General features: G+C 45.6%; 2 long non-coding RNA genes across 4 annotated transcripts; one reads left to right on the top strand and one right to left on the bottom strand.

Moving 5' to 3' along the window:
- The first annotated feature begins 38,337 nt into the window (after window positions 1-38,337).
- Window positions 38,338-41,361, top strand: LOC309651332. Of its 3 annotated transcripts, none has more exons than XR_014258008.1 (3): window positions 38,338-38,534; window positions 39,271-39,305; window positions 39,400-41,361. It is a non-coding gene; the product is annotated as an uncharacterized lncRNA (long non-coding RNA). The 3 variants fall into 3 exon arrangements; XR_014258009.1 differs by having other exon boundaries at window positions 39,268-39,305; XR_014258007.1 differs by lacking the exon at window positions 39,271-39,305.
- Window positions 39,974-60,796, bottom strand: LOC309651333. Its single transcript, XR_014258010.1, has 2 exons — window positions 60,057-60,796; window positions 39,974-42,124 (listed from the first exon to the last, which is right to left on the bottom strand). It is a non-coding gene; the product is annotated as an uncharacterized lncRNA (long non-coding RNA).
- Window positions 60,797-72,089: the final 11,293 nt, after the last annotated feature.

Raw genomic sequence — 72,089 nt, 5'->3', positions numbered from 1 at the left:
CTTAGATATTATTAGAGGACCCTACAGAGCCCATTGGTGAAAGTTTGGAAAACACTGGGCTTCATTAAAATTAATTCTTGTAGTGTGTTACAAAAGATGACTGAACCAAAAGGATAACGGTGTTTCTGGCTCTGTTGTTAGCGTTCTCCATGGAAACATCGTGGAAGCTTCTGGACTCAATTTCCTTCCCCATGTGTGAATGTCACTGAAAATATCCAACTCCATTCTATCCCCATAGAACTTCAGAAACTAAGCAAAATGAAGACTCAAAATTCATTTCAGAGAAGATGGCGGAAGAGTAAGACACGGAGATCACCTTCCTTCCCACAGACACATTAGAAATACATCTACACGTGGAACTGCTCCTACAGAACACCCACTGAACGCTGGCAGAAGACCTCAGACCTCCCAAAAGGCAAGAAACTCCCCACGTACTTGGGTAGGGCAAAAGAAAAAAGAAATAAGAGACAAAAGAATAGGGACGGGACCTGCACCAGTGGGAGGGAGCCGTGAAGGAGGAAAGGTTTCCACGCTCTAGGAAGCCCCTTCGCGGGCGGAGACTGCGGGTGGCAGAGGGGGGAAGCTTCAGAGCAACGGAGAAGAGCGCAGTCACAGGGGTGCGGAGGGCAAAGCGGATAGACTCCCGCACAGAGGCTCGGCGCCGAGCAGCACTCACCAGCCCGAGAGGCTTGTCTGCTCACCTGCCGGGGCGGGCGGGGACTGGGAGCTGAGGCTCGGGCTTCGGTCGGATCGCAGGGAGAGGACTGGGGTTGGCGGCGTGAACACAGCCTGAAGGGGTTAGTGCACCACAGCTAGCCGGGCGGGAGTCCGGGAAAAAGCCTGCAGCTGCCGAAGAGGCAAGAGACTTTTTCTTCCCTCTTTGTTTCCTGGTGCGCGAGGAGAGGGGATTCAGAGCGCCGCCTAAACGAGCTCCAGAGACGGGCGCGAGCCACGGCTAAGTGCGGACCCCACAGCAACAGGGGCGCAGAGGGAAAAGCGGAGAGATTCCAGCACAGAGGATCGGTGCCGACCAGCAGTCACCAGCCCAAGAGGCTTGTCCGCTCACCCGCCGGGGTGGGCGGGGGTTGGGAGCTGAGGCTCCGGCTTCGGTAGGATCCAGGGAGAGGACGGGGGTTGGCAGCATGAACACAGCCTGAAGGGGTTAGCGCACCACAGCTGGCTGGGAGGGAGTCTAGGAAAAGGCCTGCAGCAGCCGAAGAAGCAAGAGAGTCTTTCTTGCCTCTTTATTTCGCGGCACGCAAGGAGAGGGGATTCAGAGCGCCACCTAAACGAACTCCAGAGACGGGCGCGAGCCGCGGCGATCAGCGCGGGCCCCAGAGACATGCATGAGACGCTAAGGCTGCTGCTGCCGCCACCAAAAAGCCTGCTAAGGCTGCTGCTGCCGCCAACAAAAAGCCTGTGTGCGAGCACAGGTCACTCTCCACACCGCCCCTCCCGGGAGCCGGTGCAGCCCGCCACGGCCAGGCTCCCGTGATCCGGGGACAACTTCCCCGGGAGAACGCACGGCGCGCCTCAGGCTGCTGCAACGTCACGCCGGCCTCTGCCACTGCAGGCTCGCCCCGCATCCGTACCCCTCCCTCCCCCTGGCCTGAGTGAGCCAGAGCCCCCAAAGCAGCTGCTCCTTTAACCCTGTTCTGTCTGGGCGGAGAACAGACGCCCTCAGGCGACCTACACGCAGAGGCGGGTCCAAATCCAAAGCTGAACCCCGGGAGCTGTGCGAACAAAGAAGAGAAAGGGAAATCTCTCCCAGCAACCTCAGAAACAGCAGATTAAAACTCCACAAACAACTTGATGTGCCTGCATCTGTTGAATACCTGAATAGACAACAAATCATCCCAAATTCAGGAGGTGGACTTTGGGAGCAGGATATATTAATTTTCCCCCTTTTCCTTTTTTTGTGAGTGTATACGTATATGCTTCTGGGTGAGATTTTGTCTGTATAGCTTTGCTTTATAATAGCTTTATTTTACTTCACTATATTTTATCCTCTTTCTTTCTTTCTTTCTTTCTTTCTATTTTTTCTCTCTTTTACTCTGAGCCGTGTGGATGAAAGGCTCTTGGTACTCCAGCCAGGCACCAGGGCTGTGCCTTTGAGGTAGGAGAGCCAACTTCAGGACACTGGTCCACAAGAGACCTCCCAGCTCCACGTAATACCAAATGGCGAAAATCTCTCAGAGATCTCCATCTCAACATCAAGACCCAGCTTCACTCCACGACCAGCAAGCTACAGTGCTGGACACCCTATGCCAAACAACTAACAAGACAGGAACACAGCCCCATCCATTAGCAGAGAGGCTGCCTAAAATCATAATAAGGCCACAGACACCCCAAAATACACCACCAGACATGGACGTGCCCACCAGAAAGACAAGATCCAGCCTCATCCACCAGAACACAGGCACTAGTTCCCTCCACCAGGAAGCCTACACAACCCACTGAACCAACCTTAGCCACTGGGGACGGATACCAAAAACAACGGAAACTACAAACCTGCAGCCTGTGAAAAGGAGAACCCAAACACAGTAAGATAAGCAATATGAGACGACAGAAAAACACACAGCAGTTGAAGGAGCAGGGTCAAAACACACCAGATCTAACAAATGAAGAGGAAATAGGTAGTCTACCTGAAAAAGAATATAGAGTAATGATAGTAAGGATGATCCAAAATCTTGGAAATAGAATAGACAAAATGCAAGAAACATTTAACAAGGACATAGAAGAACTAAAGGGGAACCAAGCAACGATGAAAAACACAATAAATGAAATTAAAAATACTCTAGATGGGATCAATAGCAGAATAACTGAGGCAGAAGAACAGATAAGTGACCTGGAAGATAAAATGGTGGAAATAACTACTGCAGAGCAGGATAAAGAAAAAAGAATGAAAAGAACTGAGGACAGTCTCAGAGACCTCTGAGACAACGTTAAACACACCAACATTCGAATTATAGGGGTCCCAGAAGAAGAAGAGAAAAATAAAGGGACTGAGAAAATATTTCAAGAGATTATAGTTGAAAACTTCCCTAATAAGGGAAAGGAAGTTGTTAATCAAGTCCTGGAGGCACAGAGAGTCCCAAATAGGATAAATCCAAGGAGAAACACGCCAAGACACATATTAATCAAACTGTCAAAAATTAAATATAAGGAAAACATATTAAAAGCAGCAAGGGAAAAACAACAAATAACACACAAGGGAATCCCCATAAAGTTAAGAGCTGATCTTTCAGCAGAAACTCTGCAAGCCAGAAGGGAGTGGCAGGATATACTTAAAGTGATGAAGGAGAAAAACCTACAACCAAGATTAATCTACCCAGCAAGGATCTCATTCAGATTTGATGGAGAAATTAAAACCTTTACAGACAAGCAAAAGCTGAGAGAGTTCAGCACCACCAAACCAGCTTCACAACAAATGCTAAAGGAACTTCTCTAGGCAAGAAACACAAGAGAAGGAAAACACCTACAATAACAAACCCAAAACATTTAAGAAAATGGGAATAGGAACATACATATCGATAATTACCTTAAATGTAAATGGATTAAATGCTCCCACCAAAAGACACAGAGTGGCTGAATGGATACAAAAACAAGACCCATATATATGCTGTCTACAAGAGACCCACTTCAGACCTAGAGACACATACAGACTGAAAGTGAGGGGATGGAAAAAGATATTCCATGCAAATGGAAATCAAAAGAAAGCTGGAGTAGCAATTCTCATATCAGACAAAATAGACTTTAAAATAAAGACTATTACAAGAGACAAAGAAGGACACTATATAATGATCAAGGGGTCGATCCAACAGGTAGGTATAACAATTGTAAATATTTATGCACCCAACATAGGAGCACCTCAATACATAAGGCAAACACTAACAGCCATAAAAGGGGAAATCGACAGCAACACAATCATAGTAGGGGACTTTAACACCCCACTTTCACCAATGGACAGATCATCCAAAATGAAAATAAATGAGGAAACACAAGCTTTAAATGATACATTAAACAAGATGGACTTAATGGATAATTATAGGACATTCCACCCAAAAACAACAGAATACACATTTTTCTCAAGTGCTCATGGAACATTCTCCAGGATAGATCATATCTTGGGTCACAAATCAAGCCTTGGTAAATTTAAGAAAATTGAAATCGTATCAAGTATCTTTTCCGACCACAACGCTATGAGACTAGATATCAATTACAGGAAAAGATCTGTAAAAAATACAAACACATGGAGGCTACACAATACACTACTTAATAACGAAGTGATCACTGAAGAAATCAAAGGGGAAATCAAAAAATACCTAGAAACAAATGACAATGGAGACACGACGACCCAAAACCTATGGGACGCAGCAAAAGCAGTGCTAAGAGGGAAGTTTATAGCAATACAAGTCTACCTCAAGAAACAGGAAACATCTCGAATAAACAACCTAACCTTGCACCTAAAGCAATTAGAGAAAGAAGAACAAAAAAACCCCAAAGCTAGCAGAAGGAAAGAAATCATAAAGATCAGACCAGAAATAAATGAAAAAGAAATGAAGGAAACAATAGCAAAAATCAATGAAACTAAACGCTGGTTCTTTGAGAAGATAAACAAAATTGATAAACCATTAGCCAGACTCATCAAGAGAAAAAGGGAGAAGACTCAAATCAATAGAATTAGAAATGAAAAAGGAGAAGTAACCACTGACACTGCAGAAATACAAACGATCATGAGAGATTACTACAAGCAACTCTATGCCAATAAAATGGACAACCTGGAAGAAATGGACAGATTCTTAGAAATGCACAACCTGCCGAGACTGAACCAGGAAGAAATAGAAAATATGAACAGACCAATCACAAGCACTGAAATTGAAACTGTGATTAAAAACCTTCCAACAAACAAAAGCCCAGGACCAGATGGTTTCACAGGTGAATTCTATCAAACATTTAGAGAAGAGCTAACACCTATCCTTCTCAAACTCTTCCAAAATATTGCAGAGGGAGGAACACTCCCAAACTCATTCTACACGGCCACCATCACCGTGATACCAAAACCAGACAAAGATGTCACAAAGAAAGAAAACTACAGGCCAATATCACTGATGAACATAGATGCAAAAATCCTCAACAAAATACTAGCAAACAGTATCCAACAGCACATTAAAAGGATCATACACCATGATCAAGTGGGGTTTATCCCTGGAATGCAAGGATTCTTCAATATATGCAAATCAATCAACGTGATACACCATATTAACAAATTGAAGGAGAAAAACCATATGATCATCTCAATAGATGCAGAGAAAGCTTTTGACAAAATTCAACACCCATTTATGATAAAAGCCCTGCAGAAAGTAGGCATAGAGGGAACTTTCCTCAACATAATAAAGGCCATATATGACAAACCCACAGCCAACATCGTCCTCAATGGTGAAAAACTGATACCATTTCCAGTAAGATCAGGAACAAGACAAGGTTGCCCACTCTCACCACTATTATTCAACATAGTTTTGGAAGTGTTAGCCACAGCAATCAGAGAAGTAAAAGAAATAACAGGAATTCAAATCGGAAAAGAAGAAGTAAAGCTGTCACTGTTTGCAGATGACATGATACTATACATAGAGAACCCTAAAGATGCTACCAGAAAACTACTAGAGCTAATCAATGAATTTGGTAAAGTAGCAGGATACAAAATTAATGCACAGAAATCTCTTGCATTTCTATACACTAATGACAAAAAATCTGAAAGTGAAATTAAGAAAACACTCCCGTTTACCATTGCAACAAAAAGAATAAAATATCTAGGAATAAACCTACCTAAGGAGACAAAAGACCTGTATGCAGAAAATTATAAGACACTGATGAAAGAAATTAAAGATGATACAAATAGATGGAGAGAGATACCATGTTCTTGGATTGGAAGAATCAACATTGTGAAAATGACTCTACTACCCAAAGCAATCTACAGATTCAATGCAATCCCTATCAAACTACCACTGGCATTTTTCACTGAACTAGAACAAAAAATTTCACAATTTGTATGGAAACACAAAAGACCCCGAATAGCCAAAGCAATCTTGAGAACGAAAAATGGAGCTGGAGGAATCAGGCTCCCTGACTTCAGACTATACTACAAAGCTACAGTAATCAAGACAGTTTGGTACTGGCACAAAAACAGAAATATAGATCAATGGAACAGGATAGAAAGCCCAGAGATAAACCCACGCACATATGGTCACCTTCTCTTTGATAAAGGAGGCAAGCATATACAGTGGAGAAAAGACAGCCTCTTCAATAAGTGGTGCTGGGAAAATTGGACAGATACATGTAAAAGTATGAAATTAGAACACTCCCTGACACCATGCACAAAAATAAACTCAAAATGGATTAAAGACCTAAGTGTAAGGCCAGACACTATCAAACTCTTAGAGGAAAACATAGGCAGAACACTCTATGACATACATCACAGCAAGATTCTTTTTGACCCAGCTCCTAAAGAAATGGAAATAAAAACACAAATAAACAAATGGGACCTAATGAAACTTAAAAGCTTTTGCACAGCAAAGGAAACCATAAACAAGACCAAAAGACAACCCTCAGAATGGGAGAAAATATTTGCAAATGAAGCAACTGACAAATTATTAATCTCCAAGATTTACAAGCAGCTCATGCAGCTCAATAACAAAAAAACGAACAACCCAATCCAAAAATGGGCAGAAGACCTAAATAGACATTTCTCCAAAGAAGATATACAGATTGCCAACAGACACATGAAAGAATGCTCTACATCATTAATCATTAGAGAAATGCAAATCAAAACTACAATGAGATATCATCTCATACTGGTCAGAATGGCCATCATCAAAAAATCTAGAAACAATAAATGCTGGAGAGGGTGTGGAGGAAAGGGAACACTCTTGCACTGTTGGTGGGAATGTAAATTGATACAGCCACTATGGAGAACAGGATGGAGGTTCCTTAAAAAACTACAAAGAGAACTACCATACGACCCAGCAATCCCACTACTGGGCATATACCCTGAGAAAACCATAGTTCAAAAAGAGTCATGTACCAAAATATTCATTGCAGCTCTATTTACAATAGCCAGGACATGGAAGTAACCTAAGTGTCCATCATCGGATGAATGGATAAAGAAGATGTGGCACATATATACAATGGAATATTACTCAGCCATAAAAAGAAATGAAATGGAGGTATTTGTAATGAGGTGGATGGAGTTAGAGTCTGTCATACAGAGTGAAGTAAGTCAGAAAGAGAAAAACAAATACAGTATGCTAACACATATATATGGAATCTAAGGGGAAAAAAAAAAAAAGGCCATGAAGAACCTAGTGGCAAGACGGGAATAAAGACACAGACCTACTAGAGAATGGACTTGAGGATATGGGGAGGGCGAGGGGTGAGATGTGACAGGGTGAGAGAGTGTCATGGACATATATACACTACCAAATGTAAAATAGATAGCTAGTGGGAAGCAGCCGCATAGCACAGGGAGATCAGCTCGGTGCTTTGTGACCACCTAGAGGGGTGGGATGGGGAGGGTGGGAGGGAGGGAGATGCAAGAGGGAAGAGATATGGGAACATATGTATATGTATAACTGATTCACTGTGTTATAAAGCAGAAACTAACACACCATTGTAAAGCAATTATACTTCAATAAAGATGTTTAAAAAAAAATTCATTTCAAATAATGAAATGAAAATATAACGTAGAATGGAGCTGGGAAAATACCTGGTTTAAATTCTGGAAAGTACTAACTATACAACTCTGGATAAGTTGCTTAATCTTGTTTAGTCTGATTTCATGCGGATCTCACAGGATGTTATGATGATTAATTTAATACCTTTGTATAACGTACAGTGTTATGTAATTTCTTCTTGTTCTTCTTGAGTCAATTCATATCTTTAAGCAACTCACTTTAAAAAATAGTTACTTACTTGCTTAAATTACTCTTACCTTCTATTATCGGCTGAATTGTGTCCTGCTCAAGTTAATATGTGGAAGTCTTAACCCCCAATACCTCATAATGTGACTGTATTTGGAGATAAGGCCCTTAAATAGGTAACTGAGGTCAAATGAGCGGGCTGTAGTCCAATATGACTGGGGTCCTTATAAAAAGAAAATATTAGGACCCAGACATGCACAGAGAGAACAAAGTGATTATTAGTAACCACGATCATGTCCTGAATGCATGGAACACGTCACCATTTGCCAACCGCCCTGTCAAGTCAGCAGAAACTACAGAAATCGAGAGCTCTCCGCAGAAATTCACACACCCGTGCACCAGGTAACAGACCACAGGCAGACGTTCACTCAGCCTTTCACGTGTCCCTCACGGAGGGCACGCTCTCTCCTGGGCGGGGCGAGCACAGACACATATCGGGAGATTTACTACTTTTAAAATGCGTTGAGTCTGGAGCCTGTGCTCCGCAACAAGAGAGGCCGGGACGGTGAGAGGCCCGCGTACCGCGATGAAGAGTGGCCCCCCACTTGCCACAACAAGAGAAAGCCCTCGCACAGAGACGAAGACCCAACACAGCCAAAAATTAGTTAATTAATTAATTAAAAATTAAATTATATAAAATTAATTAAATATAAATATATTATATATTTATATATATAATATATATAAATCTATAAATATATCACATTAAATTAAAATTTAAAAAATTAATTAATAAAAAAATCAACCACTGCAATTAAATATTATTATTATTTTTTTTTTTTTCTGGGTGAAGTAGAAAAGAATAGCTTTATTGCTCTGCCAGGCAAAGGGGCACACAGCGGGCTCGTGCCCCTCAAAACTGTGTGTCCCTAAACCGGGAGGATTTGGTGAGGAGTTTTATAGCAATGGTTCAAGGGCGGGTTGCTGATAAAGATTACGGTGTGGGCAGGGCCTGCACTCCTTTAATCTGGCCTCAGGGGGTCTTCTCCTAATGAGCTTCTCTTGGTTCCTTTAATCTGGTCCCAGGTGGTCTCCTGATGAGCTTCTCGAGATGATCAAACTCTGGTCTTCTCTGGAATGAAGAATGCTAACATCTTCCATTTGTTGGGGGTTTTAGTTCGGTGATCAGAGAAAAATCACAACGCTGAAGTGCCACTTTAAAACCATCAGGATGGCAAAAGGCTCTAGGAAGCGCTGATGCGACTTCAACTTGGCTCCGGCTACGCACAACATCCACCTGGCGCCGCGAGCGCGGAGCTGGCAGGTCCCGGGGCGGACCCCGAGGGCGCGCCGCTCCCCTGGGTGGGGGTTGGCAGGCAGGAACGCGCCCCCTGGGCACGGTTGCGGCTCGGGCGCCGGATGTGGAGCCCCAGCACGATGCCCCCTCGGCGCCCGGGGCTCGGCGCGTGGACCACGGCCCGGCACACCACAGTCCAGCGAGGCCCCTGAGGCTTTGCTTTCGAGAACCCGATCAGAGTAGGCATTTCGAAGCGGACCCGACGTGCGGTCCATTGCCCCCCGCGGACCCTGCTGGGAGGACAGGGCCTCGGAGAAGAGGATCAGAGAGAAGCGGGGGGGGGGGTGTTTACTGGGGTCCGCGGGAGCCCCTGGGCGCGGGGAGAGGGCCGCCCGGACAGGCGCCGGGGAGCAAGCGCCCCCGGCCCTGCGTTCGGGGAAAGTTGCAGTCCTCCTCCGGCGCCCGTACCCGCGCTCCCGGGACACCCGACACCCGGGCTCCGCGTGCGCGGCGCCCGCCGCCCCCAGCAAGTTTCCCCAAGCGCCCCTACGGGGGTCCCCGGCCGTGGAGGGGCCGGTTCCGCGCCGCTCCTGCAGGCACACAAAAGAGCGGGGCGGCTGCGGGGTCTGTGGGTGGCCCCCGGGCACCCGCCCGGACGTAAACAAACCCCGGGGTCCGCGCTGGGCGCCCCACGCCTGGCGGGGGAGCGGCGGCGCGGTCCCCGCCCGCTGACAGCCGGGGGCCGCGGCCGGGGCCCGGGCCGGCCGGGGAGCGCGGACGCCCGCCCGGCCACCCGCCCGCCTGGCCGGAGCCGGGCCGCGCCGCCGACGCCGCCGCCGGTGGCCGCTCTGACCCTCCTCTGAGCCGGCGGCACCACAGCGCCACCAGCCCCGGCTCCGCCGCGCCGGCGGCAGTGGCGGCGGCGGCTCCTCCTGGAGAGGCAGGCGCTTCACCCCCACAGCAACTCCCCACAAACTTTCCCCGAGAATACGGCGGGCCGGGGGCGCGGGGCGCGCGGCCGGGCGCCCCCGCCGGGCCGCAGCCCCCTCCCGGCGCAGCGCCCGCCGCCGCCGCCGCCCGCCGCCCGCCGCCCGCCGCCCGCTCCCCCGCAACTAAATATTAAAAAAAAAAAAATGCGTTGATGCAACCATGTCTCACTTTTGCTTAAATCAGTCAGCAAACGCTTTTTGGAAACCCCATATTATCCACACCTCCTACCTTTCCGGCTGCCCTGCTCCTCAGGCCGGGTCCCCATGGGAGGCGGGGCTGTGTGCGGACGCACGGCGAGTGCACTGACGTCCTCGAGCCCCGCCCCCATGGGGCCGCCTCCCGGTTGGAACGGCAGCCCCCCCGGCGCGGAGGGCGATGAGGCCGGCGCCGAAGTGAGCGCTGCACGGAGGGGCCTGCCTAACTGGGGCCCGCCTAACTGGGGCCCGGGGCCCTGCGTCTTCTGGCTGCGACGCGGGTCCTGAGCACGCTGCGGGGCCGCAGCCGCCGGGCGGTTGGCGCCCGAGGGGCCGGGAGGCGAGCCGGGGCCCCCTGGCGGATGTGGGCATCGTGTGCACAGCCAGCGTCCCCGAGGCCGCGCTCGGGCCATGATGCCTCGGTGAAGCTGCACTGAGACAGCGCGGCCGACTTCTTACCGCGCTGTGAGGAACTGTGCGCGCTGCAAGACTCGGTGCCTCTGCCCGCCTAAATAAACTAATTTAGTTTATTTCTCTTATTTTTTCTTAAGGGGGGAGAAGTGGGATAGTGTGAAGGCACAGAGCTGAAGCCTGCATTTTTTTTTTCATTTTACCTTCATTTATTTCTTCCTTTATACAGCTCTGAGTTTCTGATTTATATCCTTTTTTTTCTTGCTAAAGAACTTCTTTTAATATTTCTTGCAAGGCAGGTCTACTGGCAACAAATTTCCTTAGTTGTTTTTTGTCTGAGAAAGTTTTTATTTCTCCTTCATGTTTAACAGATAATTGCACTGAATACAGAATTCTAGTTTGCTGGGGTTATTTCTTGCAACACTTTAAACACTTCACTCTCTTCTTGCTTGCATGGTTTCTGACAGGAGATTTGCTTCAGTTCATATCATTGTTACTCTATAGGCAAGCCGCTTCCTAATATCTTCTGGTTCCTTTTAAGATATTCTTTGTCTTGGTTTTCTGCTGTTTGAGTATGATGTGCCCAGGTGTCTAATTTTTGGTATTTATCCTGCTTCCTGTTCCCTGAGATTCCTGTATCTGTGGATTCCACCCATTATTCAAATAGACTTCTGCTTCTTTCTTTCTTGTTATTCTGGGTTTCCCATTATGCAAGTGTTAACATCTTTTGTAATTGTCCCAGATAGGGGGGCGTTTTGTTCTTTTTTTCATTCTTTTATTCTTTGCCCTTCAGCTTCAGGAGTTTCTGTTGACAGGTTTTCAAGGTCACTGATTCTTTCCTCAGTCTTGTCCAGTGTATTAATGAGCCCATCAAAGGCATTCTTTTTTTTTTTTTTAACATCTTTATTGGAGTATAATTGCTTTACAATGGTGTGTTAGTTTCTGCTGTATAACAAATTGAATCAGCTATACATATACATATATCCCCATATCCCCTCCCTCTTGCTCTCGCTCTCTGCTTTCTTGTGGAAGTGGAAATCTTACGGCTTAAATCATAAAAGTATTATTTATGGCTTTTACTCCATGAGTGAACATGCCAGATTTTCTGGGACAGGGTCAATTTCAAAGGAACAGCTAAGGTTAATTTCATCCTTGGGCCTTTGTAAGAATTTCACCTAGACAAAGGAAGGAAATAGAAAACAAATACTTTGCTACACCCCTTGTCCTATTTTTTGACTCCTAAGAGAGGGTCACTCTCCTTTTAGCCATGCTGATATTTGGAAAGCCACTATGGAAATGACTTAATTTTTTGAGGTATATGTCTCATAAATAAAATGTGTGTCCCTCATCTTCTCATTTCCTTCCAGCGCTCGAGGGAGTAAGAAGACATGGAGTGAAGAGCTGCCTCATTTTCCAGAGAGAATAGGGGCACTGAGAGCTTGGAGGGACGTCGGTAGCTGTCACAGTGTTTTGTCCTGAATTTTTACCTCCTGGAATCCAGGATGGGCCCCTTCCCCACCCCACCAGCTGGATGAGTGATCACAGTGGAACAATGATGCCAGGAGGCTCAGAGGTACACTCTAAGTTTTGTATTGTGTTTTCTTAGTCAGCCCACTTATTGAGTGCTACGTGCTGTCACTGGAGTTATAAAGATATACATGATACCGGCTCTGCCCCTACAGAGCTTGCAGTGTGTTTAGGGAAGCCAGGCATATCCCCATGAAGCAGAAGCTCACTGAACAAGGCAGGAGGAACTTTTGCCTCCAAGGATGCAGATGGTGATAAAGATTGCAATTGTCTGAGGCTACGGGGGACGAACTGGAACCATAGCCTGCACTCAGAGACATGCGGATCCCAGAAGGAAAAGGGTGAAAGGCAAGTTCTAACTAATCTGAAATTTGATATTCCAAGAGCTTCCTTTAAAAGGCCCTTTTAAAATTCTTTTTCTTCCTCTTAAAAAATTCAGCTATCAAATGATGTCCGCTATCAAATGATGTCCTTTCTATACAGTGAAAAATATACACTAAGGAAAGAAAAAGGGCAAGACTCATGCTCTATGATTCCTTGTTGAACAAGGAAAAGCATTTGGACTGTTCTCACCCCGTGATGAGTTCCTTTTCCTCTCCTTCCTTGCTTTGGTTGATGATGTGAGTCTAAGCAATTCACTGAAGCCACGTGGGAACAAGCAAAAGTCAGGGTCCAAGCAGAATTACTAGCTTGGGGAATGCCTGTCTCTCTGGACCTCCCTGTGAGGCCAGTGAGGATTTCCAGACTTTCGCAGACTTTAAAATCAGCTCTCCTGAGACTGAATGAGGTGCAAAAGGAAACTGTCTTCTCAGGTTGGGGGCTGAGGTGGACCATGAGGGAAAGAACGGATGGATAAATCCAGGGAAGGTGCATAATCTGTCCTCCCAAATAATCTAAAATGACCTTCACATGCCCTCCAGGGTGGCCCCGGGAAATACATCACTAGATTCCTCCAGGTTTTACCTTGCTCTGCTTCCCAGAGCCTGTATTACACAGGCAGGAACACCACCGTCATATTTCTCCCTGCCCTCAGGAACGTTCACCAGTTGGGGGAAAAATAAGGCCAGAAAATTGTTGCTATGGGCTCTGTTTTGTGGAAGTTAAAATGCTGGTGCAGGAATCTGATTGCTTGATAGCTCCCTCTCTCTCTCCATCTCTCTCTCTCTCTCTCTCTCCCCCTCCCTCCCTCCCTCTCTCCCTCCCTCTCTCTCACCCTCCACCCTTTCTCGGCTCTCCCTCTCTCCCACCCCCACTTTTTCTACTCTCCCCTCTTCCCTCCACTGGACTCCCAGGGCCGCTCCCACGCCGGGTTGGAGGAGAGCCTTACAGGTTGTCAATGAAACCTGGAATTATTTCCTTTGATGGCTCAGGTAATAGTAGGAGCCAAGGCAATGAGTGAGGTCGTCTGAAACCAATGCAGTCCTGCCCGGGACCCGGGAGCCAATCGCAGGAGCAGAGGGCGGGGCGTCAGCGCCAGCAGATAATTGCTAAGTGCCTCGCTCGCACAGTTGGTCCGAGCCGCCGAAAGGTCTGGTCGCAGAGATGGGGACGCGTAATCCTCAGCGTGCTCCATCCCGACAGCAGCCCTCCACGGCTCGGCAGGGCAGCGAGCCTCTGGGCACCGGCCCCTCTGCTCCACGGAAAAGGTACTCCTGCTGCATCCCGGCGGGGCTGCTCTTGTGTTTCCGTCCTCAGCGGCTTGCAGTTTAGCCTCTGTAGAGGGGTTGCAGAAAGAAAAGTTTAGGGGAGGAAATGTGACAACGGAGGGAAATCACCGTGTTTTGTTGGGAAGAAAACAAGCTGACGGTTTGGGAAACTTCTGTGCTGTCTAGAACTGGATTGGTTTACTACTCTCTCAATTAGCCGCGCTCCGGTCTGTGGAAATAGGTCTGGTCTTGGGCTAGGGTGCCTGCCTGTTGGGGTGTAGATTTGGATTTGTTGGGTGAAGGGGGTTGAACCCTGGATGTGCTGCTTCCTGGCGGACCCATTGCTGGGAGGCTGATTCTGGGAAGCGTGATGGGTTGGTTGGGTTTTCCACCATAGGGTCTGCCCCCTTGACTTTCTCCTGACCTGCTGTCCCCCAACTCTTGTGACCTTCAGTTTGAGTCCTTCCTCAAACTTCTGTCTCCTTCCTCGCCCCTCCCGCTTGCCGACTCTGTCTGCGCTCATTTAATGTGGTGGAAGGAGACATTTCCTGGGGTGTGGGCGACTGTCCTGTTTGACCTGATGGGCGTCTGCCTGTCACATAACTTGGTGAGAAAGCAACAAAACGGTTCCCAGAGGAAAAGCCATCACTCCACTGATTAGCTCCCGAAAACTCTGGAAGACTGTCTGGGCTTGGTGTGTACTGAAATAAAGGGGATGGAGTGAAATTGCAGCCCGTGTGAAGGTTACACCCTCACCAGGGACAGGCCGTAGGGTGCTAAGGAAGCCCGAGGCTCTGGGTGCATGGGGGGCTGAGGGGCTGCTGGCACCACCATCCCTGCTGCCTGTGATGACTGTTCTTCAAGTGAAGGGCTGGCCACGGCAGGAGGCTGGGCCAGGCTTGTAGCATCCTTGTTCATTTCTGAACAGTTAGGACCACAAGGGCCCTGCTTGCTCTGAGTCCCACCTGTGGTCCTGAGGAGAAGTCCTTCTCCCCACGTTCTGCCACCCGGGAGGTATTAGGTCAGTGGGCCTCCTAGGAAGCAGGGTCCCCATGGGAGAAGGTGATGTGCTTGGTCTTAAACTTCCTTCCTGCTTTGGTGCAGGCAGCTCCTATTTGAATATTCCACAGCACTTGGCCAGGTGTGTCCTCTCACCTGCTGGGTCCTCAGAAGCAGCTGGTCCAGGACTGATCTTCCACATCCCTGAGTCCCTCTGAATTCTAGCCTAGACCCGAAGCTGGGAAGTTCGGTTCCCAGTCCTGGCAGGATGGGGATGTGCTGGGAGGACTCGTCCAGGACACCTGGTCCCCAGGACACCCTTCCCGCCGAGGTGTAGATGCCTCCATTCTCCGGCTCCACAAATCACATTCGCTCTTTAATTCTTGTTTTCTTTAACCTCCACAAGGGCTTCTCCTCCGCCTCCTTTACACAGCTATTTCTGGTGGGAGATGTTATTGCCGAAGCTCTACTCACAATGCTTAAAAAAGAACCGGCTGCCCGACTTTTGTTTTTCTTGGTCAGGATACAGTCAGCTTTCTCCTCTGCACATGTTGCCTGGCAGTCAACAAAACAAGCTTGCAACCCCGCAGAGGAGAATGCCTTTGTGTTTGGGAGGCTGGAGTGGAGGCTGAACTTGTCTTGCCTGTTGGGGCATCTTTGGCCCAAGACCTTCTCCTCTGTGGTCTGTCTGGGGCAGGTGACCCCCAGAGAGCCCACGAGAGAAGACATCCAGCAGGTGGGAGATTTTGAAAAGGGGCACCTTGGTTTTCATGAAGGCAGTGATAACATGAGAACATGCTTTGGAGTTGGAGGGGTATCTAGAACCGGGGACAGGTAGCAAAATCGTGGGTCCCTCCCACCGATGCCGATCTGCTGGATTTCTATCGTGATAGAGGACATTCAAAGTAAGGCTTTGAAACCGGCTCTATTTTGAAACCGGCTTTATTTTTAACATGGACATTCTTTCCTTTGGTCACTGTGCCCTTTTCTTTAATAATTAAAGCAGATGTACAGTGTAGATTTGATAGGCCACAAACAGACTGTTTTAGTTAGCATAAAATTCAAGTTAACTCCTGTGTAAGCCAGAATGACTTTCCCATACCTCAGTATGTGAAAATTTCTTTTCTCACTACCATCTGGGCACAGGGGAGGGGTCCCCGATCTCTCCTGGCAGGACGGAGCAGGACAGTGTTTCCTGGAGAAAGGGACCCTGAGCTGATTCTTGAAGGGTGGGATGTGGATGATGCCAGTGAAGAAGGGTGGGAAAGGCCTCTCCTGAGTGTGGCCTCGACATGAGTGATGTCTTCAGGGAAACAAAATTCAAAGGTATTTCTAGATGCAAAGTGCTAGCGGGTGGCTGTGTTCGTCTCCTTGGGCTGCTGTAACAAATGACCACAAACTGCTTGGCTTACAACAATAGAAATTTATTCTCTCACAGTTCTGGAGGCTACAAATCTGAAGTCAAGGTGTAGGCAGGACCTCCCTCTGGAGGCTCTGATTGACAGTCAGGTCCCCACTTCTCTCCTCGCTGCTGGTGGCTGCTGAGAACGCTTGTTGTTCCCTGGCTTGCAGCTGAGTCACACCAGCCTGCTTGCTTCCCCGTGTGTGTCTCTGGGTGTCCTCTCCTCTTCGGAAAAAAGACCCCAGTCATCCGATTTAGCACTCATTATAATCCAGTGTGACATCATCGTAATTACATCTGAAAAGACCCTATTTCCAAATAAGGTCACATGTCCGAGGTGGACCTCAATTTGGGGGGACAGTATTCTCCCAGCACAGCAGTAGAGACAAAAGTGGGGATTGGATGGTAGACAAAGGTACAGACCCATACTGTGCATAATATTGACATTTACGTTGTCAACATTTTCCATTTTCTCGACTGGTCTGCTGCCGAATTCGTGGGGAATTCTCAAAGAGGGGTGCATCTACTGAGGATGCAGTGCCTTGGCTTCCAGTTGCACATTTAGAGCTAGAAGCGGGGATTCTGTCCCTGGCTCAGCTGCCTAGTAGTTTTACAGCATTGCTTTGAACTTCCTAAACCTTCGCTGCCATGATTTTATAATCAGGGATTACAATGACTGCCCTGCTTGTTTAGAAGCTTCCTGTTTGCGAAGCTGTGTAATAAATGGTAAAGTGTGTGTAAAATGTTCCTTCATGGGATTCAAAAAAATTATTTGTGCATTAGTTCCATTCTTTCATCTCTGCAGTGCAATATACGACCTTCTATCTTCCAGTTAGGGGCAGGCCTGCTGTGCACATCCGGAAGACTCGAAGAGCAATTAGGAAATCCATAGGTGTGACTTAATATTTATTTATGTGTCTTCAGCCAGGGGTCAGAACATAGCCACCGGCCAAATGCAGCCACTACTTATTTTGTAAGGTCTGCAAGCGAAGAATGGTTTTTACGTTTTTAAATGTTTGGAAAAAATCAAAAGAAGAATAATACATCGTGACATGAAAATTACATGGAGTTCAAAAATTAAGGCTCATAAATAAAGCCTTATTGGAACACAGCCATACTCAATCCTCTCCATACTGTCTAGAGCTCTCTTCACATCACACAGCAGAATTGAGTAGTTGCAGTGGAGGACTCTTTGTCCCACAAAGCCTGCAATGTTTACTCTCTGGCCGCCACACAGGAAATGTTTGCCCACCCCTGTGTGAAGTGGATGATTCTGGTGAAGGAGGAGGTGAGTTGTCATCCCTCTGGGTGGCTGTCTCCCTACTCATAGGAATGATCCCTTTGGAACATTCCAGACTCTAAAGCTGCCTTGTCTTCAGTTCATTTCCAGAGTTTCGTTTTTTTAGGACCCAGCAGGTTGAAGGTTGTAAGGAATAAGAAGTATCATTCCCAACCCCTGAACAGGAACTTTGTTGCTATTTTGCTTTGTTTCTTTCAATAAGATAGATTGAAATTTACGAACAGTTTATGTTGTAAGAATCAGGTTGAAGTCTGCCACACTGTGGAAACAATGAGAATGGTTTGTTTCTTCTGCCATCTTCCCACCAAACTGAATTTCTGGTAACCAGGACTCCTGAGTTTTCTGAGACAGCCCTGATGTAGAATATTTTTTCTTGTCACTACAGATCAATGATATGTCCTGAAAAATCTAATATTTCCTCTCCAAACTGTACCCAGCAGGGGAGTAACACTTTTGTTATACAAACACACAGATGCTAATTTAAATGAAAAAACAGATGTGAATGTGTAGTATGGCACTTGAGCTGTATACAACTTCCTAGGCCTGCGACAAGATCTGTAGCTTGGGAGTCTGGTTCTGAAGCTCATGTATACTAAAAAATATATATCATAGTCATTACTTCCATCTAGAGTCTGATTCAGAGGAGAGGAAAGAATTCCCCAAAATGACAGCTATGATAGTAATTTTTTTAAGGTGGAGGTAGTGTCATGGGTGTTTGATTATTGTAAGCCTTGTGGCCTCCTCCTGTACTCTAATTCCATTATTATATTGTTATCATTGGATATATCCTCTCCTTAGCAGACGACTTATTAAGGCCTTTTTATGTGTCAGGCCCTTTACTAAATACTTGGTATTTATTTCATTTGAACTTTACAATTGCAAGTAGGAATCTTCATTGCCTCCATCTTAAAAAGATATGAAAGCTGAAGCTTAGGTCAAGTATCTCATCCAACATCGTACACCTTGTAAGTGATACAGCCAAGGTTCAAACACAGTGCAGTTTAGCTCTCGAATCTGAGCTCTGAATTACTATATATTCTTCATTTACTTAATCTTTCATATTAATTGGCTGTCTACCAAGAGTCAGGTGCTGTGTTAATTACGGAGAATTTAATAGCAAATGAAACAGATACAGTTTCTGTTTACAGTGTTTACAGGATAGTGTGGGAAATGGACAATAATTTAAAAAATCATACAAATATGTAAATGAAGGAACGTAATGGAAAAATAGAGAATGGGAAAATCACAAGGTCTTTGGCATCAGGGAAGTCTTCTCTGAGTAAGGATTAGTCAGAGCAGTGAGGGGAGACAGGAGAATTCCAGGCAGATGGAACAGCATATGCAAAGCGTCTGCAGTCAGAAAAATCACAGCGTTTAAGGAATAACAAGAAAGCCAGCATGGCTAGAAGCCGTGCGGTGAGGTGCAGAGAATGGATTGATGGAAACAAGAGTGTCATCTACTTTGAACTGTCAAGTATCAGACTTTCAGTTGTTTCCTGTGTCGATGAAAATCATCCATAAACAGTCTATAATAGGAGTAGAAAAGAGTTTTATTTGAGCCAAACTGAGGGCTGTAGCCCAGAAGACAGCTTCTTAGATTACTCTGAGAAACTGCTCTGGAGAAGCATGGATTTCAGCACAGTTTTATGTCTTGTCAGAACAAAGAACATCACACAAGTCAGGGATACATTCCTTTAGGGTTTCAAAAAACCAGATCAGCACGCACACAGCGAGTCAGTATGACCTTGGCACCTGGGAAGGGGGTCTTATCATGGAAGGAACACCAGCAGTGGCGTCCCAGGAAGGGGGGGGCATTTCATCTTTATTTTTAACATGGACATTCTTTACTTCTGGTCAGTGCACCCTTTTCTTTCATAACTAAAGCAGATGTATAAAGTAGGTTTGATAGCCACAAACGGGCTGTTCTAGTCAGCATAAAATTCAAATTAAGCCAGAATGACTGCCCCATACCTCAGTATGTGAACATTTCTTTTATCAACTGAAAGAGTATGGCCTTGGATGAGGGTGACGGCAGTGGAGAAAAATGAGCAATAAATAGATCTGAGGGACAATGAAGTAGGCAAAAATGGATGAAGTGGATAATGGGTGTGAAAGAGAAGGTGGTTTCTGAATGACTTCCAAGCTTAGAACTTACACCACTCCATGGTGGCCGCTCCCACCCACCTCCACCCTCCCCCCCCCCCCCGCCACAATAACCTTGAGGTTGTGACCCAGAGACCAGAAAGATCTGAGAAGCAGGGAAGGACGTGACGAAACCCTTTGTCCATGTTGCGCCAGGCTGAGCAGGGCTAAAGTGGCGTAGAGGTGAATTTGCCCCCAGCCAAGGGGTATGGGGCAGCAAGGGAGAGGGACCAGGGGGCTTTGTCCTCAGAGCTTCTTCCCAATCAAGCCTTTCTACCTCTCTGATGGAGGGTGAGGACACCCAGGGGCCAGCCCAGGGCGTGGAGCCCAGAGAGGCACGGGCTAGAGGTGCCCTCCTGGTGTGCTGATATCCAAAGGCAGGACAGTGCGTTGAGTGAGTTCAAGACAGTCACCAAGGGAGGGGCTGCGGACAGGACAGTTACCAGAACCCCGGTACCCTGAATGAAGGATACCAGCAGGAAGTTATTGCAGGCGTCCAGAGGGGACACGGAAGTTGGCAGTAGTTGGATGATACGCCTCTAGCAGGAGGACTGGATTATTTAAAAGGTGGGAACAGTTTAGGTGTGGTCTCGGGACCTAGGTCCAGTGACTCCCAGGGGGTCCATCCCGTTCTTCCTTTGTTTAAAAGGCAGAGATGGTAGGACCCAGAGAGCACGATTTTAGACTTCTTGAGTGCATGGGCTTTGCTTACTCACCTTTGTACCTTAGCACCTCACACAGAGGGGCTCCATAAATGATTGTTCATATCTTCATAATAAGCTATTGCCCCATTGTTTTTGCTTTAAAACAATTAAGACTTTAAACAATAGTTTTAATTTAAAAAATGATCATTTGTATAGAAAGTCTTCTAGAACATTTCCATGAAATCATAGTTTAGTTATATACCTATCAAAGTGGCCTTGTTGAAAGAATATTTTGTGAAATTGGCTTTGTTCAAGAAAATCTGAGGGTTATGGCCAGTTTCCACAAGAATCTTGACCAGGTTCTTGGTCCCATGGGGGTCACATTCAAATAGGAAAAACCCAAAGAAAGGGAGAGGCAGGTCCTTGGAGGGCGTGCTCTCATAGCACAAGCTGGTCCCTCCGGCAGTTGCTTCTGATAACCATCTACACGTCCTGACTCCATCCTCCCCCTTGGCAAACCCTACTGCCCTCTCACTGGACACCTCTGCTGCTAGGCATTGCCTGCCTTCACCTGTCTGCTTTTGGAGGCTTGATCCTATTTTACCAGAAATCAAGGCTGTGTGAGCCGGAGTTGGTGTGCAGCTCACAGAGGTAGATGTCCTTCCCAGATCCCAACCCCCTTTCAGCCATAAGACAAAAGGGACGTGATAGTCAGGAAGTCCTTCTCTGGAGGACAATCTGGTGCTGCCTCAGGGGTGAAGAGGTCGAGAATGCCTCCTGGGTGACCTTAAGACTTGGAAGGGTATGGATCAGATTCCCTAGTGTGTGTCTTCTCACTTTGCACACCACTTGGGCCCTTGAAAATGAATCGAAAGATATTTTTGTTTAGGGTAGTTTGAATGAAAGAATTCTGGTGACCACAGATTGCCAAAGAGCTGTTTGATCTGTGACAGTCTCTCTCCAGCTGATTTCAGCTCTGAAATGTTAGTTTCTATGTTGCTCTGAAATGTTAGTTTCTATGTTGGCTTTTTTGGGGGCAGGTAACATGGGCACACAGGAGCCTCCAGGCACAGGTGACTCACTGGCATATGACAGCTGGAATCTGCAGCTCTCTCCTCCCTTTCTGCTGTGTCTCCTCTTTTTAGGTGTCTGTATCTCAAACATAACTTCCCTGTCTCAATTATTTTTTCCCCCTGATAGATAGATTTCCTATGTTAACATGCTAGAATCTCAAAAAACATCAGTTTGTTTTTCTCTGAAATCCCAACTCTATCCTGAAAATTTTATCACTCATGTTTAATCAGATTTCTTTCCTTCTGTGTCTGGGTCCATTTATCTTCATCTCTTCCCTGGCTGCAGGGAGGGGTGTGAGGGCATCTTGCCTCCCTTCCCTGCTTTGTCCTACAAAGCCCCGTGAGTCTGTACCCTCGTGCAGCCCTGTCATAAGTCACGCCTGCTGTCACCCTGTTCCATGACCCCCAGTGCCCGTTCTGTTTCTCCTTTGTCACCTCTGGGCATTCCTCATGCTCAGAATATTATTCTTGCAGAACAAAGACGTCCGTTTCCTTCACTACCTTCTGGCTTGCAACCGTTTGGCTCTGTTTAGGTTGATGTGTTCATTTAGGAATATATGTATATTTTTCTTCTTGCCTTAGAACCGGACAAGGGGTTGTGACATTGGAATACAAGATACATTTTAACTTCATGTGACCTAGATTTGCTGCAGGTCATGCTGAGACAATGATGAATGTCTCCTGTTAAACACCGGAAAGCCTTGCAAAATACATTTTGAAAATAGGGATGATGCACTGAGTTCTACTAATTTGCAGTAAAATGGCTTTTTGGACTTGGATCCAGCAAACCTCACTCATGCACCTGCCCCATATCACAGACTTAGCTGGGAGCTCTGCACATGTGAGCTTATGTCAGTCTCAGAACATTTTCTCAACGTGAGCATTTACTGTGCCCGTTTTACAAATGAGATAAAGAAGGTTTGGGGCAGATCATCTAATTCTTTCTCATTCTCCCACTTCCCGGTGGCAGGCTTTGATGCACTGACTTTCTTTATTTTTAAGAACACACTTTCACTCCTGGCTCAGCCATTTCATATATCAGTGATATCGGTAGTGCTGTGTTCCCACAGAACATTCTTTATGGGAGTGACTCAAGGAAATCGTCCACTCAGAGCCTGCCGTGGGCTGCAGCAATGTTTGGTGGGGCATCCCAGTCACGTTCTTTGTTCCCCAGGTCCCTACTAAGGGTTGATGGCCTTACAGACCTATAGAAAATCAGGTTTTAGATGCTGAGGTGCGACCTGGTTCAGTGTAATATAAAGGAAAAGTCATAGGTTTTGGGACCTTCCCTGGCATTGAATCTGGCCTCCAACTTCTGCTAGCTGGGTGACCGTGGTCAAGTTTCTTAATTTTTCTAAGATGTAGCTTCCTCATCTGAGAAATGCTACCAACAGCCCATATGTTCCAGGACTACTGAGAAGAATACATGTGACAATGTAAACGTGAAGTAGGGAGCCCCCCAGAGCCTGGTGGGGGAGAGATGCCCTACACCTGTTACCTTCTTCTCCTTTCTAATAGCCCAGATGATGCTGAGTGTCTTCCTGCTGCTGCATTTGATAGGGGGAGAAACACATACAGACTGGTTAGAATGACCTAGTGGTGAAATTCAGTGGTCTGTATCCAGAACTAAACGCTGCTGAGAGAGACGTTTTCTGTAGAAGCCCTAAGTGATGGCCAAGGAACTAGACAAACTGAGAGGAAATATTGCAGTGTCCAATAACATTCTTGTTTGAAGGAACCTAAACTAATTCAAAGAGTGAAAAATATGGTGTTGGTATTTGCACATCAGATCTTTGCTTGGAGGAACACTTTCATCTTGTCCTGACTTGGCCGCTATCCAGTCCCCATCATTGAGTCTAAGCAGGAGAGAGTGAGATGTTTGGAACAGCTGCAGTGACAGCAAGCACACCCCTAGGTCACATGCGTGGTGTGGTTGGTTGTACTGTATTCCCTTTCCTCCCGCTCACGGGTGGCATTATTCAGTCATGGCACAGCGACTTTAATAGATATTAAAAATGCAGCTGTTTAAGCATGTCATTCTTCAAACCCCATCGAAACTCTCTCTGGAAGCATATGTGAGCGAATGGTGCAGGACTGTTTCCTACTTGCAACAGGGATTGTTCCTCTTGATCTGTGACATTGTATAGCCAAATAGCCCTGTAATCATTTATAATTCCTCTATTAGCTTTGTCTTTTTGCCAAGTATAGTTAAAAGAAAAATTGTGTAGAAAAGGAGATGATTTTTACTGTAAATTCCTGACGGAAAAAGGCATTTTTCTTCGAAGTTATTAACTGGGTTTTACAGCTGACCTTTCAAGGAATGTCTATGGCTTCAGATACTCAAGAACTCAGCAAATATTGTCCTCTGTATAATTTAAATAGTCATTATAGTTTGGGCTGTAAGCACTGAATATGTATTGTAAGACACAATGTTGGTTTTCTTAAATTTTTGATATTTTATTGTTAAAGAAAAACGTCTGTTTCCTTTGTACACTGAGTGTTGGTTGACCCTTTCTTATTAAATTTCCTCATCACAGCTGTACGTAATCCTAGAAGGTCAGTGGTTGGCATTAGCAACCCCAGAAATGAATGGTCATGATGTCACATCCTAGAATTGACAAATTAGTTTGTTTGATCTCTCATTACCCTTCTATCCATTGCTGTAATGGAGAATGGAAAAATTCAAGATGGGATTAAGGCCTGAAATTTCCTCAACACCAAAAAACAAGAGTTGTGAGGGTGTCTCTCCTGTTCTTCCCTCACTCCATACAGACTTGGCTTTTTTGTGTGTGTGTGAGCGTTGTGACATACTGTCCTGGGCAGTAGTTCTTTGCTTTCATGGCTAATGATGCAAAAAGGAGAAGGAAAGGGGAGAGAAAGAGAAAAAAACAGAACGCTATCAAGACAAAAGTAAAGTTAAATCATAACCAAAGAATATCTGAGTTTGGAAGGGATTTCAAGGCTTCTCCGTGGAAGCCTTGTCACTTAGAAATAAAAGAGAAAACCTATAGTCCTGTCTGCCTCTCACTTGGACTTCAAGAAAGGCTGAGAGATCTTGGACAAGTCACTAAACATTCCTGGACTGTTTCCTTGTCTGGAGTAAATGATCACTTGTTGCTTTCCGATCTTCATCAAATGTGATTTAAATATTCTCTGGAAACCAATATTATGATTCATAAATAAACTGATTCATAAATAAATTGTTTACCATTAGAAATATTTATTTCATTTTCTAATGCAATAATTATTCATCTGTATAACCCAGTAATAAGCACCAATTCCAGATAGAGAGTCAGTGGTGAGCAAAGCCAGACCCAGACAAGATCCCCCTGCCCTTGGCTGAAAATGGCAACCCTGATGAATGCTGTGGTGAGTGGGCATGGTGCCAGGGGAGCTCATTAGAGGAGATGGCCTGTCTGGGAGCTGGCAGAAGGTGTCTCTGAGCGGTGATTCCTACGTGGCACCTGAAGGGTGCATAGGTATTCACAGGTAAGGAGGTAAGGGGAGATCATTCCAGGGAGCAGGAATCACATTTATGAAAGTTTGGGGAGGGACGGAGAGAAGGCGAGCCTGGCAAGGGCAGAACAACGCCAGGTATGGTGGTAAAAGAGGCTAGGACAGGCACTAAGTAGGAGCCAGACCGCTGATGCTTTTAGGGGAAGGCTGACGATGTAATGGACCATCCCAGCCCATCCCAACTGCGATACGTGTGCAAGTGAGAGGGCACTATTAATAATGAAACTGGAAAAATAGGTGTAACCCACTATGTATGATCAAGGGCTCTATTTAAAATCTATCAAAAGAAGTTTTCTTTTTACTTTACGTGGAATGAGAATCATCAATGGATTTTAAGCCATAAGGCTGAAATGATCACATGTGGCTTTTGAAAATCAGTTTGCTGCAAAGTGGAAGAAAGATTGAGGAGGGCCTCAGAGGGGAGCGAGGGGACCTGCCAGGAGGAGTCTGTTGTAGAGGTTTAGGGGAGTTTGGACTGGGGCAGAGCAGGTGGAGATCAGAAGTGAATAATAATGAGAGAAATTAAAGTTAACATCTTCAGTGATGGAGGGTTGATTGCAGTAAGGGTTCCAATTTGTTTCCACCTCCTTGTGTACATGCCCTTTGGCATCATTCTCCCAACCTGAACCGGGACTAAAATAGGCAATTTGCTTTGGTAGTGGAGTAGTAAGAAAAGCACCGCAAGTAGAGACATGAAACACACGTGGCCACTGCCCCGAGACTTGTGACGCACTTGGATTCTGGCAACCCATCTGGGCCAGCTGACTGGAGGATGGGAGGGCACGGGGAAGGAGGTGGGGGGCATCCCAGTGGAGGCCGCCAGAAACCTGAGACCCAGCCTAACAGCCGACTGCCAACGTGGAGAGCAGGCAAGCCTGGCTCAGACAAGGAGAACCGCTCGGCTGAGCCCTGTCCGAATTGCCCACCTGTGGAATCTCAGACTAGGGAAATAGTTGTTGTTGCAAGCCATTACATTTTGGTTTGGTTTGTTACATAGCAGTAGATGCAGAAGTTGTTACTGAGAGAAAACTCTGGACGAAGACCAGATTTGCATAAACCCATTTAGTTTAGACATGTTGATTTTGAGGAGCTATTGAGATATTTTGGAGGTGATGTCAACCAGGGGTGGGGATTTGTGTCTGGAGCTCAGAGGAGAGATTTGTGTGGAGATATAGATGTCTGTGTGTGTGTGTGTGTTTGAGAACCTCCAGGGAGAGAGTGTGAAGAGAGGGGAGGAGAGGAGGGGAGGGCAGGGGAGGGCTGGGGCAGGAGCCTGGAGACCTACTGCTGGGAAGACAGTGAGGCCTCAGAGGACATGTGGAGGAAGCAGGCAGAGTAGGAGGAAGATGGGAGTGTGTTGTGTATGGGAGGCTTAGCTGGTTACCATCAAAGTCACGGTAGAGGATGAAATCAGCTATAGAACAATATCTTTTTGCATTTTACTACTTCAATATTCCATAAAACAATACCAAATTGTCCATTTTCTGTTTCCTTAAGAGGGCAAGTTGAATGATAGGCACTAAGAAATATGAAATGTCCCCTTGCTTTCTTCCCTTCTGGCACATGAGGTGGAGGGGCAGAGGTTTTGATGACCTACAGGTGTAGGATAAACATTCTCTGGCTGGAAATGGAGGAGCGTTGCCTGGCAGCTCTGGCTCTGGGCACCGTGTGTAGCAAGGGATAGGCTGCCTGTAATCCTTCTTCTGCACCTTTGTTCCCTCCCAGGGCCACTGTGCTTGACTCCGAGATACTCTCCTCCAAGCCTGGGCTCGGGAAAAGCTCTTATACGCTCATTTATACTAAGGTGCAAATGACTGATAGGCCTGAGTCATTTGTTTTGCTCAGAAAACTAAATTTTAAACATGAAGAAATCTCTCTCTATTCTGGGAAATGCAGTTATGTGAATGTGGGGAAAATGTTTTCATATACCACTTCCTTGCATTACTGCCCTGTGGTTTGCTTTTATATATTGAAAATAGAGCCCCATGTTCTCAGATTGTGGACTTTTGGGTGTTTTCAGTCTAGAATAAGCATGCCTCATGGATTTATCTTTTCTCCCCACAGAAACCTGCTTCCCCTCCTATGTGTCCTTTTACGATCTAATGATACCAAACGTCTTCCATTTTCTCAGGCTGCAAACTATTGAAATACATTCAGCCCCGCTCACCTGCCACATTCCGATCCTGTGATTCTGCCCTGTCTGACCCTGCTCACCCCATCTCGGTCCCTTCCTGCTGTTTCAGAATGAGATCAAGCCGTCATCAACTCCCACTCGGCCTAGTGCCTCTGCCTCCTTACCCTTGTTCTATGTCTGTCTTTGCTTCTATCCAGCCTAGAAATTTTGTTACAAGAATTGCCTTTCTTGTGTCTTGGTCTGATCTTGTCCCATCTTCTTTATCTACCTTTGATGCATTTTCTTGTAGGATAAAACCTAAACTTCTCAACAGGGCACCCGTAGCCCCTCCTAATTTAGCTGCCTAACTAGGGCTTGCCTCAATCGTTATTTTAGTGCGAAGTTAGGTAGGAATTGCAAGATACCAAGGGCAAGTCCGTCCAAAGGATTTCACTCTCCCTTCATTCCCCATTCCCAGTTTACCTTTGTGAAGATGCAATTCTTGAACTGTGCTGGGGGTACTATATGCAAGGTGGGTTTGCTCAGTCACTCACGTGGAGGGACACTGGTGAGTTACAGCTGGGCGGAGCCAGGTGACTACATTCAGGAGAGGTGCTCCAGGTGACGGGGGTCTGACGGCATGTGTTTTTTCACTTAGAACAGAAATGAGGGACCACTGGATACATCTTTTCACATTTCTTTCACCTCATTTGGGACCCTGATATTACATGGAAACATACAAGGAATGAAACACACAAGCCTGATAACTAAACCAGCTGGGGGTCTGCAGCGGGGTCGTGCCCCTTGGCCTCTCCTCACCCTCACACCACTTCCCAGCTCCCTGTCTCCAGCAGGCTTGCCTTCTATCTCTACCGGCCAGGGACCCAGAGTCCTTGGTGTGTTTCGATATAGAAATGGAGCTGGCAGACGCAATCTTTGCACCAACCCCTCCTGCTTCCTGCGAGAAGGAAACATCCAAACATGCAGTGCCAGGGAGCCTGGGCCCCAGGTAGGAGATTGTCTCCAAAGGGTCCTTTAACAAGACCTTATTATCCCACCCCGTCACCCTTGTGGACTCAGCTCCTGGCGTTGACCCAACGGAACTCTAAGATCATGTCAGGTCAGATTCTCCTCGTTCGTGGAAGTGGTTACCATGCATCTTCTTTCTTTTTTTAAAGCTGGTCACCCTCCTAGAAATGAGTGCCCGTTCCCCCCCTTCTTTGCCTGAAGAACCCCATTTCTCACTCATGGTCCAGCTTGGAAAGCACCTGCGCCTCGAAGACCACCATCACCTGGGGGCCCTCTGCATTTTGTTTGGTGTGTGTGTGTCTTTCTTTTTTTTTACTAAGGACTTCCCTCTCTATGGTAAGGTCCAGAAGGGCAGGGAATATGTTATTTCCTTTTACATCCAAGATAACTTAGCACATGGGTGGTGAGTGAATAAATGAACAAGAAAGTAGCACTTGGGTTTGAACTAGACCTCTGTCAGTGCAAAACATCGTTTCTTTGCAAGCGGATTACTTGGCCCTTAGGAAATGCTTAGTGGGACCCTCAGCCAGGGCAACCTTGGATCAGCTGTCTGGGGCGTCTGCCTGACATCTTGGGGCCATTAGGAAATACTCAGGAAGGAAGCTCCCTGTTCAGATGTCATCACCAATTACTGCTTTCAGGTGTTAACTGAAACGACCCAATTAAGCAAATGTTTTAAAGCCTTGAATTCTTGTTGAGTAGAGAAAAAGATCAATTATTCAAAGGCTCCTTTTAAAGAAGTAGGCATTTGGAGGACACAGGAACGTTACATTTTGCCAAACGGGAATAGCTGTGTCATTTCCCTTTCTGATTATAAAATGAGATACAGTGATTCTTATTTTCTACATGGTTTTATTTATTTACTTAGTTTAGTTGCAAACTAAAGTCCCACCCTGAGAGATGTCGTCGTTAACTGTATGATAGAGATCCTTTCTGGTTTCTTTACTTTGATACACCTGGAAATATATGTATATATAGAAAATATTTTGATAGTTGCATTTCTATATACATATATATACATCTGTATATATGCATACATAATCATATATAAGCTATATATAATATTTACATATGAATTGTATGTTAACTATGTTATATATGTATTTTGGGGGCAAAAATGGGATAACACTATATAGATAATGTCTGTGTCCTGCTTTTTTTTTTTTTTTTTTTTTTTTTATTTGTTTATTTATTTATTTATTTATGGCTGTGTTGGGTCCTCGTCTCTGTGCGAGGGCTTTCTCCAGTTGCGGCAAGCGGGGGCCACTCTTCATCGCGGTGCACGGGCCTCTCACCATCGCGGCCTCTCCCGTTGCGGAGCACAGGCTCCAGACGCGCAGGCTCAGTAGCTGTGGCTCACGGGCCCAGTTGCTCCGCGGCATGTGGGATCCTCCCAGACCAGGGCTCGAACCCGTGTCCCCTGCACCGGCAGGCAGACTCTCAACCACTGCGCCACCAGGGAAGCCCCTGCTTTTTTATATAATAAAATAGTTTAGTCAAATTCCTATGGCAACACAACACATGTATCTTATTTTTAATGCTTTCTTTTAAATGTTATATTGAATGAATATTCTGAAATTTAGTTAATCAATTTCTTATTAATGGATATTTATGCTATATCAAAATTTTAACTATATTTTGGTCCACTTGTACAAGTATTTATTTAATATCCTCCTAGCAGCATTTCTGTGTTATAGCCTTTTGATATGTAGTCTAAGGCTAAGGCTATTGCCTGCCAGGAAGATTGTACTGACTTGTATTCCCACTCTCAGTGTATGAAAGTGTCCATTTTACTTCATCCTCACAAATACTAGATGTTAGTAATCCTTTTAATCTTTGCTAATTTGGTAGATAAAAATGAGATTTCATTATTTGGTTGATATAGCTTTAGTTACTAGTGAGGTTTGATTATCATGTGGTTATGTCCATCTTTTCTAAACATTCATAACTTTTTCTGAATTTCATAGTATGTCATTTATCCTTTACTCACTTTTACTTTTTGTTCTATATTATCCCCCTACCCATTTGTGAAATTGTTTTCTAGCTTTGAGTCCAGTACTGTTCAAATGAGGTTTTGCTAAAGGAGATGATCACGCCAAACCACCCGAATTGGATTCTGCCAGAATGTATGAAGTAGTTTAGAAAGAGGAAATTAAAATTTGGGGGAGCACCTTTGAATTTGATGTCCCTGTAATCAGCTAGAAATTTCTGCCCCTGCTTCTCATTCCTTTAACTTTTCCCCCATTCTGTTCATTTTATCTGCACAGAAGCTACAGCATGATTTTTTAACCACGGAGCCATGAACTTTCAAGGGAATCTGTGGATAGAATTCTAGAGATTTGTGAACTTTGATTGGGAAAAAGATGACATTTTTATGCGCACTGACATCTTGAGATTTAGTATTTCTTTCAATTATACATGTGAGCAACAAACCGTAGTAATAGTAGCAATTCCTGACACCAATAAAAACCACCAATATTTTGAAATCACATCACTGATGTTGAAAGCATCCTCTCTTTATTACAAAAACGTGAAATATTTTGTTGGTTGTATTTCACTACAATTGGGTTATTCTGTAATCTTGTGCATTTTGCTTTATGCACTTAAAAAGATTATTTTGAGAAGGGGTCTGTAGGTGTCAAGGCACACATAGGTTAAGAATCCCTGAGCTGGAGAAAGTGTCAAGGTTACTGGAAGATTCTTACTTGTTCCTGCGTAAGGTTCCTCCTTTGCCCTGACCTCTCCTTTCCCTATATCATTCCTCACTCTCCTGGATCCCTGTCCTAGGCCCCTGGAAACTTTTCAAGTGTTATATCAAATATATTAACATCTACCCTTGTTCCCCATTAAATACATTTTTATTATAAAAATTTGAAAGAATTATACTAATTGTATTTTTTAAATCACTTGGTTATGAGAAAGTTATTTCATTTACAACTGACTGCGCTTTCTTGACAACTATTGTACTTATTCAGGGGTTCTTGCAAAGCAGGCAAATCTAACATACAAATTGTTTTCTAAATGTAATGAAATTTTTATGAGCGCTAAATTTAACAATTAATGAAGTTGACATAATGATACGTTTTTGTACATTTAATTAAACATTTAGCAATAGTCATTGTGCAGTTTGCTTTCCATATTTTGGAGCCAATTTTTGAAAAGTATGTTTTGTAGGTTCTGGAAAGCCCCTGGGCCCTGAGGCTGGTGCCTGTAGTGCCTAAAGGGATACGGTACCGCCTGGGGGTGTAAATCAACAGCCTTTGTACTCAGCCTTTTCTCAGACCATGTTCCTTCACCTCTTGCCCTTAACTGGAAACTCCCCACGTGGTGGGCACTTTCCTGCCACGATCTACTTCCAGCCTCATTCTGTCCACACACATCACCCTACAGCTCTCCTTTAGCTGATGCCCGTGGTCTGACCCTGTGAGGTCTTGGATCGCTCAGTCTACCGTCCAGATACTGCCAAGAACAACTTTCACATCCTTGGAGACAAGCCATCCTGCGTCCTGACCTCCTCTAGGCTCCTTTGCAGCCAGGTTTCAACTTTGTTTCAGGGTGTGGCCCCAGCTCCCCAAACAACATCGTCATTTCTCAAGAAGTTTCTACTTCTTGGGAACGAATGAATGATCTTTGTCTTCTCATTGCCTTAGTCATATTCCTTCATTATTACATGGCACTTAACCTTTTCTGAAGTATTAAAATGCAACATAGAAACTTCTAATCACATAGGGGAACTTCATATTCCCCCAGTTCTCCAAGTCCTAACTCCTAGGATACCTTGTCTTTACTGCATCCGTATCTCCAACACCTTAACCCTTTCCTTTTCAACCCATCCAGCGGGCACCTCTTCGCTTTGCTTTTTTCAGTGCTCTTTTGCCAGAACCTTCATTGCCCCGGCTACAGCAGCAACCGTGGTACTTATATTAATGACTAGCGTCACCTAGGGCATCCCATGCGCCAGACTCTAAGCTGAATGTTTCACGTGCGTTGTTTCATGTAACTATTTTGTGCGGACTATTACTCTTTTCATTATAAAAAAGCAGCTGAGGATAAGATAGATTAGATAACTTGTTTAATAGCATATAGTTTGAAAGTTACAGAGCAGAGACTTTATGTCATTTTCCATAATCTATATTTATATAGTGAGATATATCTGGATAAATCTGTATCTCTGTCTATGTTTATAGATAGAGGTGGATAATCAGACCTCCCTCAAATTCACTTACTTTCCTTGAGCACATTTATGCCGATTCCTCATCTTATTTACTTCCCACCCACCTGGCCAACGGCCCTGCTGAAATATTGGTCAAGGTTACTAATGACTGACCTGCTAGTGACCAGTGTCAGTGGGATATTTAGTGCTTTCTCATCTGATCTGAGCATATTGTTTGGCATAGGGTGTCCAGCACTGTAGCTTGCTGGTCGTGGAGTGAAGCTGGGTCTTGATGTTGAGATGGAGATCTCTGAGAGATTTTCACCGTTTGGTATTACATGGAGCTGGGAGGTCTCTTGTGGACCAGTGTCCTGAAGTTGGCTCTCCCACCTCAGAGGCACAGCCCTGATGCCTGGCTGGAGCACCAAGAGCCTTTCATCCACACGGCTCAGAGTAAAAGAGAGAAAAAATAGAAAGAAAGAAAGAAAGAAAGAGGATAAAATATAGTGAAGTAAAATAAAGCTATTATAAAGCAAAGCTATACAGACAAAATCTCACCCAGAAGCATATACATATACACTCACAAAAAAAGGAAAAGGGGGAAAATTAATATATCCTGCTCCCAAAGTCCACCTCCTGAATTTGGGATGATTCGTTGTCTATTCAGGTATTCAACAGATGCAGGCACATCAAGTTGTTTGTGGAGTTTTAATCCGCTGCTTCTGAGGCTGCTGGGAGAGATTTCCCTTTCTCTTCTTTGTTCACACAGTTCCCGGGGTTCAGCTTTGGATTTGGACCCGCCTCTGCGTGTAGGTCGCCTGAGGGCGTCTGTTCCCTGCCCAGACAGAACGGGGTTAAAGGAGCAGCTGCTTCGGGGGCTCTGGCTCACTCAGGCCGGGGGGGAGGGAGGGGTATGGATGCGGGGCGAGCCTGCGGTGGCAGAGGCCGGCGTGACGTTGCAGCAGCCTGAGGCGCACCGTGCGTTCTCCTGGGGAAGTTGTCCCCGGATCACGGGAGCCTGGCCGTGGCTGGCGGGCTGCACCGGCTCCCGGAAGGGGCGGTGTGGAGAGTGACCTGTGCTCGCACACAGGATTTTTGGTGGCGGCAGCAGCAGCCTTAGCGTCTCACGCCCGTCTCTGGGGTCCGCGCTGATCGCCATGGCTCGCGCCCATCTCTGGAGTTCGTTTAGGCGGCGCTCTGAATCCCCTCTCCTTGCGTGCCGCGAAACAAAGAGGCAAGAAAAAGTCTCTTGCCTCTTCGGCAGCTGCAGACTTTTTCCCGGACTCCCTCCCAACCAGCTGTGGTGCGCTAACCCCTTCAGGCTGTGTTCACGCCGCCAACGCCAGTCCTCTCCCTGCGATCCGACCAAAGCCTGAGCCTCAGCTCCCAGCCCCGCCCGCCCCGGTGGGTGAGCAGACAAGCCTCTCGGGCTGCTGAGTGCTGCTCGGCGCTGAGCCTCTGTGCGGGAATCTCTCCGTTTTTCCCTCTGCGCCCCTGTTGCTGTGGGATCCGCGCTGATAGTCGCGGCTCGCGCCTGTCTCTGGAGCTCGTTTAGGTGGCGCTCTGAATCCCCTCTCCTCGCGCACCAGGAAACAAAGAGGGAAGAAAAAGTCTCTTGCCTCTTTGGCAGCTGCAGACTTTTTCCCGGACTCCCTCCCGGCTAGCTGTGGTGCACTAACCCCTTCAGGCTGTGTTCACGCCGCCAACCACAGTCCTCTCCCTGGGATCCGACCTAAGCCCGAGCCTCAGCTCCCAGCCCCTGCCCGTCCCGGCAGGTGAGCAGACAAGCCTCTCGGGCTGGTGAGTGCTGCTCGGCGCCGAGCCTCTGTGCGGGAGTCTCTCCGCTTTGCCCTCCGCACCCCTGTGGCTGCTCTCTCCTCCGTGGCTCCGAAGCTTCCCCCCTCTGCCACCCGCAGTCTCCGCCCGCGAAGGGGCTTCCTGGTGCGTGGAAACCTTTCCTCCTTCACAGCTCCCTCCCACTGGCGCAGGTCCCACCCCTATTCTTTTGTCTCTGTTATTTCTTTTTTCTTTTGCCCTACCCAAGTACGTGGGGAGTTTCTTGCCTTTTGGGAGGTCTGACGTTTTCTGCCAGCGTTCAGTGGGTGTTCTGTAGGAGCAGTTCCACGTGTAGATGTATTTCTAATGTATCTGTGGGAAGGAAGGTGATCTCCGCGTCTTACTCTTCCGCCATCTTCTCTAACTCCTCATATATCCTCTCTTGAGTCTCAGTTTATGTTCTGTGAAGTGGGACTCATCACATCTACACTGCAGTGCGCTCGGGCAGAGCAGCACAATATTTGAAAGTGCCCTTGACAATGACCAGCCCATTATAATACTCCAGGAATGGTTATACTATCATTGCCAATGACACACCCATAGTCCGGATATTATCCGTAACGATTACTAAGGTTGTTTATCTCCCTCCACTTTTACTAAGACAAAAAAAGGTTTAAAAGACTCTAAGTCATTTTTACTGAGGTTCTTTTTTTTTTTTTTTTTTCAAAATACTAATTGTAGGGCTTCCCTGGTGGCGCAGTGGTTGAGAATCTGCCTGCTAATGCACGGGACACGGGTTCGAGCCCTGGTCTGGGAAGATCCCACATGCCCTGAAGCAACTGGGCCCGTGATCCACAACTACTGAGCCTGCGCATCTGGAGCCTGTGCTCCGCAACAAGAGAGGCCACGATAGTGAGAGGCCCGCGCACCGCAATGAAGAGTGGCCCCCGCTCCCCACAACTAGAGAAAGCCCTCACACAGAAATGAAGACCCAACACAGCTAAAAATAAATAAATAAATTTATTAAAAAAAAAAAAAAACTAATTGTAAAGTCTGCAGTGGGTATATAGGTGTTCAACTTTTTTCCAGATTTTATGTTTTTGGTTTTGTTTTTAAATTTTTTATTTATTATTTATTTATTATTTTTATTTTTGGCTGTGTTGGGTCTTTGTTTCTGTGCGAGGGCTTTCTCCAGTTGTGGCAAGTGGGGGCCACTCTTCATCGCGGCGCGTGGGCCTCTCACTATCGCGGCCTCTCTTGTTGCGGAGCAAAGGCTCCAGACGCTCAGGCTCAGTAGTTGTGGCTCAGGGGCCCAGTTGCTCCGCGGCATGTGGGATCTTCCCAGACCAGGGCTCGAACCCGTGTCCCCTGCATTGGCAGGCAGATTCTCAACCACTGCGCCACCAGGGAAGCCCCTTTACTGAGGTTCTTAATACTCACCTTCCTCACAAGGGTGGACAAAACTCTCAGCGTTTTGTATTGAGTGCAAATGTCTCTATTCTTGCCCATTTCAGAGTCCTCCTTACTCAAAATGTAGGTTTTGTCGATCTTTAGTACCCTGTCTCTCGTCTTACCTCAGATTATTCTGTGGTAAGATGGTGCAAACTATGTATTTACTAACTGGAGAGAATTCAAGTCCCCGGAGCTGTTGTAGCTCAAAATTCTGTTTTAAGTGGAGTCATTTTCTGTGCTTTCCTTTCGTGCTGTCTGCAAAATGCCTGTTTCTGTCCTCCTTGAGATCCAGGTTTACAGCACTCTCCTTTTTCTCATTCTGGGGTCTCTATGTTTGTGGCATCTCTGAGGGCCCATGTTCTGTTGAGGCTAAATTTGATACTTGGGGGGGGGAGAAAGCAACTTCCAGATGGGTCAGCCTAGAAAAGGATCCCCCATTGTGTAGAAATTTAAAAACAGGCAAAATACCTGTCCTATCAGACACTATGATTTGCCCCCTCTGTCTGACGCAGCCCAGAGCTTCGTCATTTAATACACACCTATCTACTGTGAAGGCCCAGCCAACAAGATCATTTTGGAGCCCTGAGTGGGTGCCCAGAATGGATGGGAGAGCTGAGGTAACCAGAACTCTGCCTTTTTTATGGACAGGTGTTAGGGCATCTTCTTTTCAAAGTGACACATTCCCAACCCATCCAACTCACGTAGAGGAAAAAAAGCACTGTCACCAGGCAAAGGGAGAAAAACATGGGGCTGCAGAGGAAGAGGGATCTTGTGGGGACGCTTGTATTATTCATCCACGTGCAAGTATGAACTCCAGATTTGATAAGACATGCAGTCTGATCAAAAGTCATGCAATTAATGATTTCTTTCAAAAATCAAAGAACTCTTTGATTCTTCATTTTAATGTAACTTTGACCTCTTTTCTTTCCATGTCATGAAAGAGGCCTTGACTAAGCTAAACATGCTCTCTCTCCGTGCCTGCAGTGTATCAGAAAGCATCCTCAGTTACTTTCACAGGCAGTGGAGAGCTCCTTAATTTTTCTCTGATGACAAGAGCTCCCTTTGAGCCTGGGCCAGAGGTGAGCAAGATTCTGATTCTGGAAAGATGTAGAAAAATGAAGTTCCTTTTGCCAGAGGTTCTGGGTGAGCATTGTTGATGTATGACTGTTAGCAGTCTTACCCTCCTTCCACCTATTCTTCCTTTTCTGCATGGTGGACTGTCCTTTAGTTTTGGGGGTACAGTATTGGGGAAAAAAGGAAGGGGAGGCTAGAGGGAAGTAGGCTAGTGGCTGGGATTTTGTGCAAGAATATTTGAAGAAGGAAGTGTGGGAGCAAGTGCTGTGGTAAGACGGGAAAGGGAGAATTAAAAACAAAAAATCTGTGATCCATAAATCCCCTTCAAAGACTCTAAGCAAAGTACTTAAATTATTTTACAATTACCTTTTGGTTACTACTCTGCAGTATAAAAAACAATAAGTTCACTTTTTATCGTATCCCCATGTCATTAGCATCATTTTAAAGACATGTCTTAACAGCTGTATCGTGTACCATCCTTTATTTAACCAGCTCCCTTTTTTGGACAGTTAATTCAGTTATTTTGTTGTTTATAAATATATATATATATATATATATATATATATATATATATATATATATATATATATATATATATGATGGATATTTTTGTTTGTAATTCTGATTATGTCATTTTGTCAGCCAGGATAATTGATGGTAGCTGTACTAACAAACAACCTAAAATCTCAGTGGCTTAGCAGGTGTTGACTGAAAAAAATGCACAACTAAAAGTTGAGAATCATCTTTTTTTTGGTGGACTTGCTGAGGACTTAAGCCCGGGAGGCAGTGTCAGATCGCTCTGAGAGATTGCACTGAAGAGGGAAGGGAGGAACCAGGACATATAGGAGTTTTGCAAAAACAAAACAAAACAAAACATAAAACCCCAAAACAACCAGGTAGTGGGAACATCAAAAGATTACTGTTAATTAAAGAAAAACCAGACATCTCAAGTTAATGAATTTAGCATTTTTCTGTGTATGGGAAGAGGCAGGAGTCTGGGCTCATTGGAATCCTTCCTTTGATGTGCATTTGAACTATCTAGAGCCAGCATCCTGCTTTTCTCCATCCTGAATCCCCTCCGGGTGCACCATCGGGGATGGCTGCCCTGGCTGATGATGGCTTGATGGCTGCAACACTCTGTTGACTGATAGGGCAGGCGACATTCTTCATCCATACAGGTTCAAGTTTTATTTCTTGCTCGATTTACTGGCTAGGGTTGGAGTGGGAGACTCTGTTCTTTGCAGATGTGAGGGACTCAGGGTCCTTCAACATTGTGGCGTTACCTTCCTCAGGTCCTCAGAGCCCCGGTGCTGGAAGAAGGGAGCTTGGAAGAGGCACGCAAGCTCTTGGCCTCTTCTGCCCAGAGAGGACAGAGCCACTTCTGCGCATGGTCCACTGGTCAGGGCTCGTCCCAGGGCCTCAGCCAGAGGCAAGGGGGCTGTCGAAGGGAATCTGGATGCAGCAAAGAGAAAGGGCCAATGGGTATTGATTAACAACTAGCCAAGGTCCTACCTACCTACCAATTCACTGTCAGATCTTTAGAATACAAAGTGTTACATTCCTGCAATCCTCCTCTAATTCGAGACAATTCTCCATTCATATTCTCTTTTGCTTATAGCAACCTTGAGCTGGGTCTTCCCAGGCTCTTCTTTCTACCCTACAGGCTGTGGTCTCCTAGGAAGCTTTGGTGGGATGCAGGCACCATCTGGGAGAAGGCGCCTCGGAACTCACATGCCCGCGTTGCCCAGGACCCCAATTCCTTCCACCTCTCGGATGCTGCTTTCTTTTCCCAGGGACAGAGCCAAGCTGTAATTGACTCCTTGGGTATTTCAAAGTCCCTGATCCCAAGACTGAAGGATGACTCCCTGCTGTTGTGAAAGGTTACCAAATTATCAGGACCTCTGATTGGGAGGGACAGTGGGAAGAGGGGAGGTAGTGTCAGGGGAAAGGCACTGATGTTTCAAACTCAACTGGCGACTGCAGCCCCTGGTAATGGCTTTAGTAACTTCACAGCTGATCCCTGTGATTGAGCATCAGGACCATTGAATGCTAATTGAGTTGAAAAGCTTCCCCCTCATGTGCTAAAACTCTCAGGCAGTAAAAGGCTTCTGACCATGTCTGGAGTTGCGTGCTGGGGACAATGTGGTGGGTTGCCTCTGGCTACAGTTAACTGCTGTTCGTCTTCCCGGCTTGACGGGGTAGGGTTGCTGTACCTACACAGACTTTAAAATTATTTTAAAATTATTTTTAATTTTTTAAAATTGAAGAATGGTTGATTTACATTGTTGGTGGTTTCAGGTGTACAGCAAAGTGATTCAGTTATGCATACACACATACATACCTATACATACATACATATATATATTCTTTTCCAGATTCTTTTTCATTATCGTTTATTGCAAGATATTGAGTAATATTGAGCACAGTAATACTGTGCTTACAGTAGGACCCTGTTGTTCATCTATTTTACATATATCATATATCTGTGTGTCTCTGTTAATCCCACACTCCTAATTTATCCCTCCCCTCACCCTTTCCCCTTCGGTAACCGTAATTTTATTTTCTGTGTCTGTGGGTCTATTTCTCAAACAGACTTTTTTTTTTTTTTTTAAGCAGATTGCACCTTGCTGTGGCTGGATCAATACTCTGGAGTGAGCTGTTTGCCCTCAAAACTTCTGGGGCCGCAGCCATGGAGCTGCAGGATCCCAACGGGGTCCTGACGTCCATCTGCTCTGTTTTTTTCAGGTGCACTGAATCGACAGTCCTGAGTTTTGAAGTTTTCCTGGAGGGGACTTGCGGGGATTTCTCCAGGATCGATGGAACTCCTTTTGTGGTGCTTCAGTGCTTCCACCATGAAGCGCTCATTTCCCTATGCACGTCCCCCCGCCCCACCCCACTGTTTCCTTTACTCTCTCTCCTCCCACCCCCAATTCCCAGAAGAAGATCTAAGAATCAGGTCCAAACAGAAGATCTTTGGAGAATCCTTGTGTGTGTTTTATGAAATTTTTATTGGAGTATAGTTGATTTACAATGTTGTGTTAGTTCCGGGTGTACAGCAAAGTGAATCAGTTATACATATACATATAATCCACTCTTTTTTAGATTCTTTTCCCATACAGGTCATTACAGAGTACTGAGTAGAGTTCCCTGTGCTATACAGTAGGTCCTGATTAGTAATCTATTTTATAGGTAGTGTTGTGTATATGTCAATCCCAATCTCCCAATTTATCCCTCTCCCCTCCCCACTTTCCCCCCCTGGTAACCATAAGTTTGTTTTCTACATCTGTGACTCTATTTTGAATCCTTGTGTTTTACTCTAGTCCTGAAACTAGATAAAGCCTAGTCATCAATAAACAGGTGAGGAAGTAGAGCCAGGCATTGGTTGAGTGTTGATGTTTCTGGTACAAGCTGACTCTCCGCTCATCATCCCACACCTTCATCAGCCATCATCATGCTGTCTGTCACCTCCTCTTCTCTGAAGAAGGCCCGGGCCATCTTTTGAAAATACAAAGCCCAGCATTGAGACCCTCCCAACTGAGAGAGCAGGAAGGGCCAGGGCTGCTGAGGTGCTCCCTGAACCCCACTCAGGGGATCTGTGTTGTTCCCACCTGGGTGTATTGTGTGGACCCCTAAAATTCCTGCAAACCTCTGCCTCTGCGCTTCCAGATTGCCCCTGAAAGAAATGAACAATAATCATAATACCCACCACGTAGTGACCGCTGGTATCTTGAGAGCTGCCTTGCCATTGGACAACATTTGTTGAGCTCCTACTGTTTGCCAGACAGTGGGTACATGCTTTATGTGTGTTTAGCCCTTCTGACAACACTGTGATTTAGGACCTGTTAATATGTCTATTTTGCTGAAATGGAAACTGAGGTTCAGAGCGGTTAAATAACAAGGAAAAGTCCATGTTTTTACCCCCTACACTAATATATATGTATATTTGTGTATATATAGTCTATATATGTATATTTAACATATATATTATGTTGACTGAAAAAAATGCACAACCTCAAAGTTGAGAAATATGTTTTATTTGGTGGACAAAACTGAGGACTTAAGCCTGGGACACAGCCTCTCAGCTCTCTCTGAGGGACTGATCCAAAAAGGAGAGGGAGGAACCATCAACTATAGGAATTTTTGCAACAGAGACCAGGTAATCGGAACATCGAAAGATTCCTGTTAATTAAAGAAAAGCAGACATATCGAGTTAATGAATTTTTAGTGTTTTTCTGTGTATGGGAAGATGCAAAAGTCTGGGCTCACTGAAATCCTTCCTTTGATATGCACCTCAGCTATGTGGGCTAGTATCCTGTGCTTTCTCATCCTGAGTTCCCTCGGGGTGCACCATCAGGGGAGGCTGTGGCTGTTGACTGCTAGATGGTGGGCATCCTGTTTCCATCCTGAGTTTCCTCAGGGTTCACTCTTGGGGCGGCTATAATGTGATGGCTTGATGGCTGCAATACCCTTTGTTTACTGATATGGCAGGCAACGTTTTTTCATTGACAATTATATATATACAATATACACTGTTCGTGTTACATATATTATCTATTTTACATACTACGTGTTTTTTTAGAATCTTTGCAAAAAACCTTGCAAGGCAGGTGTTATTCTTTACATTTTGTGAAAAAGAAATTAAAGCCTCTAACAGGCTGAGAAATTGGTCATGTCACTACATCACAATTAACAAGTCAGTGAACAAGATTTTGAATCCAAGTAATCCTTTTCTGAAAAAAAAAAAACCCAAAAAACAGAGAAACTATGTTCTTTCCATGCTCCAAAATATATTTTGGTCAAGTGACTTAAGAAACTCTCCCTTAAGCTTGTCTAAAGCAGAAAGTAAGACAACAGTGCTTTACTGGAAATTATCAAAAGGCAGGATCAAGCAGGAATAATGAAAGGGAGCCTGAGGTTTCGGGTGATGAACCCACTGGCTAAATAGGCCCCTGGAAACAGACCCAGTTTTTTTTTTTTTTATTAATTTGTGTATTTCTTTATTGACTGTTTTCCTCCAATAGAATGTAATCTTTTTTTTTAAAACATCTTTATTGGAGTATAATTGCTTTACAATGGTGTTAGTTTCTGCTTTATAACAAAGTAAATCAGCTACACATATACATATATCCCCATATCTCCTCCCTTTTGCGTCTCCCTCCCATCCTCCCTACCCCACCCCTCTAGGTGGTCACAAAGCACCAAGCTGATCTCCCTATGCTATGCGGCTGCTTCCCACTAGCTAGCTATTTCACATTTGGTAGTGTATATATGTCCATGCCACTCTCTCACTTCATCCCAGCTTACCCTTCCCCCTCCCCGTGTTTAGAAACCCCTCTGGTCCAGTGGAGAAGCATATCCTAGGCCCCCAGTGCCTTTCAGAAAAGAGAACAGAGGACGATTTTGCAAATTGATTGTTAACCGGAAGTGAAAATTTCTTTCCTGAGCATTGTCCTGCCTTAAAAAAAAAAACCTATGGAGAGGCTACTGTCCAGTGAGTGGCCGCCCTCCACACCAATGAGGCAAGCCAACTTCCGGGTATTGTTGAGAGCTGGGGGCAGGTAGGTCAGATGATCATTTTCAGAGGCAGGGGTAGCTTACTGAAGTCCCTAGCAACTACCACCACCAGTCTGTTTACCTTTTTTTTTTTTGTTTTTGGCCATGCCGCGCAGCATGAGGGCTCTTAGTTCCCCCATTGGGGCTCAAACCCGAGCCCCCTGCAGTGGAAGCGTGGAGTCTTAACCTCTGGACTACCAGGGAAGTCCCCCGTCTACCTTTAACGGAGGTCACAAGCTCCAGCTCAGAATACGAGGCACACATGAGGCGGATGAGGTCAATTTGCTCCACGGTGAGGCGCACAGCATCCTGTTCGTGGGTCTGGCATGGGACGTAGGCTGACCAGAACTGAGGGAAGGCCAGGGCTTGGTTTGGGCTTTGGAACTCCTTGGGCTTCTCATAGCCTCCTCAGCTGGCACAGCACTCACTGTGCCCAGAAGTCACATGGAATGCGTTGCTGTTTCTGTGGTACTTGGATGCCCGTCAGGTTGGCTTACTGTGACCCCTGTAGCCCCCAGCATCCATGGCATGGCACTTTCTAGGTCACTATGGTAACTTAGTTCCAATGTGACTAAGCTGTGGTCTCTGAGGCCCCCCAAACTGCCCCACATTCCCCAGCAGCCATGGTGGCACCTTGTGTGTCCCTTTGGTACCTGGGCACCCACGAGACCGTCTTTCAGCCTGTCCAAGCTGGTCTGGGCATGGCTGAAACTGCACACATTAACATCCTGGAGGCCATTGTGGTAAAACTGCCTCAGGACCAGGGGCATGTCGTTGTGGCTGGAGGGAGGTCAAGGCAAATGGGTGGGCTCCCTAGGTCTTGGGATCAGGCAGGACACATTGCCTGGCCTGGGCCAGCCGGGGGGTCCCCCATCTCACACTGTCACACAGACTATACTAGGAGCAGCTGAGGCCTGGGCTGAGGGCTTCCCACCAGGGAGGGGATGACAGAGAAGGGGAAGGGCGTCCATAGGTGATGGAGAGGCCATCCAGGGGTGGTGTGAGGGGGCCTCCCCACTAGCTCTGCATGCTCCGGACCTCCTCCCCTGCCCAGGGCCAGGCTAGGCCCCCACCGGCCCCCACCAGCCCGCACACACTGCAGTCCCCCGTCCACAAGCGGGAAGTCCCGCCTCAGGGCCCGCGTGCGCTCCCGCGGACTTGGGGTGCTGGAGGTGCCCGGCGTGGTCTGGACGCGGGTTCCCGGCCGCAGCAGCAGACGCAGCAGCAGCAGCAGCAGACGCAGCAGAGGCCGCTGGCAGAGTGCGCGGGGACCTTCGAGGCCCCCGGGCCGCAAGCTGCGCAGGGCCAGGCAGGTGGGCAGAGGCGGGTGTGAGAGGGGCGGGCGATGGGGTTCTGCCCGTCGACACAGGCCACCCAGCGGCGCGGCCTCGCGAGGGGGTGGGGTGAGGGAGGGGATACAGAGTCACAGGGCCCTGCGAGCCGTGTGCGGAGAGCCGTGATCCGCGAAGCCCGGCAGCCCCGGGGCGGCACTGCCCTCCCTCCCCCTGCTCAGAGGCAGCTCCCGCGGGCTAAGCTGGCCTCTGCTGAGAGCCCACTCGCCTCCCGTCGCGGGTTCCCTCCGCCCCTGCGCCTCTTCCCACTCCTGCTGCTCCGATGGGGCGCCCTAGGTTGCTCTCCCCCGCCTCTCACCTTCCTGGCCAAGCTGGGCTGCTTCTCTCAGAGGGCCACCTTCAGCCCGAGGCCTCCCGGGAGCACACCTCGTCCCCATCTGCCTGCAGCCGGCCCCGCCCACTCCGAGGGCTGCATGTGAGCATCTCTGCGGCCACAGGTGCTCTGGGCTCCCGGTGTCCCGGTACGGGGCCCTGTGGGCTGGTGTGGGGGAAGAGAGAGTTTCTGGAAATGGGGGGGGGGTAACCTTGTGAGCTCTGGATTCAGGACGGGGCCCTCTGCCCCCGACCTTCTCTCTCCACCTACTTGACTCCCCAACCTGCATGACCATTCTCTGGGGACTTCAACCAGCACCCGGGAACTCTCAGGAACCCCCCCACTTCTGTCAGCCAGCCTCAGGGAAGAGCGCCCTCAGGAGCTGCTACACCTCCCCAGGGCCTGAAGAGAGGGACTTTTGGGATGTGAACTGAACACCTTCTGGGGAGAGTCAACGACCCTTTTCCTCAACAGAGCGGGAACCCAGTCAGTAGGCTATTTGAGTGGAAGGAAATGAAGTCATTTCCATGGCAGCAGAGCCCCCATCGCAGCAACCTTCCTCCCAGGGCTGCTGGCCGACCTTCTGACCAGGATCCCTCCTACCTCAGCGTGGAAGGCCTGGCCTCGTGGACAAGTATATAGGTTCTGAGGAAAGACCTGGCACCTGGGTTCTGCTGCTACACTTGCCTTATCTCGTGGCCCTTGTGACTCTAGCTTTCCCAGAAACCTCAAGGGCTAAGTGCCTGTGCTTGCTCAGAGGCCGCACGCCATTCCCCATTTGGAGCCTCAGGCCCTGCCCCTAGCTGCCTCCTCTGGGGACCCCCTCCCCCCAACACACACACACACACACACACACACACACACACACACACACACACACACACACACACACCTAGAGGGGATGTGCCTTCTCACAGAAGCTCAACCACTGAGATGCTTTAGGGACTGTGCCCAAACTCCTTCATCCCCAGCCTCTCAAGGTTTTGCTCTGATCCCTGGCACCCCCTGGAGCTGTTCCACCTTTGGAACCTTTCCTGGGTAGCAGGAGTGCCTAGCACAGGGGTAGTGACCTAAGTGTGAGCACTGGCGACCCTAGAAGTCTGTTACAGAAAAACATTGAGCAGTAAGGGACCCCCCCTGGGGACAGAAAGGGCTGGGAATAAAGGAGAATGTGAACCTCGGGGCAGGGTGCGTGCTGCTTGACTCTCCATCCTGTTCTTGCTTCAGGGAGCAGGTCTTCCTGGGTCTCTCTATCCTTCCTCCTGAGACCCCAGGCAGGAGGCTCTTTGAGAAGCCAAAGATTGCTGCTTTCAGTTTCAAAAAACCCAGCTCCCCCCTGGTTTGTGGTGGTGGCCGCTGACAATGGCTCAGAGCAGGAGCCCATGTGGTAGACTGCTAAGGCTTCTCTGCACCCTGTCTCTGCTCCTGCATCCTCCTCGGCTCGCAGAGTGCAGACTTTTCTGTCTTCAGCTGACAAAGGGGCCCCTGAGGATTGAGCAGAGGAACGTCACGTTTTCTTCCAAGCCAGCTTCAGCCCTCGGATGTTCAGGGCAGACTCTCATTTCAAACGTCGGTTTCTGAGGCTCCTTGCTTATGGCCATTTAGTGTGGAAGGAGGCTCCTGGCTGAGGAAGGCTCACACAGAACGCCGCAGGTTGTGATCTGTGGCAGTGGGCAGTGGGGGGACGGGGTGGGTCATTGCAGGAAGAGGCATTCGCTGCCTGAGGCAGTTACACCATTGCCCTCTCTTCAGAATGGCTCAGCCAGCAGGATTCTGTGGGGTCTACCTCCTGGCACCAGGCTCCAATCGCCGGATTTGGGGTCTGGGGCAACCCAGGTCTTCGTCCGACTCTTCCGGAGCGCGCTTTCTCTTGGGAGCACGTCTGGGGACTGGCTTCTCTGCTTTCACCTTTGCTGGCATGGCCCAAGGAACTGCTGCTGCAAAGAAAATCAGAACTGATCAGTCACTTCTGCTGTACACAGTCTCCTGCCAGAATTTCCCTCTCTCTTGTCTCTCCCAGTTTCTGGCTGAAGACCTTTAATCTACTTGACAGCCAAAACACAGCCTTGGCCCATCACCTCTATGAGTCGCTAGAGAAGGGACACTGGCTGCAAAAGCAATTCCTAGAGCCTACAGCTGCAGCACATGAGGAAGTCTCTTCACCGTTTACAGGGTAAACATTAGAACCCGGAAGTCATTGCAATCATGAGCCTCTCCATCCCTCCCTTCCACAACAGAGAAAACATTTCTTGCAGTCTGTCACTTCTGAGGCTTTAATGGAAATGTCTTTCAAGTTTTGGAAAAAAATAATCTAATAAAAATTGGTTAAGAACCCCTCCCACCTTGGCAACCCCTCTTGGGCCCCATTTCTACTGCCTGTTTCGACTACACTGAACTCTAGCCCTCTGATACTTTTATGTAGATTAGAACAAGGCCAAATACTGAGGCAGAGTGATCAGGAGAGAACCGCGTTCTGGGTACCAAGTCTAGGCTCACATCAACCCAGCCTCCTGGGACACCATCTCCTCAGCCTTCCAGTCTCATTAGCACTTCAACAGCCCTCTTGGTTCTTCCGGTCTTCCCATCAGTATGGCACCACCCTCTCCCCTAGAAGTAAAAATCATTATAATCCTCCCTCTCTCCACCATGAAAGGATGAGATAAAAGCTCAGCAGCAGCCCCCGTGAAACACGTGGTCACCACTGTGAAGAGGTGTTACTAAGACGATTTGGTCCGACTCAGAGAAGGAAAGAGACAACTCTGCCCTTAGCCTGATCAGGCCCACAGGAAGGAAGCACACTGGGGGCAGCCTTTGAGAGTGTGGCAATGCGAGAGAACCTTCTTTAGGAGGGGACTCCCTGTTGCCGACCTTGAAAAAGTAAGGATGGGACATTCGTTTACTGGGGCTGTTGCAGAGGGGATGTGCCCAGAGGTTGGGCCACCCTGCTTGAGAATCAAAGCACCTTCTAGTCCGAAGCTGCTTGAATGCTCCAATCGCCGGATTTTGGGTCTGGGGCAATCCAGGTCTTCGTCTGACTCTTCCGGAGCGTGCTTTCTCTTGGGAGCACGTCTGGGGACTGGCTTCTCTGCCTCCACCTTTGCTGGCGTGGCCAAAGGAACATCCCCGTAGGCCCGGTAGCCACCAACCAGGCAGTATGTCTCCCCATGCCAGCTCAACTGCGTTTCTCCACACCCTCGGTAGAGGACATGTTTCTGATCAGGGGTAGGAGGAGAAATGGGAGCCACTGCTGCTGCAAAGCAAATCAGAACTGATCAGTCACTTCTGCTGTACACAGTCTCCTGCCAGAATTTCCCTCTCTCCTGTCTCTCCCAGTTTCTGGCTGAAGACCCTTAATCTACTTGACATCCAAAACACAGCCTTGGCCCATCACCTCTATGAGTCCCTAGAGAAGGGACACTGGCTGCAAAAGCAATTCCTAGAGCCTACAGCTGCAGCACATGAGGAAGTCTCTTCACCGTTTCCAGGGAAAACAGTAGAACCCGAAAGTCATTGCAATCATGAGCCTCTCCATCTCTCCCTTCCACCACAGAGAAAACATTTCTTGCAGTCTGTCACTTCTGAGGCTTTAATGGAAATGTCTTTCAAGTTTTGGAAAAACATAATTTAATATAAATTGGTTAAGAACCCCTCCCACCTTGGCAACCCCTTTTGGGCCCCATTTCTACTGCCTGTTTCGACTACACTGAACTCTAGCTCTCTGATACTTTTATGTAGATTAGAACAAGGCCAAATACTGAGGCAGAGTGATCAGGAGACTGAGAACCGTGTTCTGGGTACCAAGTCTAGGCTCACATCAACCCAGCCTCCTGGGACACCATCTCCTCAGCCCTCCAGTCTCATTAGCACTTCAACAGCCCTCTTGGTTCTTCCGGTCTTCCCATCAATATGGCACCACCCTCTCCCCTAGTACTCAGCCGCTCAGGATGGGATGTGTCTGAGGGCACCTATATAGATGTCTACATGACAGCATAGAGGTGCCTGGGTTTGAAGGTGTGTTTCAAGAGTGGCCCTCTTCCTCAAACTGCTCCATTTACCATTTGCCAACAAAAATGCACTTGTCTTTTGCTAAGAGGCCAATCAGGAAAGGGTCTGAATGGAAGCATCCTGTAGCCCAAAGGGGAAGCTACATTTATAAAGATCAGGACCATCCTGCACACTTGTCCAGGGATGACCTTTCACAGGTATACGTAGTTGGCAAACCGCACAGGAACATGAGGCAGCCAGGTGAGGTTTTGTGTACGCCATGCCTCCTGTAGAGATGCCCAGTCTCGGTGTACCTGCCGCACTGCCCACCCATGGAACAGAGCACAGGTCTGAGTTAATATAGACGATCCAGTCACACATTCTCTCTCAGACAACCAAAGAGATTGGTATCTGCTGGAGAACTGTCAGGGAAGTTTCTCTGAGGGCAGCACGTTGGCAGTTACGCTGCCATGGAAACTGTGAGAAGGCGGTGAGGTCATCACTACCCAGTGAGGTCATGATAAGGAACCTGTGACTTGGGGGTCAGGCTTCAGGAGGAGGGGCAGTTTTGTGGAGGAGAGCAGGGGGAGGGCAGAGGTACTCTGCCTGGCCCCTCACACCTGGGCCTCCCCACCCATGCCCTAGTCTAGCAGACACCCCACGTGGGGCGTGCCGGTGGGCTGGCACAGCCCCAGGAGCCCCAGGAGGGCAAGAGAGACCCACTTTCTGAGATTGTCTTGAGAGGCAAGATTAACGTAAGAGACAACTAGGTTGTATGGCACTGACCCTAAGAGGCAGAGATTTGTGTGGACTGGGGAATCAGGGAGGGCTCCTTGGCAGTGGGCCTGAAGGACAAGTGAGATTTGGACCCATGGGGAAGAGAGGGAAGACATTCCAGTTTGGAAGAGTAAAAGCAAAGACACACTCTCCTCGACCTTGTACTGCCCCAAATATAAATTCATAGAACCCTCACATTTTCACAACTGAGTACTGAAGAAAAGCAAGAGGTGAAGGGGCCTACCCAGTGTTACACAGGTAGTGGAGAGGTGTTCTGCTCAATGGTTAGGTTCATGTTGGGGCTCCGGATTTACAGCTGATAGGAATGTGAGGACAAGCTCATGCCATTTCAAACATTTCCAAGTGATACTGAGAGAGATGTTAAAGGTGCAAAATGAGGGTGCTGAATGACCTCACAAAGTGGGAATGGTAGGCCCATTTTCATATGAAATTCAAAACAAGTTCATGACCAAAGGACAATACAAAATGACAACATAATCATTACACTCCCCTCTCCCCTAGAAGTAAAAATCATTATAATCCTCCCTCTCTCCACCCTGAAAGGATGAGGTAAAGGCTCAGCAGCAGCCCCCGTGAAACACATGGTCACCACTGTGAAGAGGTGTTACTAAGACGATTTGGTCCGACTCAGAGAAGGAAAGAGACAACTCTGCCCTTAGCCTGATCAGGCCCACAGGAAGGAAGCACACTGGGGGCAGCCTTTGAGAGTGTGGCAATGCGAGAGAACCTTCTTTAGGAGGGGACTCCCTGTTGCCGACCTTGAAAAAGCAAGGATGGGACATTCGTTTACTGGGGCTGTTGCAGAGGGGATGTGCCCAGGAGGTAGAGACTGCTTGGACTACTATTTTAGAGGTTGGGCCACCCTGGTTAAGAACCACAGCACCTTGCATTCCTAAACTGCTTGAATCAGCGAGTGCAGAGTGCACGTTAGGACAGACGAAGTCAGGCCTCATTGGAGCAGACTGCCTTTGGGAGTGGTAGAAGGTAAAATGGGAAGGGGAATGCTCTGGAGGAGGTTTGTCATGGCAGGTGGGCCAGCACGAGACCATTCAGATTCTCCAAGGCTCCAGAGATGACTTGGCTGGGAGCATCCCTCTGATGTGGTGCGGGGACTCCTACCTTAACAGGACCTGGCTGGGCATCTGCGGGAGGCAGAATCAATGGTTTATTAACTTAAGAGAGCGAGAGACTCACCTGGGGGGTTGCACAAAACCACTTCAAAAGAATTGTACCTGGATTCTTGAGCCAACCCTCAGAAAACTTATCTAGATCTGGAGTAGGACTCAGGAAGCTGCACTTTCAATAAGCTTCCTGGGCAGTCCCACCACAGTGGTCCCTGGATAGTGTGACCAAATTATTGTGTATTCTCGGTTGCTTTTGGGAGTCAAAGTGGGCAATGTGAAAAACTGCAGCAGGCATACGTATAAACAGGGAATATTCAAGGCAAACAGATGTGTATCGTTATTCTATGCATGAATCAGATTCGAGAAAAGCTAGCCTGGTGGTTAAAGAACACAACCCTTGGGACAGAAAGACCAGATTCTGTCCTACTTACTTGTGTGATTTTGACCAAGTTCTTTTATCCTTCTGACTGTTTCTTCATATGGAAAAGAGCTATGGCTGTACATTTAGCACAATATTCTCTTTTGGCAAAGGTTGCTCTGGGTCCATTTGTGTTCTCTGCAACTTAATCCTTTCCGGTGTGCAAGCATTTTTAAGTTGTTTGGTGAAGTATTACATTTGACTTTCAACTGTTCATTACTTTGGGCAAAGCTTATATAATGCTGCAGAGACTAGAACCTATGCAGAGATAGTGAGAGGATGTGATAAGCTTATTCTGCCGGTTTATCAAAAAGTTTAACCTTTTCTCCTCTTCCTCCGCCTGCCACCAAGAGATGAGAAAGAAGGCAGAGCCTGGAAATGCACACCAAGCAATACTTCTGTGTCAGTTTGCCTTTTATTCCTCTGCCAGTACTTCCCAGAGAGATTTCACCAAAAGTGCCTAAGCTTGCCATGGCCATTGTTGTGAAGAACATTTCTCTCTATTGCTAGTCACATCCCCTTTTCCTTCTCCTGGGCGCTTAATGGATGTTTGGGGGCAGGAAATAAAATTTAAACTAAAACATCAAAAAAAAAGAAAGAAAGATGACCTCAAGTAGGCGTTATTGTGGTCCAGATAAGGTTTGGTTCATTCATTCCCTCGATTAGCATTTATCCCCCATTGTGCCAGGCAAGTGGGGAGAGAGAGAAATGTCTTCAAAGAGTCTGTGGTTGTATGGGGGAGGGAGCTGTGGAAATCTGTCATTTAGAAACAGCATGGAAGTGCTAGGGAAAAATTGTTTTGTTCATTTATCACTCACTCATCCGTTCACCCATAGCAAGTACAAAGGGTTTCACGCGGAGGAACTGGCTGCCCTGAACTTGACATTCTCGTGGGGGAAACAACAATGTAAAGCACCAGCAGTGGTAAGTCACCAGTAGTGATTTCAAGCCAGAAGGAACCACTCACCAATGGAGAGAGGCACAGGGTGAGCAGTGACTTGCAGAAAGGAGAGGTTATTCATTCCAACTGCTGAGTTCAAGTTCATCTGGGTGGTTGTGTGGTTCGTGCTTACTGCATCTGTTTTTGGAACGTGGCTCCACCCTCCAAGAAGGGTGAGGATGATCACCCCTCTTTCCTCCTGCTGTGCCCCGGGGTCACCCAGCGAGTGTCTGCAGGGCTGATCTGCTCTGTACTGGCTTTTCAGTCCCACTCCCGGGAGAAGAGAGACGAAGCTGTGTCTCCACCGCAGCTTGGCCTGATTCAGTCACTGGGTGAAAAGGTGGGAAGAAGGTCAAGTTCATGAGAACTGATACACTGCAGAGTCATTTAGTCCTGAAGTACCAGTTCTGGTTGCTGGTGAGTTGCTAAATCCAGGGACCTGAATGTAATTCCTCCAGAGCCACTGAGACATCACTTCCAGGCCCATGGCGGGCTGTAGGGGTGCTGACTTTTCTCAGTGCTAAGGAGCAGCCATCTTCCACTGAGAGAGGACTCTGTGTCCGCAGGAGCAGAACCACACCAGGCACCGAAGGAGGTTCTGCATCCCAGCATCTTCCAACACAGTGATAGATTCACGGGCGGAAGATGCAACAGGGCATTCACCATAGAACACAAGCTTATCCCCAATAAATATGGAAAGATGTTCAACTTCACTACCTAACAAGGAAATTCAAAGTTATAAATCTATTTTTTTTTTCTCATCTAATTGGTAGAAAGTTTTAAGAATGCACAAACTTTGCTGCTAAGGATGTAAGGAAAAGGTCGTTTTCCTCTGTTGCTGCTGATGGGGATGGAAATTGGTGCGAACCCTCTGGAGGGTAATTTGGCAGTTTGTGTATCAACAGCCTTAAAATGTTCATACACTTTGAGCCGGTAATTTTGCTTTTAGGATCTTATCCTAAGGTGAAAGTCAAATTTATGTACAAGACTTATGTTCAAGAATATTCATCTCCGCCAGTAGTGTAATAGAAAAAATATTAGAAGCTACCTAAAAATCCCACATTAGGGGGTTGGTTAAATAACGGATGGCCCAACTTAAGAATGGAAAATAAAGACACCGACGTAGAAAATGGACTTGAGGACACGGGGAAGGGGAAGGGGAAGCTGGGACGAAGTGAGAGAGTGGCATGGACTTATATATACTACCAAATGTAAAATAGCTAGCTAGTGGGAAGCAGCCGCATAGCACAGGGAGATCAGCTCCGTGCTTTGTGACCACCTAGAGGGGTGGGATAGGGAGGGTGGGAGGGAGATGCAAGAGGGAGGAGATATGGGGATATATGTGTATGTATAGCTGATTCACTTTGTTATAAAGCAGAAACTAACACACCATTGTAAAGCAATTATACTCCAATAAAGATGTTTTTTTAAAACAAGGATGGAAAACAGTTCATTCATTAAAAATGATTTTCTCCAAGAATATTTAATGGTGGGAAGATGTAGTGTAAACGCAGAGCACAAAATACTAGATGGAGTATTTCATTTTGTTAAAATTTTAAGAATACAAGTGCAGAAAAAGTGATTAAAACAACAGTACTAATTTGACTACGGGACATTTTTTTCTTTAAATTTTTCTATATTTGGTGTTATAAAGCATCATATATCCTCTCTGAGTCGCAGTTTATGTTCTGTGAAGTGGGACTCATCACATCTACACTGCAGTGCGCTCGGGCAGAGCAGCACAATATTTGAAAGTGCCCTTGACAATGACCAGCCCATTATAATACTCCAGGAATGGTTATACTATCATTGCCAATGACACACCCATAGTCCGGATATTATCCGTAACGATTACTAAGGTTGTTTATCTCCCTCCAATTTTACTAAGAAAAGGATTAATTGAAGACTCTAAGTCATTTTTACTGATGTTCTTTTTTTTTTTTTTCAAAATACTAACTGTAAAGTCTGCAGTGGGTATATAGGTGTTCAACTTTTTTCCAGATTTTATGTTTTTGGGTTTTTTTAAAAATTATTTATTTATTATTTATTTATTATTTTAATATTTGGCTGTGTTGGGGCTTCGTTTCTGTGTGAGGGCTTTCTCCAGTTGCGGCGAGTGGGGGCCACTCTTCATCGCGGTGCGCGGGCCGCTCACTATCGCGGCCTCTCTTGTTGAGGAGCAGAGGCTCCAGACGCTCAGGCTCAGTAGTTGTGGCTCACAGGCCCAGTTGCTCCGCGGCATGTGGGATCTTCCCAGACCAGGGCTCGAACCCGTGTCCCCTGCATTGGCAAGCAGATTCTCAACCACTGCGCCACCAGGGAAGCCCCTTTACTGAGGTTCTTAATACTCACCTTCCTCACAAGGGTGGACAAAACTCTCAGCTTTTTGTATTGAGTGCAAATGTCTCTATTCTTTCCCATTTCAGAGTCCTCTTCACTCGATATCTAGGTTTTGTCAATCTTTAGTACCCTGTCTCTCGTCTTATCTCAGATTATTCTCTGGTAAGATGGTGCAAACTATGTATTTACTAACTGGAGAGAATTCAAGTTCCCGGAGCTGTTGTAGCTCAAAATTCTGTTTTAAGTGGAGTCATTTTCTGTGCTTTCCTTTCATGCTGTCTGCAAAATGCCTGTTTCTGTCCTCCTTGAGATCCAGGTTTACAGCACTCTCCTTTTTCTCATTCTGGGGTCTCTATGTTTGTGGCATCTCTGAGGGCCCATGTTCTTTTGAGGCTAAATTTGATACCTGGGCGAGGGTGGGGGGGGGAAAGCAACTTCCAGATGGGTCAGCCTAGAAAAGGATCTCCCATTGTGTAGAAATTTAAAAACAGGCAAAATACCTGTCCTATCAGACACTATGATTTGCCCCCTCTGTCTGACGCAGCCCAGAGCTTCGTCATTTAATTCACACCTATCTACTGTGAAGGCCCAGCCAACAAGATCATTTTGGAGCCCTGAGTGGGTGCCCAGAATGGATGGGAGGGCTGAGGTAACCAGAACTCTGCCTTTTCTATGGACAGGTGTTAGGGCATCTTCTTTTCAAAGTGACACATTCCCAACCCATCCAACTCACGTAGAGGAAAAAAAGCACTGTCACCAGGCAAAGGGAGAAAAACATGGGGCTGCAGAGGAAGAGGGATCTTGTGGGGACGCTTGTATTATTCATCCACGTGCAAGTATGAACTCCAGATTTGATAAGACATGCAGTCTGATCAAAAGTCATGCAATTAATGATTTCTTTCAAAAATCAAAGAACTCTTTGATTCTTCATTTTAATGTAACTTTGACCTCTTTTCTTTCCATGTCATGAAAGAGGCCTTGACTAAGCTAAACATGCTCTCTCTCCGTGCCTGCAGTGTATCAGAAAGCATCCTCAGTTACTTTCACAGGCAGTGGAGAACTCCTTAATTTTTCTCTGATGACAAGAGCTCCCTTTGAGCCTGGGCCAGAGGTGAGCAAGATTCTGATTCTGGAAAGATGTAGAAAAATGAAGTTCCTTTTGCCAGAGGTTCTGGGTGAGCATTGTTGATGTGTGACTGTTAGCAGTCTTGCCCTCCTTCCACCTATTCTTCCTTTTCTGCATGGTGGACTGTCCTTTAGTTTTGGGGGTACAGTATTGGGGAAAAAAGGAAGGGGAGGCTAGAGGTAAGTAGGCTAGTGGCGGGGATTTTGTGCAAGAATATTTGAAGAAGGAAGTGTGGGAGCAAGTGCTGTGGTAAGACGGGAAAGGGAGAATTAAAAACAAAAAATCTGTGATCCATAAATCCCCTTCAAAGACTCTAAGTAAAGTACTTAAATTATTTTACAATTACTTTTTGGTTACTACTCTGCAGTATAAAAAACAATAAGTTCACTTTTTATCGTATCCCCATGTCATTAGCATCATCTTAAAGACGTGTCTTAACGGCTGTATCGTGTACCATCCTTTACTTAACGAGCTCCCTTTTTTGGACAGTTAATTCAGTTATTTTGTTGTTTATAAATAAATAAATAAATAAATAAATAAATAAATAAATAAATAAATATATATATATATATATATATATATATATATATATATATATGATGGATATTTTTGTTTGTAATTCTGATTATGTCATTTTGTCAGCCAGGATAATTGATGGTAGCTGTACTAAAAAAAAAAACCTAAAATCTCAGTGGCTTAGCAGGTGTTGACTGAAAAAAATGCACAACTAAAAGTTGAGAATCATCTTTTTTTTGGTGGACTTGCTGAGGACTTAAGCCCGGGAAGCAGTGTCAGATCGCTCTGAGAGATTGTAGTAAAGAGGGAAGGGAGGAACCAGGACATATAGGAGTTTTGCAAAAACAAAACAAAACAAAACATAAAACCCCAAAACAACCAGGTAGTCGGAACATCAAAAGATTACTGTTAATTAAAGAAAAACCAGACATCTCAAGTTAATGAATTTAGCAATTTTCTATGTATGGGAAGAGGCAGGAGTCTGGGCTCATTGGAATCCTTCCTTTGATGTGCATTTGAACTATCTAGAGCCAGCATCCTGCTTTTCTCCATCCTGAATCCCCTCCGGGTGCACCATCGGGGATGGCTGCCCTGGCTGATGATGGCTTGATGGCTGCAACACTCTGTTGACTGATAAGGCAGGCGACATTCTTCATCCATACAGGTTCAAGTTTTATTTCTTGCTCGATTTACTGGCTAGGGTTGGAGTGGGAGACTCTGTTCTTTGCAGATGTGAGGGACTCAGGGTCCTTCAACATTGTGGCGTCACCTTCCTCAGGTCCTCAGAGCCCCGCGCTGGAAGCAGGGAGCTTGGGGAAGGCATGCACGCTCTTGGCCTCTTCTGCCCAGAGAGGACAGAGCCACTTCTGCGCATGGTCCACTGGTCAGGGCTCGTCCCAGGGCCCCACCCAGAGGCAAGGGGGCTGTCGAAGGGAATCTGGATGCAGCAAAGAGAAAGGGCCAATGGGTATTGATTAACAACTAGCCAAGGTCCTACCTACCTACCAATTCACTGTCAGATCTTTAGACTATAAAGGGTTACATTCCTGCAATCCTCCTCTAATTCGAGACAATTCTCCATTCATATTCTCTTTTGCTTATAGCAACCTTGAGCTGGGTCTTCCCAGGCTCTTCTTTCTACCCTACAGGCTGTGGTCTCCTAGGAAGCTTTGGTGGGATGCAGGCACCATCTGGGAGAAGGCGCCTCGGAACTCACATGCCCGCGTTGCCCAGGACCCCAATTCCTTCCACCTCTCGGATGCTGCTTTCTTTTCCCAGGGACAGAGCCAAGCTGTAATTGACTCCTTGGGTATTTCAAAGTCCCTGATCCCAAGACTGAAGGATGACTCCCTGATAAAGGTTACCAATTTATCAGGACCTCTGATTGGGAGGGACAGTGGGAAGAGGGGAGGTGGTGTCAGGGGAAAGGCACTGATGTTTCAAACTCAACTGGCGACTCCAGCCCCTGGTAATGGCTTTAGTAACTTCACAGCTGATCCCTGTGATTGAGCATCAGGACCATTGAACGCTATTGAGTTGAAAAGCTTCCCCCTCATGTGCTAAAACTCTCAGGCAGTAAAAGGCTTCTGACCATGTCTGGAGTTGCGTGCTGGGGACAATGTGGTGGGTTGCCTCTGTCTACACTTAACTGCTGTTCGTCTTCCCGGCTTCACGGGGTAGGGTTGCTGTACATACACAGACTTTAAAATTATTTTTAAATTATTTTAAATTTTTTTAAACTGAAGAATGGTTGATTTACATTGTTGGTGGTTTCAGGTGTACAGCAAAGTGATTCAGTTACGCATACACACATACATACGTATACATACATACATATATATATTCTTTTCCAGATTGTTTTTCATTATCGTTTATTGCAAGATATTGAGTAATATTGAGCAGAGTAATACTGTGCTTACAGTAGGACCCTGTTGTTCATCTATTTTACATATATATCTGTGTGTCTCTGTTAATCCCACACTCCTAATTTATCCCTCTCCTCACTCTTTCCCCTTCGGTAACCGAAATTTTGTTTTCTGTGTCTGTGGGTCTATTTCTCAAACAGACTTTTTTTTTTTTTTGTAAGCAGATTGCACCTTGCTGTGGCTGGATCAATACTCTGGAGTGAACTGTTTGCCCTCAAAACTGCTGGGGCCGCAGCCATGGAGCTGCAGTATCCCAACGGGGTCCTGACGTCCATCTGCTCTGGTTTTTTCAGGTGCGCTGAATCGACAGTCCTGAGTTTTGAAGTTTTCCTGGAGGGGACTTGCGGGGATTTCTCCAGGATCGATGGAACTCCTTTTGTGGTGCTTCAGTGCTTCCACCATGAAGCGCTCATTTCCCTATGCACGTCCCCCCGCCCCACCGCACTGTTTCCTTTACTCTCTCTCCTCCCACCCCCAATTCCCAGAAGAAGATCTAGGAATCAGGTCCAAAGAGAAGATCTTTGGAGAATCCTTGTGTGTGTTTTTTTAAATTTTTATTGGAGTATAGTTGATTTACAATGTTGTGTTAGTTCCGGGTGTACAGCAAAGTGAATCAGTTATACATATACATATAATCCACTCTTTTTTAGATTCTTTTCCCATACAAGTCATTACAGAGTACTGAGTAGAGTTCCCTGTGCTATACAGTAGGTCCTGATTAGTAATCTAGTTTATAGGTAGTGTTGTGTATATGTCAATCCCAATCTCTCAATTTATCCCTCTCCCCTCCCCACTCTCCCCCACTGGTAACCATAAGTTTGTTTTCTACATCTGTGACTCTATTTCGAATCCTTATGTTTTACTCTAGTCCTGAAACTAGATAAAGCCTAGTCATCGATAAACAGGTGAGGAAGTAGAGCCAGGCATTGGTTGAGTGTTGATGTTTCTGGTACAAGCTGACTCTCCGCTCATCATCCCACACCTTCATCAGCCATCATCATGCTGTCTGTCACCTCCTCTTCTCTGAAGAAGGCCCGGGCCATCTTTTGAAAATACAAAGTACAGCATTGAGACCCTCCCAACTGAGAGAGCAGGCAGGGCCAGAGCTGCTGAGGTGCTCCCTGAACCCCACTCAGGGGATCTGTGTTGTTCCCACCTGGGTGTATTGTGTGGACCCCTAAAATTCCTGCAAACCTCTGCCTCTGGTCTTCCAGATTGCCCCTGAAAGAAATGAACAATAATCATAATACCCACCACGTACTGACCGCTGGTATCTTGAGGGCTGCCTTGCCATTGGACAACATTTGTTGAGCTCCTACTGTTTGCCAGACTGGGTACATGCTTTATGTGTGTTTAGCCCTTCTGACCACACTGTGATTTAGGACCTGTTAATATGTCTATTTTGCTGAAATGGAAACTGAGGTTCAGAGTGGTTAAATAACAAGGAAAAGTCCATGTTTTTACCCCCTACACTAATATATATGTATATTTGTGTATATATAGTCTATATATGTATATTTAACATATATATTATGTTGACTGAAAAAAATGCACAACCTCAAAGTTGAGAAATATGTTTTATTTGGTGGGCAAAACTGAGGACTTAAGCCTGGGACACAGCCTCTCAGCTCTCTCTGAGGGACTGATCCAAAAAGGAGAGGGAGGAGCCATCAACTATAGGAGTTTTTGCAACAAAGACCAGGTAATCGGAACATCGAAAGATTCCTGTTAATTAAAGAAAACCAGACATCTCGAGTTAATGAATTTTTAGTGTTTTTCTGTGTATGGGAAGATGCAAAAGTCTGGGCTCACTGAAACCCTTCCTTTGATATGCACCTCAGCTATGTGGGCCAGTATCCTGTGCTTTCTCATCCTGAGTTCCCTCGGGGTGCACCATCAGGGGAGGCTGTGGCAGTTGACTGCTAGATGGTGGGCATCCTGTTTCCATCCTGAGTTTCCTCAGGGTTCACTCTTGGGGCGGCTATAATGTGATGGCTTGATGGCTGCAACATCCTTTGTTTACTGATATGGCAGGCCACATTTTTTCATTGACAATTATATATATACAATGTACACTGTTCGTCTTACATATATTATCTATTTTACGTACTACGTGTTTTTTAGAATCTTTGCAAAAAACCTTGCAAGGTAGGTGTTATTCTTTACATTTTGTGAAAAAGAAATTAAAGCCTCTAACAGGCTGAGAAATTGGTCATGTCACTACATCACGATTATCAAGTCAGTGAACAAGATTTTGAATCCAAGTAATCCTTTTGTGAAACCCCCCCCCCAAAACAAAGAAACTATGTTCTTTCCATGCTCCAAAGTATATTTTGGTCAAGTGACTTAAGAAACTCTCCCTTAAGCTTGTCTAAAGCAGAAAATAAGACAACAGTGTTTTACTGGAAATTATCAAAAGGCAGGATCAAGCAGGAATAATGAAAGGGAGCCTGAGGTTTCGGGTGAAGAACCCACTGGCTAAATAGGCCCCTGGAAACAGACCTACTTTTTTTTTTTTTTAATTAATTTGTATATTTGTTTATTGACTGTTTTCCTCCAATAGAATGTAATCTTTTTTTTTTTTTAACATCTTTATTGGAGTATAATTGCTTTACAGTGGTGTTAGTTTCTGCTTTATAACAAAGTGAATCAGCTATACGTATACATATATCCCCATATCTCCTCCCTCTTGCGTCTCCCTCCCATCCTCCCTACCCCACCCCTCTAGGTGGTCACAAAGCACCAAGCTGATCTCCCTATGCTATGCGGCTGCTTCCCACTAGCTAGCTATTTCACATTTGGTAGTGCATATATGTCCATGCCACTCTCTCACTTCGTCCCAGCTTACCCTTCCCCCTCCCCGTGTTTAGAAACCCCTCTGGTCCAGTGGAGAAGCATATCCTAGGCCCCCGGTGCCTTTCAGAAAAGAGAACAGAGGATGATTTTGCAAATTGATTGTTAACTGGATGTGAAAAATTCTTTCCTGAGCATTGTCCTGCCTTAAAAAATAAACCTATGAAGCGAAACTACTTCATTCCTCCCCTTTGGATGTAAAGTTTGCCATGTTTTAAATTTCGGTTAGGCATTGTTTGAACCAGAAGAAGACTGGCTTTTAGAAAACAGACAATGGTATAAATTAAATTGTATAGGAAAACAGGCTTTGTTAGTAAAAAAAGAAACACAGAATCTGTTCCTATAAGATTGGCTTTAAGAGAAAGGTTGATAAGGGAACCATTTTATTTAAATGAAGAGGAAGTTTCAAGCAATAGTCAGCAGCTGGTAATCCCTAATTTGTGGGCTAATGTTGAAGCAAGTTAATAAAATGACCTCAGGGAAAGACCAGGGTAGTGTTTTATAGAATTCTGGAGCTGGAGGGAACTTGCAGAGCATCCAGTCCAATGATCTCATTATAAAAATGCAGCAACTGAGGCCAGCAGAGGAGGGGCAGTCTCCCTACGGTCACAGGGATATAGTTGTTATGCAGAAAACTCATTTAAATATTATTTTTTGAACATGTAGTTGTGTGGATGAGAAGCAGAAAAGGTAACATTTACTTTTCTGGTCTCTGGCCGTATCTCCCTAATACTATTTGCCTTTTAAACTCTCTTTTCTCCCTTCAAGATTGCATTAGAGAAAAGAACAAAGTGAAGGGCTTTAAACATTATTTATTTTTTAAAACAATATGTGCATATTATAGATTCAGAAAGTGGTCTCCCTCTCACTCCTGGCTCAAGCCAAGCAGGTCCCCTCCCTCGGACTCACTGCCAACAGGTCTCGATGTGCCCCCAGACCATCCCATATGTGGACAGGCCCATACGTAACTACACACTTCTCTGCTATTCGTGGCGTCCTTCATCCTACTTTGATTATTTGGCAACATCCCTTGGGGGCTGCTAACACATCAGGTCCCATCCAGTCGCCTCTTTTTTTTTAAATGGCTGCATCGTCTTTCATTGTCTGGAGGTACGAGAATTTATTTAGCACATTTGGGTCATGTCCTCTCTTTTGCTATTTCAAATAGTACTGTGATAAATATCTTTGTACATACATCATTTCACACATAAGGGGATCTATCTATCTGGGGTATAAATCCCGAGAAGTGAAATTGTGAGGACAAAGAGGATGTGTCTTACATTTTGTTGACATTTTGTTGACATTTCTAGAGAATTGCAAAGATTGGGGTACCTGTTTCTCCCCACCATGGCCAACACCCTATCAAACGTTTTTCACTTTTAGGCTAGGTGCGATTATGGTAGGTGAAAAATATCTGGTTGTATTTTTCATTTCTATTCAGACTCAGTTGTATTGAACATCCTTATGTTTAAGAGGCTTTGCAGAAATATTCTGTTTTTCTCTTTTGCTCATTTTCCTACCAGTTACTGGTCTTTTCTCTTATTGATTTACAAGAGATCTCTATATATTAAGGCAATTCATTGTCTCTCTGTACCATTATTCACAAATTTTACTTCCATTTTGTTACTTGCCTTCTGATCTTGTTTACTGGGTGCCTCTCACCTCCCCTGTTCCCCTCTCCCTCCACCCCCGTTGGCAGTTCAGAAGCTTTTTTATTGTTGAGAACAAATGTGTGGATATTTCTCTTTATTTGTGTTCGGATTTTGTTATCATACTTAGTAAGGCTCTCCCCATTAAAATCTGTCATACAAAATCTCCTCACGGTATACTTCGACTACTTTTAGTATTCCCATTATTGCATTTAAATTTTTTATTCATCTGAAGTTTCTTTCATGTAAAATATGCACTAAAGATTATACTTTATTTTTTTCAGATAGTAGCCGAGATATCCCAGTACCATTTATAAAATAAGCCATGTTTACTACATTGATTTGAAATGCTACCTTTATAACATAAATTCGAATCTACTTCGGGACTTCTATTTAGAGCCATTAATTATTCTGTATAGTCAAGAAACAGTACAACATTCTCTTAATTCTTATAGCTTACAATATATTTTAATAGTAGTTTTTCTTGTTTCCTGAGATAAGATTGTATTTCTATAAACTTCCCACTTAGAACTACTTTTGTTGTGTCCCACAGATTTTGGATCATCATGTTTTTGTTTTCATTTGTCTCTAAGTATTTTGATTTCCTCTTTGATTTCTTCAATGATCCATTGGTGGGGCTCAACTTTTCTTTTTCTTTTTCTTTCTTTCTTTATTGGCGGCACCATGCGGCACATAGGATCTTACTTCCCCAACCAGGGATCGAACCCGAACCCATGCCCATTGCAGTGGAAGCTGGAGTCTTAACCACTGGACCTCCAGGGAAGTCTGGAGTCTGGGGGAGAATGGATATATGTATATGTATGGCTGAGTCACTTTGCTGTGCACCTGAACCTATCACAACATTGTTAATCGGCTATACTCCAGCATAAAATAAAAAGTTAAAAATAAAAAAAAATTAAACAAAAAATTTTAAAGCAGGTAAGTCCTCAAACAAACAAACAAAACACTCCTACTCTCACTCTTCCTTCTTGTTGATTTTTTTATTGTACAGAATGGAACCTGTTTGTTTATTTGCCCCTCTCCTTCCAAAAGTCCTGTGGGTTTTATGTGCATTATTTTACAGATTAACTTAGGGAGAATTGATATCTTTGTGATACTACATATTTCTGCTCAAGAACATGGCATGCCTTTTGTTCATTAAATGGTTCATTTGTGTCCCTTAATGCATTTAAAAATTTTAATCACATACAGGTTACACATTTTTAATGTAAATTCCCAAGTATTTTAACTTTACTCTTACTATATTTTCATTATATCTTCCAACTAATTTTTAATTATACAAAAATATTTAGCTTGGTATATTAATTATATACCAGACATCTTTATGCATTTAAAATTTTGTACTACTTGTAACGTTATTTTTTAGAATACAATTATATATCACACACACATAATAATAGTTGTACTTCCTTTCCCTCAAAATTCATACTTGTCTCTTTCATATAGTTGTATAAGCTAGTGTCTCCAGAACGATGTTAAATAAAAATGGTTACAGTAGATATACTTATTTTGTTTTTTCTTTAATGGAAATGCTTGTTGTATGTTAAGCCTCACACTAGCCTTTGTGCTGATATGTATATATGGATACACACAAGTATGTACATAAAGTTTCATATTTGGGAGAATAAAATCAGGTCAGATTAAAATAACTTTGATAATTGTTTAAAGTGCCAAACTGTATTTATTGTTTTATTTCTTTAATACATTGTTCCTGAACGCTGTCTTTTGAATTGTTTCAAAAGATTAACATATTTTTTACTGCTATTATTTAAAAAAGGGAAATTACTATTATCTTTGGCCTGCAAAATTCCTTTCAAGCAATCATTTTAAGAGGAGCTATTTTATAATTCATAAGGAATGAACCGTAATTTCCTTTGTAGCAGTGTACTTCAATCAAGGAGAATTTACCTAAAATGTAGTAAACAGTCCAGCAAACTTCTATAAATACATTATCAAGAAGTCATGCATTGTTCTCCTGGGACAGGCTGAAATTACATGTACTGAGAACTGCTTTGTATCCAGCACTCTGCTGATGAATTCAGATACATTAGCTCATGTAATAATCCTCCTAACATTGTTTTAAGATAGGCTTTGATACACCTTTTAAAGTTATGGGAACTAAACCTCAGGCAAGGTTGCTTGCTCTGATAGAAAAGGGCATAACTGAGAATCGACACCAGATCATCTGATTCCTAATTCAGCTCTTGCCAGGTTAAAAACAACATGCCAAATATCGGTCAATTAGTTACATCTTTTTTTCAACCTGCTCTGAGAGTGGCCATTATGTCAGACCAACAGACGTGTCATTCCTTCTATAAGCATTTATTGAGCACCTAGTTTGTTGCACAGAGATCTCCTGGTGGACGAGGTGCTCTGTCATCCTGCACGTCTGCTCACGTGGAAAAGGGGCAGGTTGTAGGGCTTGGGAGAGCCAGTCACACCAGGGTTCAGAGGAGGAGGTCACTCAAGGAGAAGTATGCAGACCTGGGATTCTGGAGGGTGCTTCAAATGTTGAAGGTGCAGTTGGAGGCCATGAAAGGGAGGGATACAGCAGACTGCAAAAAATGGTGCAGACATCATGAATCATAATGTACAAATAGTAGGGTTTTTGTCCTATTACATTTTAAAAAATGTTCTAATACTAAAAATTAATGAATTTAATGGTGATGACAGCAAGAAGAAAAAGGAGAGGCTGAAGAAAAAGCATCTGTTAGAAGCTAGAGATTGGCTTAGAGTCATAACTGATAGCTAAACTAAAATATAAGGAAAGGAAAGGAAGATAATTTCCAGAAGCCACACACAAATACAATTTGGAAGGTATAAGATATTGGGATGCCATACATTCCATTTCTTCACCTTCAGGAAGAATTACACTCACACTATTCCAATAAGATAAAAGATCATGACTATAGACTGAATTGTGTCTCCCTAAAATTTATATGTTGAAGTCCCAATTTCCAATGTGACTATAGGTGATAGGGCCTTTTTGGAAGTAATGAAAGCAAAATGAGGTCATGGGGTAGGGCCCTGATCCGATAGGATTCGTGCCCTTATGAGAAGCGACAGCAGACAGCTCTGTCTCTTTGCCACAGGGGGACACAGTGAGTAGATGGCCATCTGCAAATCAGGAAGAGAACCTCCCAGAACTCCATCCTGCCAGAACTTGATCTGGGACTTGTAGCCTCCAGAACTGTGACATAATGAATGACTGTTTTTAAGCCACCCAGTCTATGGTATTTTCTTTCGGCAGCCCAAGCTGACTAATACAAACACATTCTATTTTAGGATAGTTCCCTAAAACTCCAACTCCTCACTAACCCTTCTTAGCATCAACAGCCTTGACACCGATCAGATGAAAATAGAGTAAAAGTTTAGCAATGACGTGAGGGGGTCCTTCCAGGATGACCTAAGAAAGTCTTTTACCCAGAGGTGATTTTAGGCAGCGTTAGGAGCCTCTTCAAACCTGGTGAAGAGAGCTGAGGAAATAAATTGGAAAAGTTGAAAGTAGCTTTGTGTGTGTTGTCGCCTGTGTGCAGAGGAACTTACAAAGATGTGATGGTGAGGAGGCGTTCCTAATCTTTAAATGTAAAGTTAAGAAGGGAAATCATTTCCCCCTATAAACATACAATGCGTTACTCCAGGAAATGAAAGTTCATCTTAAAGGAGCCAAAGGTTTAAGCCAGTGATACAATTCACTCACCCCCTCGTTCTTTCTTCAACCCATATTCATGGAGCCCTGGTGGGTACCAGGTGCTGTGCTCTTAGAGTCCCCACCTCCCATCATTGGTATGTATTGAACAATAAACATTCTTTTCATTGATCTCGGTTTTGAAAATATTCTATTGGTCAGGGCTCTTTGATATACTTTTCTTGATGACCACCTCCCGCCCCCCCACCTCTCAAGACCTTCAGTATCAGGGTGAAGAGTCCACCAGAATTTTCCCAGTTTTGGAGAAGCTCTGCATGTACTTCATAACCTCAGGAAATATTTTCTTAATCAGTCAAGATGGAGAATCCCAGCTGGACCTTTCTGTGCAACTGATTATTAGCTTTATTCAAACATTCACTTACAAATCTGCCACATGTGTGCTCTTATTCTCACAGACCAGGTCATTGCACTGTGCCCATTACAAGGGCAGAAGGACCACATTTCCTTAGCCCATGCTGCTCCCAATGGAGCCAAGAGGGAAGGACCAAGAAAAGAACACCCGTTCATAGAAGCTGTAGATCTCAGAAGCCCAGCAGTGCCTTGAAAGTTGGCAAAAAAAGATTAAAGGCCACTTCTAGTCACAGCAGTGATATTGCTGCAGATACATTGGCATATTTATCCTCTTCCAGCCCTTCAGTATCCTGGGCTATGGAGATTGTCTTAAGGAGCTTGTGTCGATTTCCAAGCTTTCCTCTGGAAGCTTAGCCCTTCTTAAGTGTTCCTTAATAGCTAAAAAGCAGAGCTGGATTCTGAAACTCCGTCACTTAGACATTTTGTATCAATAAAACTGATGTTAAGAAGATTTAAGCTGAAATGCTGGCTCCATCATTCTTTTCTTCCTCTCTGTCACCCAGCCCCCTCAGACATTCATGCCACAGGCTTCAAAATGGGACTGATGTTAATGAATTTCAGCACCAAGGAGTCATTTGCTGAGGTTACCTGAGAATAACCCCCCAAACCAACTCCTGAGAAAAATCAACACAATGTTCCATAGACCCACCTACTGTTCCTTTATGTCACTGTGCCCTCACAAACAACTTGTAGCCTAAAATCTTTTAAAATTGAACATCTGCTCTTCTTTTCTTCTCTAGACAATCTAGGCAAAGGGGTGGGATTTTATTTATTCCATTTGGTGAGATTTTCATATCTCCTTTGCTTGAAATGGCTCAATGGTCAGTATAGTTTAACTTACAAGAGGAAAATGACAGTTTTATGAATATTTATCAAGAGGGTCTAATATTGAAAATTGAAAGAGAAAACAGGAGTCATAAGAAAAGGGAAGAAAGAGAGAGAAAGAGGAAGGAGGGGAAAGGAGGAGGGGATCAGAAAAGATAAATCACTGGAATTTAGAAATCAGAAAAAGGTCTGAGGGAACATGGCAGCCCTCTTTCAGGGAGATGTTCATTCAAACCATTTCAACAAGAGAGGGTCTTCCTGTTTCTTAAGATCCCTGGAAGAGCTGCACCGTCTCCAGTCCATATGCCAAGACTGTCGCTTCATCTGTCCCATGCCTTCTGCCCTGGTCTCTGCGGGAATCGACAATGACTGGTCCTGCCCTACTCTTCCCACGTGTAAAGGGACTTTGTTTAAAATAGACCTGATTGTCATACAATCATGAAATGAAGTTAAAAAAAAAAAAACTACCTGCTTCCATTAATAAGCCAGTGGTAAATAGAACCATCTCTCATGGAGGAGAAAGGAGACAATTTTGGTGGGGGCTGGTGGCTAGCGGGACCCTGAGGGTATCTTATTGGCTGCCCTTTGAAAAAAGCTGTCCAGAGCCTTTGTCAAGACAGAGGATAAAAGGCTCAGAGCTCTACCAGCAGACCAATGGGGGTCCTGGTGGGGAGAAAGCAAGGGAAGTTGGCATTTCGGGAGTTTTTACAAAGGAAATGAACACCCATCTTCTGGAGAGTAGCTCAGAATAAATGTCCAGGTGATGGGGAGAAACCGTCTAGCAGTCTGAGCATGAGGGGATTCAAGAGTCTTTATTTAAGTCTAAAGAACACTAGACACTTAGTTAACCAAAGACCACAACTGTTCTGTGTAATTAATTTCTATTTACATTTTTAATCTCAGACTTTGAGATAACACAGCTTATTACGGGGACTTCTAAGACAGAAGGGGAAGATGACTAGTATACAGTAACCCTTGGAGAATAAGTTTCCCTTGGGAGCTGCCTTTTCTAGGCACGAGATGCTCTCCTAAGAGAGAGTACTGATGAACATAATTCCTTAACAATTTGAGGGGATTGCTATACCAGCTCTTAACTTCAGCTGCATTGCAATGGAAACTGCTGGTTATGTCACAGCAATTGGAAAGGTGTGCAGCCCAAGTCCAGCCTGAAGACATTTTTATTACCAGACAATCACAAATATAGAATGCAGAGGATTATTCATAAACACTAATTTGCTTTTTCCATCATAGACCTTTCAGTGCTAACGGTGACCATGCCTTACCAAGTCACTCTGTATTCAGAGAGTAGGGCAACACACTGCACCCTTCCTTGGGAAAGCTAGATGTCCTCAGCACTCCAACAGGTCCAGGGATTCTGTTCCCTCACGTCCTACATGCCATGGAAGTCTACCTCATTGCCCTCATTGGAGCTGCACTTAGAAACACAATCTGCTTGGCCTTCCTTCTACGAACTCATACACAAGGACAACTTACCTACGGGAGAATGGAGGCTTGCATTCCTACTGGAACCAAAGCACAGTTGTTCCTGTTATACTGCAGGATTTTAGAATAGGCTAAGCCCCGATAGCCTACATAGAGCGTTCCAAGAATGAGGGAGTTGGCTACATGCAGAACACCCTGTGATTAAAAGTTGATTCAGGCAAGGGACCAGGCTGTAGCGAGAGTCTCTTTTAAATTGTTAGAACACAGAAGGGTTTCGGCTGCGTGTTCAATGGAAAAGAAGACCTGTGGCAAAAGCGTTGCTTTCCCATTGTAAAACTGTTCCATGCTGCCATGAAAATACCATTCCCATGTTAAATCTCTAAATATGCTTCCCTGAAGAATAATAAATAACACTGTTTTTACCTGGCCTCTGGTCACTGTAGGCAGCCCTCTGGAAAGAAAAGGAGTTTTCTCTAAGGAAACACGGTGCTTCCATAGCATGGATGGGAGCTCCTGCTGTCCTGCTCTAGAGCTACAGGGAACCTTGACGTGCGTCTTTGCCTCAAGCTAAGGCCTGAAAAGCCCTGCTGAAGCGAAAGCGCTTAGCAGTTTCCATTATGTCGTATTCGCAGGTCTGCTTTACTTTAACGTTTCTTCACTTTTTCAGACACTAGGCACCCTCGTGTAGGCACCCTTTTTCCTACAAATACAGTGAGTACCAGCAGTCTCCTTTGCTCTTCTAAGAAACATCCAGACCTAGAAGCCTTTCCAGTCACTCTATGTAATCAGAGTGTAGGGCAACTCGCTGCACCCTTCCTTAGGAAGCTAGGTGGACTCAGCTCTTCAAAAGCTCCAGGGATTCTGTTCCCTCACGTCCTACAAGCCACGGAAGTCTGTCTCATTGCCCTCATTGGAGCTACACTAAGAAACACAATATGCTTCGCCTTCTTCTAGGAACTCTTACCCAAGGACCCCATACCTACAGGAGAAAGGAGGCTTGCATTCCTACTGGAATCTAAGCAAAGTTTTTCCTGTTACACTGCAGGACTTTAGAATAGGTTTAGGCCCGAAGGGTTACATAGAGCGTTCCAAGAATGAGGGAGTTCGATACATGCAGAAAACCGTGTGAAGAAAACTTGATTCAGCAAGGGACCAGGGTGTGGCTAGAGTCTCTATTGACTTGTTAGAAATCAGAAGGGTTTCGGCTGCATGTTAACCGGAGAAGAAGACCTGGTGGCACAAGCCTTGCTTTCCCATGTTAAATCTCTAAACATGCTTCCCTGAAGAATCCTAAATAACACTGTTTTTACCTGGCCTCTGGTCACTGTAGGCGGCCCTCTGGAAATAAAAGGAGTTTTCTCTAAGTAAACACGGTGCTTCCATAGCATGGGTGGGAGCTCCTGCTGTCCTGCTCTAGAGCTACAGGGAAACTTGACGTGAGTCTTTGCCTCAAGCTAAGGCCTGAAAAGCCCTGCTGAAGCGAAAGCGCTTAGCAGTTTCCATTATGTCGTATTCAAAGTTCTGCTTTACTTGAATGTTTCTTCACTTTACCAGACAATAGGCACCCTCGTGTAGGCACCCTTTTTCGTACAAATACAGTGAGTACCAGCAGTCTTCTTTGCTCTTCTAAGAAACATCTAGACCTAGAAGCCTTTCCCAGTCACTCTATGTAATCAGAGTGTAGGGCAACTCGCTGCACCCTTCCTTAGGAAGCTAGGTGGACTCAGCTCTTCAACAGCTCCAGGGATTCTGTTCTCTCACGTCCTACAAGCCACGGAAGCCTGTCTCATTGCCCTCTGTGGAGCTTCACTAAGAAACACAATCTGTTTCGCCTACCTCTAGGAACTCTTACCCAATGACCCCATACCTACAGGAGAAAGGAGGCTTGCATTCCTACTGGAACCAAAGCACAGTTTTTCCTTTTACACTGCAGGACTTTAGAATAGTCTTAGGCCCTATAGCATACATAGAACGTTCCAAGGATGAGGGAGTTCCATATATGCAGAACACTCTGTGAAGAAAAGGTGATTCAGCAAGGGACCAGGGTGTAGCTAGAATCTCTTTGGACTTTTTAGATATAAGAAGGTGTCCGGGTCATGTTCACCGGAAAAGAAGACCTGAATGCCTAAGCCTTGCGTTCCAATTTAAATCTTTATCCATGCTGCCCATGAGATACCTAAATAACACTGTTTTTGACAGTCCTCTATTCAAGGTGGGCAGCCCACTGGAAAGAAAAGGAGTTTCTCTAAGGAAACACGGTGCTGCCATAGCATGGGTCGGAGTTCCTCCTGTCATGCTCTAGAGCTACAGGATAACTTGACGTGAGTCCTTGCCTGAAGCTAAGGCCTGAAAAGCCCTGCTGAAGCGAAAGCGCATAGCATTTTCCATTATGTCGTATTGGAAGTTCTGCTTTACTTGAACGTTTCTTCACTTTACCAGACACTAGGCACCCTAGTGTAGGCACCCTTTTCGTACCAATACAGTGAGTACCAGCAGTGTCCTTTACCCTTCTAAGAAACATGCAGACCTAGAAGCCTTTTCCAGTCACACTATGTATTCAGAGTTTAAGGCAACTCGCTGCACCCTTCCTTAGGAAGCTAGGTGGACTCAGCTCTTCAACAGCTCCAGGGATTCTGTTCTGTCACGACCTACATGCCATTGAAATCTGCCTCATTGGCCTCATTGGAGCTACACTAAGAAACACAATCTGCTTCGCCTTCTTCTAGGAACGCTTACCCAAGGACCCCATACCTACAGGAGAAAGGAGGCTTGCATTCCTACTGGAATGTAAGCAAAGTTTTTCCTGTTACACTGCAGGACTTTAGAATAGGTTTAAGCCCGAAGGGTTACATAGAGCGTTCCAAGAATGAGGGAGTTCGATACATGCAGAAAACCCTGTGAAGAAAAGTAGATTCAGCAAGGGACCAGGGTGTGGCTAGAGTCTCTTCGGACTTTTTAGATATAAGAAGGTGTCCGGGTCATGTTCACCGGAAAAGAACACCTGAATGCCTACGCCTTGCGTTCCCATTTTAAATCTCTACCCATGCTGCCCTGAGATACCTAAATAACACTGTTTTTGACAGTCCTCTATTCCCTGTGGTCAGCTCTATGGAAAGAAAAGGAGTTTCTCTAAGGAAACACGGTGCTTCCATAGCATGGGTGGGAGCTCCTGCTGTCCTGCTCTAGAGCTACAGGGAAACTTGACGTGAGTGTTTGCCTCAAGCTAAGGCCTGAAAAGCCTTGCTGAAGCGAAAGCGCTTAGCAGTTTCCATTATGTCGTATTCGAAGTTCTGCTTTACTTGAATGTTTCTTCACTTTACCAGACACAAGGCACCCTCGTGTAGGCACCCTTTTAGGTAGAAATACAGTGAGTACCAGCAGTCTTCTTGGCTCTTCTAAGAAACATCCAGACCTAGAAGCCTTTCCCAGTCACTCTATGTAATCAGAGTGTAGGGCAACTCGCTGCACCCTTCCTTAGGAAGCTAGGTGGACTCAGCTCTTCAACAGCTCCAGGGATTCTGTTCTCTCACGTCCTACATGCCATGGAAGTCTGCCTCATTGCTCTCAGTGGAGCTTCACTAAGATACACAATCTGCTTCGCCTACCTCTAGGAACTCTTACCCAATGACCCCATACCTACAGGAGAGAGGAGGCTTGCATTCCTACTGGAACCAAATCACCGTTTTTCCTGTTAAAATGCAGGACTTTAAACTAGGCTTCGGCCCAATAGCACTGGTAGAACGTTCCAAGGATGAGGAAGTTCCATATATGCAGAACACTCTGTGAAGAAAAGTTGATTCAGCAAGGGACCAGAGTGTAGCTAGAGTCTCTTTGGACTTTTTAGATAAAAGAAGGTGTCCGGGTGCATGTTCACCAGAAAAGAACACCTGAATGCCTAAGCCTTGCGTTCCCATTTTAAATCTCTACCCATGCTGCCCTGAGATACCTAAATAACACTGTTTTTGACAGTCCTCTATTCCCTGTGGTCAGCTCTATGGAAAGAAAAGGAGTTTCTCTAAGGAAACACGGTGCTTCCATAGAATGGGTTGAGCTCGTGCTGTCCTGCTCTAGAGCTACAGGGAAATTGACGTGAGTCTTTGCCTCAAGCTGATGCCTGAAAAGCCCTGCTGAAGCGAAAGCGCTTAGCATTTTCCATTATGTCGTATTGGAAGTTCTGCTTTACTTGAACGTTTCT

This window comes from Balaenoptera physalus (assembly GCF_965194825.1).
Source record: "Balaenoptera physalus genome assembly, chromosome: 21".
Classification (NCBI taxonomy): domain Eukaryota; kingdom Metazoa; phylum Chordata; class Mammalia; order Artiodactyla; family Balaenopteridae; genus Balaenoptera; species Balaenoptera physalus.
Note: the sequence above shows the minus strand (reverse complement) of the source record. Positions and strands in the feature narration are given on the sequence as shown.